The sequence below is a fragment of the Gossypium hirsutum genome, chromosome D02 (genome assembly GCF_007990345.1).
Source record: "Gossypium hirsutum isolate 1008001.06 chromosome D02, Gossypium_hirsutum_v2.1, whole genome shotgun sequence".
NCBI classification, from domain to species: domain Eukaryota; kingdom Viridiplantae; phylum Streptophyta; class Magnoliopsida; order Malvales; family Malvaceae; genus Gossypium; species Gossypium hirsutum.
The window spans coordinates 8367140-8421894 of NC_053438.1; the positions used below are offsets into that span (position 1 = coordinate 8367140).

The 54755-nt window shown below is 33.5% G+C and overlaps 6 protein-coding genes across 6 annotated transcripts; 2 read left to right on the forward strand and 4 right to left on the reverse strand.

Moving 5' to 3' along the window:
• Window positions 1-9114: 9114 nt before the first annotated feature.
• LOC107910558 (nuclear export mediator factor Nemf) lies at window positions 9115-14803 on the forward strand. The gene is made up of 14 exons (XM_016838428.2): window positions 9115-9275; window positions 9395-9507; window positions 9586-9682; window positions 9760-9884; window positions 10073-10619; window positions 10773-10958; window positions 11105-11398; window positions 11655-11807; window positions 12048-12202; window positions 12524-12629; window positions 12727-13548; window positions 13692-13779; window positions 13880-14233; window positions 14324-14803. Exons 1-14 carry the CDS (start codon window positions 9171-9173, stop codon window positions 14521-14523), a joined length of 3345 nt encoding a protein of 1114 aa, XP_016693917.2. The 5' UTR covers window positions 9115-9170; the 3' UTR covers window positions 14524-14803.
• Window positions 14804-15071: 268 nt separating this feature from the next.
• LOC107910559 (30S ribosomal protein S1, chloroplastic) lies at window positions 15072-17564 on the reverse strand. The gene is made up of 7 exons (XM_016838429.2): window positions 17192-17564; window positions 16537-16812; window positions 16328-16408; window positions 15865-16146; window positions 15671-15781; window positions 15430-15516; window positions 15072-15328 (listed from the first exon to the last, which is right to left on the reverse strand). The coding sequence occupies exons 1-7, from the start codon at window positions 17480-17482 to the stop codon at window positions 15224-15226; spliced, it is 1233 nt and encodes a 410-aa protein (XP_016693918.1). The 5' UTR covers window positions 17483-17564; the 3' UTR covers window positions 15072-15223.
• A 9894-nt stretch (window positions 17565-27458) lies between these two features.
• LOC107910557 (craniofacial development protein 1) lies at window positions 27459-29885 on the forward strand. The gene is made up of 5 exons (XM_016838427.2): window positions 27459-27674; window positions 27991-28080; window positions 28209-28333; window positions 28430-28684; window positions 29196-29885. Exons 1-5 carry the CDS (start codon window positions 27641-27643, stop codon window positions 29559-29561), a joined length of 870 nt encoding a protein of 289 aa, XP_016693916.1. The 5' UTR covers window positions 27459-27640; the 3' UTR covers window positions 29562-29885.
• Window positions 29886-31158: 1273 nt separating this feature from the next.
• On the reverse strand, window positions 31159-33967 carry LOC107910553 (dihydrolipoyl dehydrogenase 1, mitochondrial). The gene is made up of 2 exons (XM_016838423.2): window positions 33248-33967; window positions 31159-32606 (listed from the first exon to the last, which is right to left on the reverse strand). The coding sequence occupies exons 1-2, from the start codon at window positions 33524-33526 to the stop codon at window positions 31356-31358; spliced, it is 1530 nt and encodes a 509-aa protein (XP_016693912.1). The 5' UTR covers window positions 33527-33967; the 3' UTR covers window positions 31159-31355.
• A 489-nt stretch (window positions 33968-34456) lies between these two features.
• On the reverse strand, window positions 34457-36509 carry LOC107910556 (probable protein phosphatase 2C 13). Its single transcript, XM_016838426.2, has 2 exons — window positions 36229-36509; window positions 34457-35723 (listed from the first exon to the last, which is right to left on the reverse strand). The coding sequence occupies exons 1-2, from the start codon at window positions 36328-36330 to the stop codon at window positions 34728-34730; spliced, it is 1098 nt and encodes a 365-aa protein (XP_016693915.2). The 5' UTR covers window positions 36331-36509; the 3' UTR covers window positions 34457-34727.
• Window positions 36510-44125: 7616 nt separating this feature from the next.
• Window positions 44126-48564, reverse strand: LOC107910552 (hydroxyproline O-galactosyltransferase GALT3-like). The gene is given in 9 exon segments (XM_041088229.1): window positions 44126-44507; window positions 44755-44862; window positions 44938-45114; window positions 45291-45419; window positions 45593-45871; window positions 45982-46082; window positions 46085-46216; window positions 47080-47983; window positions 48404-48564. Coding segments are annotated over 8 exon segments (1950 nt in total). The 5' UTR covers window positions 47897-47983; window positions 48404-48564; the 3' UTR covers window positions 44126-44300.
• Between the last annotated feature and the right edge of the window lie 6191 nt (window positions 48565-54755).

Here is a 54755-nt window from a genome sequence, read left to right on the forward strand (position 1 = left end):
TCTGAAAATGAGTTTTAAATGTCCTTATTTTGAAAATAGGATTGAATTGTAAAATAGTAAAAAAATGAGAGTTTTTATGAAGTAATTAAACTAGAATTTCAAAATCAACCTAAAAATCCCCATTTAATAGCTTTGTTTCATGTTAATATTTGTTTCAAAATCAACTTAAAATCGACCTAATTACCTTTGAATTCTAACACCCTTGAACTTTAAATCTCCATAAAAACCAAAAAAATATCACCTAAACCTCACCATCTTCATCATCTTCTCCAAAACGTGAGTTTTTTATATTTCAGTCAAAGCTTATTTTTCTTCTATCAAAGGTAACCTTTCGAATTTCTATGAGTTTAAAATGATATCTAGTCCCTTAAAATAATTTTTTAGCAATTGAAACGCATGTTTTAAATAAAAGACAAAAATCAGGTCATTAGTGGTGAATTTCGGGTTTGTAGATAAAAACTTGATTTTAAGGTGTTTTTCAACTTGTTTTAACATGATTAGAAGTTTTCTAAAGTTACTTTGAATTTTCGTTAAGAAATTCTTGAGTTTTAATGAATTTTTGTCATAAAGACCAAAACTTGTCGAAATATTTTGATACCTTAAAATGTGTAGTTTTGTGTAGTTTAAAAGCTGATAATTAGCCGTAGATTAATATGTAGATGAACGAAATTCGTTTCATGTGAAAAGATTAAGTGTAGATTGAGATGTTAGAATCTAAAGTTTTCTATGTTAAAAGTTTCGATTAAAAGATAAGGTAGCTTAGGCTTATGTTTGTAACTGTTTTAATGAAGTTGATGACTGATTGTTGAATGTGTGTTTGTGTGGCTTGCCTTGTTGAAGCGTCAGAGTCAATAGGACCTTCAACAAGTAGAGATAAAGGCAAAGAAAAGCTTGTCTAAGTTTTCAGTTTTCGAAAAAAGCGTATATTTTGGTGAGTGTTTGGATTAGCTTCTCGCAAGCCATTCATTGTGTTATATGGGAATTTAGAGGTAGCCTAAACCCCTTTTCTAAATTCTAAGTGTAAGCGTTCTTTTACCTATGCAAAATATGTGATAAATATGTTTGTGAATTATGATAAAAAGAGTTATGATGTGAAAAAATATGAACATGTTGTGATAACTGTTGTGACGGTAAATATGGGGGTATGTTATTCATGCCATGTGACAGTGTGTATAATGTGCTAATGATATCGTCATGCAGAAAATATGTATGAATAATCGGTAATGTAATATTTGATGACAGTATGGATATTTTGGCCTTGTGACTTAATGAGACTGTCGGATATAGTTGGCATGCCATAGGATTGTGAGTACTTACCTATATGTGTTGTGATATTTTGGGTGTTGACACCCTAGGACAATTTTTGGAGAGATAAAGAAATGCAAGCTAAGCTCCATTCACCGAGACATGTGTGTTTGGTGTGTTGGAGAATGTTAGCTATATTACACTTATGGGATATGTTCGACTCTACGAGTCTATGTGTGGTGTGCTGCAGACCTGTGTATCCAATGAGTGATGATAGAGCTTACTTTTATGTTTCATAGCTCAAGTGTCAAATTATCTTAAAATTTTATATATGTGTAATGTGTTGTATGCCTAAACAAGTACGTGGATGCTATGTAAATTATTATAAATTGCATTTAAATGGGATTATATGTGACTATATGTGATTAATATGTACAGGAATATATGCCTAAATATTCGTATATAAATGTGTAAAAAAGATATATAAAATATGATTAAATATGTAAATTATGCCACCAAGTTAAAAACGTTTTGGAAAAATGCTATAAGTTGTTTGGTTGATGCATGACAACTTGTATGCTTAGTGGTTATTCTGAGTATTCACTGAGCTTGTTAAGTTCACCCACTCCTTTTAAACTATTGCAAATAAGTAGTGCCGGTGTGAGTGGTGTGGTCTCAAGGAGTGATCCAAGCCAAAAACTTAGTTGCTATTAGTAGGTGTTATTTGTTTAATTGGGTTTTGGGAATAAAAGGCAATGAGGTTTATGTTCTGTGATTTTACTATGAATTTTTAGTTGATTGTATGCCTATTATGATTGGTATTTTGTAGACTTGAAAATATGAAGTTTGGGACTGCCATTTGAGGTATTTTAGTGCGTAGATATTTGATGCATGACATTTAAGAGTAATCGAAAATGATCAATGTGTTGATATATGTTATATTTTTAAAGTCTAGAACAGAGGTATCAATAATCGGGCTTTAAAAAAATGATACCTCTGCTATTTTTGAATTTCAAAAAGTTTATTTTGCTTGTAGGTATCGATATTTTATTTCGAGTATCGATATCGGGGTGAAATTATTGATACTTCGTCAATGGTACCGATATTTTCTGAAAGTTAGGTTTTTGAAACAAGAAACAGTAAGCTAATTTGGTATCAATTTTCCAAGCGGTATCAATACCTCTTGAGCAAAATATCGATACCATGCCTTTAGTATTGATACCTATGTTGATGTTTTGAGATTTTGCTAAAACGGACCATATGCATGCTTAATTATTATTTTTAAGGTTATTTGATGTATGTTAGCATGTAATGACGATAACTAAAGCTTAAGATAGACTCTAAACCTATACAAATATTAAAATGGAAGACGTTTTGTTGAGAATGAGCTTTTACTTGTTATATTTGACATGAGACGGTGGTGTGACACCTTGATATTCGGGCTTAGTGATCAGGCCGGGTATGGGGTGTTACTTAGATTACGATTTCAATGTCGTTCTTCAAATATTCATATTGTTCAATCTAGTACCCTTGAGCATTATTACATTTGCAATGATGTCTGGAATTGTTGTGATGCTCAATGGGTGGGAGATATAAAGCTACTTCCAGGATTCCCTAGTTTTTTACCTAATCAAATATTTGGATCGGGGAGCAATTGAGTTCATGGTAGGTTGTGAAATGTTTGTATGAGGCTTTGGGTCACTGATCTTGGCCCCCTTTATAGTTGTGAATGGGTCTCTCACGGTCTATGGCATAGACATTGTTCACCCACTGATTTCTTTTTTGGCTTGACTAGTTATAATGCCCATGTCCATGTCTACCTACCTCTGAATTGGTTCTAGGCTGCTGATAGCCATGAAATCTCCTAAGGGTGATCTTCTCGGATGATTGCCTTAGCGGAATACTGTGTTGAGGAATTTGTGCAAACTTTTCCAACCTTATCTCCCTTTAAGAACTTGTGTACCATTTCATATAGATGGGAGAGCTTAGTTGAAGTTCTCCCGACAATGATGTATTTTAGGTGTTGATGTGAGGTCTGGTAATGAAGGCCTGAATGTCTCATTCATCAGTGACTCTCTTTGTGACCATGGTGGCAGCATTGAATCTTTTAACATAATCGCGTAAGGACCCATTCGCTCCTTGCCATATAGTCATCAAATATGTCGAGGATTGTCGGAACGTCTTGTTAGCTAGAAAATGACTCATGAACTGCTCGACTAAATAATCAAAGAAATGGATTGATCCCCGAGGTAGTGATAGGTACCACTTTCGGGTCATCCGAGTGAGGGCCATGGAGAAGTCTCTGGACTTCTCTTCATTAAATGCTCTCAATATATTTATGTGGTTGTTAAAACGAGCTAGGTGGTCCTCCAGATCCCCCGATCTGTTATATAGTAACTTTGAAAACTTGAAAGAATTAGAGATGTGGTTTTCTTGAACTTCGATGTCAATTGTTCATTGTAGTAATTCCAAATAGATTCATTTGATTTTCCCCCTTTTACTTCTTGCATCAGCTCTGTCTTGAAAGGCTTGAGTTATTCTTCCACAGAGATGTTGTTGCTACCTTGAAAGTGTTGGGATGCCATCAGGATGTCTACATTGTGCTTGTGAAGACCTTTCAAATTATCGTGCTCATGACCCCTTTGAACTACAAATTGGGCCTCTTCTTCCCAATGTTTTAGATTTTATTGGGTCCAGACTTCTTACGCATCTCTCAAATCTACAATAAGTTGCTCATCCTGAGTGTTCCTTTGGTCAAGGATACAGTACTGCCCTTGTTGCTTTTTAAAGTGGCATTCTTGCTCAGAGAACCGCTCTTCCAGACATCATAATTTTTCTTGAGTCTCTGAGTGATAAGGTTGATGACCTGAGGCTTATTGGTGAGAACCCTAACCTAGTGGAATGGGAGTCATAGTTGGATGAGAATGTACGGATGTGAGACAGGTTACAGGTTCTTACGAAAGCGGGCTATATGGTCAAAATGTCTAAGAGGAATAACACTAGACTGTGATTGAGGCGTTTAGCTGCCAAGGGAGTCGAGGTGGCTGGAGTAGCATTTCCTATTGGTGTAGCAGTAGTAGTAGAGTTGGAGGCTAAAGGATCCTTTAGGGCCTTCACCAGTTGTTCTAAAATGGGGAGAATGACTCTTACAAACTGTAGATAAGCTCCAGCAGGAATGAAGGAAGACTGAAAGGTTTGTGCAGAGTTCAAGCTAGTAGAAATACTTGGGCCAGGTGGGATGAAGGTGTTGAATGGAGCGGAAGAGTTGACTTAGTCAGTTGAGTTGTTGGCCTGGTTGATTTGATCAGTTAGGGTGCCACTTTGAGATTGAGAAGTCATGTCGCCTATGCTGGCCGCACTAATTGTTGATATATTGATACAACAATGAATGAATATGAAAGAGTGAGAGAATAAGAGTGGTGGTTATTGTAGATGTCAGTTTGCCTAGTTGGGGCAGAGAGTCAGGAGTTGTGAAGAATGGTGGAGAAGAGAATGTAAAGGTCGAGGGCAAAAAAAGTGTTGGCAAAGTATAGGCTTAGTATTTTTGGAGAGTTGATTCTCTCTTCCTTATTCCTAGAGGTATTTATATGCAATGGTCCCGTGTAAGGTGGTGTTAAAGTGTTGGACTTGCTATCTAGCCATCATTATGAAGCGCATAAGAGGGATGCCTTTGATGGGACGAGGATGTTTGTAACAGGACATGTTCTATCATTCATTCTGACTCTAATGGGATAAAACAGTTGAACTCGCGTGATGTTTAATAACCAACGACTTCATATTCCCCATAATAATTAAGCCATCAATTGCTTGAATAATCATCTCGTGAAGGTGAACTTGAAGATGACTTCCCAATTTGTTGATGGCAAGCTTACTATTTAAACATTTTCTTACCACATGTTTTAATGCATATAGAAGTATAACAATAGATAAAATAAAATTTTTAAAAAAAAAAAAACTATGACGAATAGATTACATGTAAAAATGACGACAATAAAGATAATGAAGTTGACATACAGTAATGGAGGTGCAACAACTACAGTATATATGTTAAGACTGTGATGTTTATGGCATGGATTCAGGTTTGATTTAATATTTCATATGCATGATGTATAAGAAAGGAACGAATAAACTCCCAAAGTATCCAAGTCCAGATTCAATGTCACTTCTCTTTTAATTCTATCAACTCCATGGAAAACGACATGCATTTTCCATTTTTTTTATGCTTATCTTATGTATCCGTTTAAAATTTGTGAAGATTTTAACAAAACATTAAACTTAAAACATAAATTTTGGTAATAAAAAAAAAGCTTGCATAAATTCTACGTTTAGATCTAATTAATAACTAGGGATACATCATTTCCCTACTTATATTATTGTTGGTAAGCAATTTCCCAATTATCATAATTTATCACAATTTTTACCCCAACTAGCTAAGTCATGCCATTTGTGATATTAATGACCAACATAATTACATTTTTTTAAAAAAAGGAAAATTGATTTGTACAAGGGTTTAGAAAAAAAAAAGTATTTCCATAATCATTAAACTTGAGATTATACATAAATTAAATTAATTTGATAAGTTCAACTAAAAATTGCATAGTTTAGAAGTGGGTTAGACTGAATCTATATATAGTACTGATATCATATATAATTGTTCAAGCTTAATTTAAAATAAGAATTTTAAATTTTGTTAAAGTCCATCAATATTTGTAAATAGTTTATCAAAACCTGTTTGAATTCATCCATATTTTTAATTTAAAAAACATAATTAATTTTATTTAATAATTAATAAATATACATACACTACTATTATATTTTTTATTAAAATTTTAAACCTAAACAATTTAATGTATTTTAATATTTATATATAATATATAATATATAAAAGAAAAATATATGTTTTATACATTTAAAAACAAGTCATTCTTGGACCATGAATATTGAAATCTTAATTCAATTCATATTTTAAATGAGTTATAAACAAATTTTAAGTAAATCATCGGGTTTATAATTTGTTATATATAAATTGTTTATTCATTCTATGTCAGCTATGAATTTTTTATAAAAATTAAAAAGCTAATATTATATTTAAATCTTTCATGGTTTGGAGTAAATTTTTGAGTTTAAACGTAATCCGATCTTTGAACAAGTTTAAGATAAATACCTTTGATTGTTTTTATTTTTTATTTTATTCAGATATAAAATCAACATATTTGGTCATATACATCTCTATATATAATCCGTTGTGCCTTCGTACACAGCTTTCATAATTAATTTAGAAGTTACACTAGGCTGCCTGCCAAACCAAAATTAATTGATTGGTTAGCAACTTAAGCCATCGACATGCTTTAATTTTGCTAGTGACATTATATATTTATAGTCTTGGTCTAATAATGAATTTCACCGAAAATTGAGAAGTTTATTTCCTTATTTTAATTTGTTAAAATTTTGTACGAAAAATTTAAATTTAATTGAACAATATTGATATATTTTATTGTTAAATTGTTGACTTAAAAATTAACAGTTGAATAATTTATATGAAAATAATTAGAAAAATCAACAATTTATATGTGATAAATTAGTTAAAAATTAATATTTTATGTTTGTTGATACAGTGATACAACTAGGAGTACGTACGGAGGGGAGAGAGAAAGAGGGGTGATTGTTGTGAAGGGTATGGAGGATGATGGTGAAGAGAACTTGAAGGTTGAGAGTCGAGAGAATGTTGATAGAGTGTAGGCTTAGTACTCATTGAAAGGTCGATCCTTTCTTCATCATTCCTGAGAATATTTATAGGCAGTGGTCTCGTGTAATATGGTGTTAACGTGTTGAATTTGTTATCTAGCTATCATTACTAAGTGCATGGAAGGGATGTCTTCGATGGGACAATGATGTTTGTGACATGACAAATCCTGTCGCTTATTCTGACTTTGGTAAAATAAACCAGATGAGCCCACATGAGGTTTGGTGACCAAATGACTTCATGTTTCCTGTGAAGATTAGGCCCTCCGTTGTTCGAGTAGTCATATTGAGAGGGTGAGTTCACAGGTGGCCTCTCGGCTTGTTGGTGGCAGGTTTACTATTTAGACGTCTTCTAGGCTTGCCACGTGTCTTAACACAGATGGGGGTGCAATAAAATTCATGTATTTATCAATAACTAGACTGGCCATGTTTGCTAAAGTGTTGAAAAATTTTCAATTAACTAAAAATTATTATCTTTAACAACTTAATGTTTGAAACATGTTTGATAACTTATAACGAAAACTAATAGATAGAATTTTTCTATAAAAAAAAAGAGTGAAAAATGATAAGTCGATAGAGACTTACTTATCACTTAATATAAAATAGATTCAATTATTTTTTTCTCTTTCATTTAATATAAATTTATGTTTAATCTATCAAACAATTTAATTATATTTAGTATATAATTACAATTTTAAGTATTAATCAAATAAATTTTATAATTTAAATTCAATTTTTAATTTTTAATACTATTTTTTCAGTTTATCATAGGGTACTTTTTAAAATTCTTTATAAATAATTAAAATTAAATTTTGATAAATTGAAAGCAAAAAGGAAAAAGTGTAATTTATCAATTTTCGTGAATTAGACGGAAGTGTAGAAAGCTTTCCACAAAACACGAAGGAAGTAATGATGTTGTGCGTGTGACATGTTTGTATAAAGTGAATAAACAAAGGGTTCTAATCTCGTAACAAAAACGAAAAAGGAAAAGTGAAAGCCTTTGAGTTGATTAGCATAACTAAGGATTAAACAGGCAAATGAATAATGGTAATTATTATCTGATAAGATTATCGTACTTCACGTTGAGTACTCTAACCGGACAAGTCAGGTCAAGAGTATTAGGAGAGACCATTATAATGTCAATGACTAAAAATAAAAATCACCTCAAAATAAATAAATGTATTACGAGATTTAATAATGTTATAATTCATTTCATCTTTTAATTATGTAATCAAGATTCAATCTTAATTTATAGTAATGAAGTACATTTTATAAATAATTGTTTATTTTTTTGAAAAATTTATGCGATAAGGGGATAATCACCATTACTAATGATAAATACTTTAATTTTGACCAAAAAAAATTCATTTAATATAGTATAAAAATGATTAATTTGATTTAAAAATGAAGATGTAAAAAAGAAAAGAAAAAATTAAAACTACTTGAGACGACTTTATGGTTTAACTTAAAAACTAAATTATTCTTTTTATTATAAAAATGAACAATTTTCACAATTATATTCGCTTGGAATATGAAAAACATTGTTCATAATAATATCATGAATCATGATAACTTTTGAAATTATAAACTACATATCATATTTTAGATTAATTTAATAACTAAATAATTTGTGAATCTAATATTATAAGAAGTAAATTTGATCTATTGATTAATCAAAACCAAAAATTAGAAGTCCGACCAGTGATGTATAATCAAAATAATTTAAAAAAATTTTAGAATTGGTATAAATATAAAGAACTAGAGAAATAATTTTTTTTCCTTTTTTAAAACAAAATATTTTGAATTTTTCATTATTATTTTTGATTTTTTGTATACATACCTTTTCTTAAAAATATTTCATACTTATTTTCAGTTATTATTAATTTTTAAATTGATTAAACCATCTGCTTCAACTAATTCAATTGATTGAATGGAAAACAGAAAATCCAACCGATTTAATTTCTGATTCTATTATTACAATAATCCGTAAAACTAAACAAAATCCCTGAGTTGAGCTCAAGCCTTGGTCCGATCCCCAGACATAATAGAGCCCAACCATGTTGGGCTCGCCAAGACCCAATTCCAAGCCCAGGCTGAGCCTCACTGCAACACCATAATCACCTCTCTTGCGCTCAAAGGTTCCCCAAAACTAAGCGACAGAGAAACAAGAAAGAGAAGGGAAAATGGTGAAGGTGCGCCTTAACACCGCCGATGTTGCCGCCGAAGTCAAGTGCTTGCGAAGATTGATCGGCATGCGTTGTTCCAACGTCTACGATCTCTCTCCCAAGGTTTTATTTTTTTCTTTTTAATTTTTCAATCCCTCCCCCCTTTCTTCAGCAAATGAAGAAACGAGGATTTTTTTTCTTTCTAAAATCTGAAGATTAATGCTTATGGTTTGCTATTGTAGACATATATATTCAAGCTAATGAATAGTAGCGGCGTTACGGAGTCGGGAGAGAGCGAGAAAGTACTGTTGTTAATGGAGAGCGGCGTCCGTTTACATACCACTGCTTATGTTCGGTATGTTTCTTCTTTTTTGTAATGTCAATTTTTTTTCTTTTAAATTTACATTAAATAAATTTTCGAAATGTTATATAGGGATAAGAGCAATACACCTTCTGGCTTTACCCTCAAATTAAGAAAGCATATTCGAACTAGAAGGCTTGAAGATGTTCGTCAACTCGGTTATGATAGGGTATATATATATATATTTTTAGTCTGCTTTGATTTCTGTTTTTTTAACTTCTCAATTTATTAAGCTTTTGTGCGCAGATAATTCTGTTCCAATTCGGGTTAGGCGCTAATGCTCATTATGTAATATTGGAATTGTACGCCCAAGGAAACATTATCCTCACTGATTCCGATTTCACTGTTTTGACACTTCTTCGTTCCCATAGGTAACAATTTTTCTCATCCTCAGTTTAAATTCATGTTTCTGGGAATCCGGTAAGAATGTCATGCTTAGTGATGTTTATTTGTTGTGGCATTTTCTTCCTTTTCAAAATTCATGGTTTTGATGTTTTCCAGTTTGTAATTTAAGTGAACTTAGTTTGATAAATGAATTGTGCACGTTCATCCATGGCAGGGATGATGATAAAGGGGTGGCGATCATGTCACGCCATCGTTACCCTACTGAGATCTGCCGGCATTTTGAGCGAACCACCATCTTGAAGCTGCAGACAGCCCTCACTTCTTCTAGTGATCCAGATGAGAATCAAGCTGCTAAGGTTATTAAAGCTGGGAATAATTCACTTGACGCACCTAAAGGAAAAGAAAAAGACAAGAAGGGTAGTCACAAGGGTGGGAAAACTTCTGAGCCAAACAAAAGTGCCAGTGATAATACTCGTTCTAAACAGGCTACATTGAAGAATGTTCTTGGAGAGGCATTGGGTTATGGTCCTGCACTCGCTGAGCATATCATTTTAGATGCTGGTCTGGTTTCAAATACAAAAGTAAATAAAGATAACAAGCTTGATGATGATAAGCTTCAAGCTTTGGCCCAAGCTGTTGAAAAATTTGAGGACTGGCTGCAAGATGTTATTTCGGGTGACAAGGTTCCTGAAGGATACATTTTAATGCAGAAAAAGAATCCAGGAAAGGATGGCTCCAACTATGATGGAACTACTGGCCAGGTTGTTTTATCATTAAGTATCACTTGTTAGCAATTTTGCTTAGAACCGAGTTGATAATTCATCCTTCAAAAACAATGACCAAAACTATTACATTGATTGAATTTCCTGATTCATTTGTGTTCTCGCTAATTGTTATCTGGTTATTCTCTGCAGATGTATGATGAATGTTGCCCTATTCTATTGAATCAGTTCAAGTCAAGAGAGCATGTGAATTTTGAAACATTTGATGCAGCTTTGGATGAGTTCTACAGCAAAATTGAGAGCCAAAGGGTTGAGCAACAGCAAAAGACCAAGGAGAGCACTGCCAATCAGAAATTAAACAAGATTCGCTTGGATCAGGTTTGTGATATAATCCCAAAATATGTTGTTGCTTTATGATCTTGATAGGATGTCTATCCTTGAGGATCATAAAAGGCATTTCGTGCTTTTTTTTTATTTTTAAATTTTTTTATTGTCATGTTAATGCAAGCCATGTTTTGCTACAGGAAAATCGTGTTCATATACTGAAGAAAGAAGTTGATAATTGTGTCCGAATGGCAGAATTGATAGAGTACAACCTAGAAGATGTGGATGCTGCCATATTGGCTGTTCGTGTAGCTCTTGCAAAGGGTATGAGTTGGGAGGATCTTGCTCGTATGGTAAAGGAAGAGAAGAAATCTGGAAATCCTGTGGCTGGCCTAATTGACCAGCTGCATCTTGAAAGGAATTGCATGACATTGTTACTGAGCAACAATCTTGATGAAATGGATGATGATGAAAAGACACTCCCAGCAGATAAGGTGCTATTTCAGTTTAAATTTAGGTTTCCTTGCCAGTGTTTAATCTCTATACTTATCTGTTTCTATAATGCTTATATATGCTTCTTTTATTAATTTTCATGCATTGTCCTAATCATATCTTATTCAGTTTGATTATTCCCTCCTTCGAAGGGGTTCTCTTCATCTACTCGTGTATGTAAAAATAGGAAATGATTTAACACCCACAAACTGCACCCTAATTATCTGAGTTGCTATTGCTGTTTTTCACTTTGAAAAGGTTGAAGTTGATTTGGCACTTTCAGCTCATGCCAATGCTCGACGGTGGTACGAGATGAAGAAAAAGCAAGAGAGCAAACAGGAGAAGACTATCACAGCACATGAGAAGGCTTTTAAGGCAGCTGAGAGAAAGACTCGTCTTCAGCTTTCACAGGTAGCTGTAACTGTTCAGATACTTATTTCTGTTGTCAACTAGAAATACAACTTAAGTTTCACTGGTAGAGAATATAATGAAATATATTTATGTAAAATTAAAGATGCACTTTTTAGCAGCCTTTTCACTTGAGGCTTTGGACTTGCTTTTATGCTGATGGACTTTGGGGTTGTATGATTGTGATCATTCTTTAAATGTCCTTTGTTCTAGCTTGCTGAATGCATCGTTAACGTATTGCAGGAAAAAACTGTTGCAACAATTTCACATATGCGCAAAGTTCATTGGTTTGAGAAATTTAATTGGTTCATCAGCAGTGAAAACTATTTGGTTATTAGTGGACGTGATGCTCAACAGAATGAAATGATCGTCAAGAGATATATGTCAAAGGGGGATCTGTAAGTACTCTTTTAATGGTTTACATTTTTGTTTTCTTTCTTTTTTAATACTTTCCGAGCTATTGCATTTTGAGTTTCCCCTGGATGTTCTTGGTCTTAAGTGCTGAGCATTATAGATATCTATGAAATTCAATAGTCTAATTTGCATTGGGAAAGAGTTTCATTAAAAGTTGCTCAAGTGGAAGGACCTGAGATTTCGTTATGCTTTTTCTTTCCTTAGAAATGAGCATTCCTTCATTTTTTTTGCAGCGTTTTTCTAGTTACTGGTTTGAAAATATGGTTTATAATGCAATTTTAATAGTCATTTGCATATTGAAACAGGTATGTTCATGCAGATTTGCATGGGGCTTCTAGTACAATAATCAAGAATCACAGACTCGAGCAGCCAGTACCACCTCTTACTTTAAACCAAGCAGGATGTTTCACAGTAAATAATATTCCCGTGTTCTCTGTTAATTCACTTTCTTTTTCAGGAAGAACAAAATACAATACTTGCAGCTCATATTTCATTTGTTGTGAAATAGGTTTGTCATAGCCAGGCATGGGATTCAAAGATTGTTACCAGTGCTTGGTGGGTTTATCCCCACCAGGTTAGTAAAACTGCTCCTACAGGGGAATATCTTACTGTGGGAAGTTTCATGATACGTGGGAAGAAGAATTTTCTTCCTCCACATCCTCTTATAATGGGATTTGGATTATTGTTTCGCTTGGATGAGAGCTCCTTGGGATCACATCTAAATGAAAGGAGGGTGAGGGGCGAGGAGGAAGGGATAAATGATGTTGAAGAAAGTGGTCCTCACATAGAAATTTCTGAGTCAGAATCAGATAAAGGTGGTGAAGCAACTGATGTGCCTGCAGTAGCTGCTGAGAACAGTACTAGTTTGAATGACGTTGGTAACCCAAATGTATCCGACATTGTAGGCGGTGATGTTGCTTCTGTGAGTCCCCAACTTGAGGATCTCCTTGATCGCACTTTGGTGCTTGGATCTGCTAGTCTCTCGGGTAAAACTCCTGTTCTCATCACATCTCAAAATAATTGGGCAGATGAAGATAACCATGAAGAGAAGAATGCTACAGTTAGGGATAAGCCTCATATTTCAAAAGCTGAAAGAAGAAAGCTCAAGAAAGGACCAGGCAGTACTGCTGCCAATGCTAACATTGAGAAGGGCAATGAGAAGGCAAAAGAGAATGGTAATGCTGTCAATGTACCCGGAGATAGTGTGCAGAATAAGAAACCAGGCGGTGGAAAAATAAGCCGTGGGCAGAGAGGCAAACTCAAGAAAATAAAGGAGAAGTATGCTGACCAGGATGAGGAAGAGAGGAGCATTCGGATGGCATTATTAGCTGTGAGTACACCAACTTGATTATTTCTTACATGCTTAAAATATTTATTAATGTTGTAGGCTTCTCTCTCTTTGTGGAGTTTTCATGCCTCAAATTGTATTGGTTGTAGTCTAGACTTAAAAACAGATGATATTTTGAATTGCAGTCATCTGGGAAAGCTAACAAAAATGAAGGTTCTGATGATGGGAAAACTAAAACAGCTGCCAGCATCAACCAGAAACCCAATGCTAGTGGTATGCTTTTTCCAGAAATTTTGATACCAAATTTTCTAGTAATTCAAAGTGGAGAATCCTGTTATCGGGCTTAAATTCACTTATTTTTAAAAAATTTCAGGTCCTCAAGATGCCCCAAAAATATGTTATAAATGTAAAAAGGTAGGCCACCTTGCCCGGGATTGTCCTGAACATCTTGATGACACTTTGCATCTTGCAACTGGAGTTGCAGATGATCGCCGTGCAGGTTTGGATGGCAGTAATGAGTTGGATAGAGTGGCCATGGAGGAAGACGATGTCAACGAGATAGGTGAAGAAGAGAAAGGAAGATTAAATGATGTGGATTACTTGACAGGGAATCCTCTTCCCAATGACATTCTCTTATATGCTGTGCCTGTCTGTGGCCCTTATAGTGCAGTGCAATCATACAAGTACCGCGTAAAGATAATTCCAGGAAATGCAAAGAAAGGAAAAGGTCTCAAAATGTTCTACTTACTGTTTCGGTTCGTGTTTTTGTTTGTTTTTTTTTTTTTACTGATACTTAACTGTTGGTATTCTTGTGTAGCTGCAAAGACTGCCATGAATCTGTTTAGCCACATGCCGGAAGCAAGTAATAGAGAGAAGGAATTGATGAAAGCATGCACTGATCCCGAGCTAGTAACTGCAATTATCGGCAATGTGAAGATAACAGCAGCCGGTCTTACTCAATTGAAACAGAAGCAAAAGAAAAGCAAGAAGAGCAGCAAAGGAGAAAATAGAAGCTAACGGTACCAGTGTAGTAGTAGTAGAAGCCAGGACTGAAATCAAAGCATTTCTTCTTGACCTTTTTTTTTCATGTACAAGAGAATGGTTTTATACTTATTTTTCTCTGTTGGATTTGCGGTTATATAGTCAAATTTGACCCTTATCTTTGGGTTTAAGAACTATACAAGTGTTTTCTTTTTGGGACAGGAACTATATAAGTTGAAATAGAGAATTTTGTATTTGTATTTGTACGTAGGATAGTTCTTATATATAATAGAGACATCACAATCTGAAATGTAAATCAACTTGTCAACTTCTAAAATCTTCTGATTATTGTGTCGATCAATTATCATATATCCAATATTATATAATATCTTTAATATATAAATTGAGACGGTATATATGCATATCGTGTTTGTATTATTTTTTTGTTATGCTTTGAGTCGTATTGTAATTATTTTTTGTCATGGTTGATGTCAAAGTCATGACTTTACCCTCGTACACTCTTCCTACAGCTAATGGAACTTAGACATAGAGCAGTTGTGTGTTACAATAGTGAGAAGAGGTTGTAATAAACTCCCAAATTATACTAATAATGAATGGTCAAAGGCTCAAAGCTATATCCTACAGCGAAATGTATGGCATTTGGCTGTAAGAAGGCACTTGGACAACTTTTACAAAGTAAATAATATGGAAATTTGGAAAAGCAAATCCAAATGGATTAAACTTCTTCAGCTTCAGGAACATCACTGAGGTCTAGACCTTCGGCTGGCAGGTCTGATGCAAGGGGACCTAATATCCCATCAGAGCTCAGAGTTAACCCACTCTGCAATATTCCAGCACCAATTGAAAAGTCAGGTTAACCGCTACACACTAATCTTAACACTGTTCTACTATCAGGAAACTAGCTGGTAACTAAAATCGTACCTCGGGCTGGAATCTGAGCATGTCAGCACGAGCCATAGCTTCTGCTTGGGCAATTCTCTGCCTGAACGTCTGAGCCATCTCTTCAGCCTGTTATAAAAATTGAAACAAAACCAAATTCACAGTTATGCTGATCTATTCCCAGCTACAATGAAATGGATGGTGAATGCAGTATATAACAACAAATTATGGTCAAAATCCGATGCAACTGCAGAAGAAGATTGAGACCATTAATGGGAACTACCTTCTCAAACACAAGAGTTGGATTGCGAATCATGTCTCCAGGGGTAGGCTCTAGTTTCTTTGTGGAAAGACTTACTCGGCCTCTTTCACGGTCATGGCTCAATATCATGACCTGTTTTTACACGGTTTTTAAAATCCATTTCTAAGAAGCAGAATTTCTTGCCAATAATTAAATATTGCTGTAACACAATTCACCTTCAGAGTGTCACCAGGTTGAAGAACCGTAGCAATATCTGAAACACGATCATGACTGATTTGACTGACATGAAGAAGGCCGTTAATTCCACCAATGTCGATGAAAGCACCATATGGTTTCAGGCTCTGAACAGTTCCGAGGACAACCGATCCAATTCCGAGCTGTGCTTGGCTATCAGCCATGGCCTTGCGGTTACTGAAGACAAGCCTGGACTGTTCCTCGTCAACCTCTACAAACTTCAAAGGGAGCTCCTTATCTAAAAGCTCTTCTGCAGTGGATTTCTGATGAGACATGAAGAATCAATTTTATGATGAAAGATTCACAAAACTATTGTCACCATAAAATCACATTTTGAATACAAACTAGCAGCTAACCTACTAGTGCAAAATTTTGATCTTAAAGGGAATTTAGTAAAGCGAAATACAACATAGATAAGGACAGCAATGGGATCACATAACTAACCGATGATATCTGTGAGAAAGGAACAAACCCTCGAAGACCCTCCACCAATGCCACTACTCCACCCTTGTTTGCACCAACAACCTACTTCTTGCAAGTACAAGTTAGTCAAAGAGCAGTGCGCGAGATTGCTAGAATTAAGTATAAAACTTTTCAGGAAGCTCTAGACCTATAAGAGTTTCAATCAGATACAATTGGCAGAACATACGTACCTTGCCCTTCACGACAACATCCTCAGCTTGAAGTTGCCTGCATCTTTCCCAGGCAAGTTCATATTGGATGGACCTTAAGCTCAAAATTAAGCTATCATCAGCCTCGTTTTCACCGATAATCATAAATTCCTCCCTTAAACCAGGAACTATACCAACTTCTTCTACATGTTTAATTTTGTGAATGCTGGCCTCTTGGACCGGTAGATATGCAGAAGATTTGGCAGTAATATCAACCAATGCCCCATTGCCATCTGTGCAGAAAACTGTTCCTTTAACCTGAAAAACATATACATTTCTTTTTATCCAAATCATAAAACCTCAAGCACAAACACAAGTAAAATTGTAGAATTTCAATTAATCTTTTTCACACCTAAGAAACACCAGCAGAACTAAAAAATGAAAATCCAGACACAAATTCCAACCAAACCTACCCTCAAACACAATTTCAACATAATTCACATAAATTACCTCAAATGAGCTCATAAATTAACATAATTCATATTGAATGATGATTTTCAAATAAATGGTCAATAAAATAAGTACCCAATCCACATAATCCGCTAGCAATTCCTAATCCAATATAAAATGGATAAATTTTAAGAATTTGAATGAAATAAAACAACCAAATGAAATGAAGGGGGGGGGGACCCCAAACCTTGGTTCCAAGCTCAGAATCAAAGTCATATTTCTCAAGAGCATTTTGAAAATCCTCAACAGTAAAAGAAACGCCTTCCATAGGAGCAGTTCGACAGCGTTCGTAAGCATCCTCGAACATCTTCTTGAGTTCAAGCCTATCTTTGGTCTGTGCATTTGAGACAGCGACGGCTGAAACTATAGGAGAAGCAAAAGCGCCCACTTTCTGGGTTTGCTTTGGTTTCACAGAAAACCGAGATGAGGAGAGTGGTGGACATCTTAGACCTGTGAACTGTTGAGCCAAAGACGCCATTTTTCTTTTTGTTCTTCGGTTTTGTTTCTTTTTTTTTTCTCGTCGATGAAATAATAATATAGAGATAAGGTGAAGACAGAGCGGGTTCATGTCACAATTTTGGAGGTCTAATTCTGGTTTAGTCCCTATACAATGTGTAAATTTTAAATTTAATCTTTCAATTTCAATTTTATATAATTTAATCCTTTATTTTTATAATTTTATTAGTAAATTGATATAGCATAGTTGTTGCCATTAATGTCATGTTCATTGTTTGTGCTGATATTATTGATTGCTGTAGTAAGTGTGAAAAATATATTTTTTGTAATGAAAATTATAAAATTTATTTTGAGAAATCGAATTGAAAATTAATGAATAGATATATATATTTTATTACATAAATATTTTTAATAATATTAAAATAATTAAAATGTTTCAAAAAAATATGAGAAAGTGACATAGAAAAATGTGAAAATAATATATATTTTCTTTTAATTAGTATTGTAAAAATTTTTGTAATAATCTTACAATTAATTATATTATACATTGATTTATGAAATGTTAATATTATATATTACTTTATATAAATTTTAATACGATTTAATTCTTCAAAAATTAATCCACAATTCAAACTTCAACATATCATTTTTTTAAGTAAAGCCAAGTAAAAGAAATCTGGGTTTTGTAACAAAGGTCATTCATTTGTAATGCAAACTAATTGAATGATTCCGAAACCATTTTTTTGATAAAAGGAAACAAAAATGAAGTCACCATCAATCCTTTTTATTTAGGTGTGATCGGATCACCTCATAATTTAATCATTTTAATAAAAGTTATAATTTTTTATCTACAAAATCTAGAGAATAGGTTCGGGAGTCGGTTACGCACGAGGAAGGATTAGCACCCTCGATACGCCCAAAATTGGTACCTAGTTGATTACTTAATGTCTTAATGTCAAAAATTAAAAGCTCGAAAAGAATTTAAAATACGATCCCTCTTTATATTGTGTTATTTTTAATTAAAATTACTTGAATAAATCAAAAGGTGTAAAATGCCTCCTTATCTCAAAGTAACAAAGTGTCACATCCCGTAAGTTAAGACATGACACATCGTATTTTTGAGAATAAGCTTGTCTTTTATTTAAACCTCATTTATTTTAATTTTAGAAGGATATTTGGTTATTTAGGTAACGCGAGAAGAATCGAAACCTAGTAAGTTAGAGCACGACTTCTCGAATTTCCAAATACGAAATATTGTCTTATTTCCAAAAGTTTTGAATAAATACACATGTAATGTTTAAAACTATACATATTTATTTTATTTGGATTATAGTGTACAGAATGAATATTTAAACACGGTTCATGACATGATTGGAACAATAATGGGATGATAACACGAATAAGTAAAATGACGACATATTGATAATAATGAGACAACAAATAAGTAATGGCAATGATCGATTAAATCTAACGTTAATTAAACAATAAAAAATAAGAATAATAAAAGGTAATATACATGATAAAAATAAATAAATGTGACATGAAAGTATCAAAATAAATAAAATGGTAAAATAACGGGAATAATAAAAACATTAAAAATAATAATTTAATAATAAAAACACGCAAGTAACAGAGTGTAAATAAGCTATATTTTTAAGTGTAAAAAGAGGGTAAAAAAATGATAGGTGAATAAATAAATGAATAAAATGAAATAATATGTGTAAAGGGTTGGGATTGAAGGTTAAGTATTAAATCGAAATTAGGATGAAATTAGAGGGATAAATTTAAAAAATATATAATTAAATAAACAGAACAATGGGTTAAAATGACACACGCGAAAAGAACTAGGGAGTAAACGTGAAATTATCCCTGATTCCTTATGCATATCGTTTCTTAGGTGGGCTAAAATGAAATGGAAGTGAAATTGTAATGTAAAATGTGGAAATATATAAAAATAAATAAGACTAGATTGAAAAGCACATAAAAGGTGGAAGGATCAGGTCAGCAAATAACCCATTAGGCGCGAAAACACGCTGACCTTGGCAGCTCTCAGGTCGGTTTTCGGGTTAATGATAAAACGATGCCGTTTTGGCACTTGAAGCTTAGGCCCAAAACGACATCGTATTGATCCTATTATAAATAATAATAATAACATGACAACAAATCATTTGAATAGCTTCTAAAAAAATCTTCCTTTTCTTTCTAGGGCTCCAGAAATTAACCAAGAAGGCCACCACCATGGCCACGGCGGGCAAAATGGGCTTTTTAGCCCTGTTTTCAACTATTTGAAAGCCAAGCATTCTCAACCCCCAAAAAATCGAAAGAAAAGGTCCCTCCTCCTTCCTTTTAGGTCCGATTTCGACGACGGAGAAGAGACCTCCGACGACGAGATCGCGGAATGACTCCGGTAAGGTTTTCTGTAACACCCCAAACCTGGTCTAAACGTAATGACCAAATCTGGCGATGTCACATTGTAACATCCATTACCCGTATTCGACGCCGGAATAGGGTACAAGGCATTACTAGAAGACATACATTTGCATACGTATTAAACCGAGTTACAAAATTTCATCCGAATTAAAACTTTCAAATTATTAACGTGCTTTTATAATCCTTTACAACATATCCTCGGAATATTATATTCATAACAAATAGGGCCTATGAGACCCAATATTTACTCATGTAATTCAAAGTTTCATTTCCATTTCATTCAATTCACAATTTCTCATGTTCACAATTCAAATCAATTTCTCAATCCAATATATATATTTCAATCATCTAAGAATATAATTCAAGTTACACGTGTTGAATATTGGCAATATCCCACATTAGGTAAAGATAGAAAGGGAGGGGGTTTTGGTTTGTTATATATAGAACCCTTCCCCCTTAGGTTTCATTATCCCAAAAATCCAAGTAGCTAATTGTAACTTGGTGTTGATCTTCTCTACTGTAATATTTCTAGAGGAAATATTAATTTGGTAGTGTCCGAGGACGTAAGCTAAATTGGCCGAACCTCGTTAAAACTCTGGTATTTTATTTCTTATTTGTTTGCTTATATTTAATAGCTTTATGTTGGTTATATTTATTTAGTTATTATTGCTATAAATATCTAAGTGAGTTCTGTCTAGTTGTTGGGTTTTAAACGGGACCATTTGTGACCCCTCCAATTTAACTGGAATTTTCTTAGTATAATTGTTGGCACAATAATTATCTAAATATTTCTGATAATATTGTTATTAATATTATCGTCGCTTCCGCAACAATTGGTATCCGAGCCAAGGTTTTGTAGTATGCTCTGTGTTTGCAGCTTAGTCTGATCTTACACATCAGAAACATTTCCGAAAGCTTGTGGGTATTCCGCATTTGGTGGCTATTAAATAGAAGCTATGGCAAAAATGACAGAAGAAAAACCATCCATATCAACAACTTCCACTTCGTACATTTTGTCGAGGGTTGGAACTGCAAATACGAGATTTGCAGTGGAAATTTTTGATGGAACAGGTCATTTCGGCATGTGGCAAAGTGAGCTTCTAGATGCCCTCTTTCAACAAGGTCTAGATATTGCCATTGAGGAAGAAAAACCAGAAGGGGTTGATGATAAAGAATGGAAGACCATCAACCGATTGGCATGTGGTACAATTCGATCATGTCTTTCCAGAGAGCAGAAGTATACATTCAGTAAAGAGACTTCTGCAAGTAAATTGTGGAAAACATTGGAGGAGAAATTCCTGAAGAAGAACAGTCAAAATAAGTTGCATATGAAGAAAAGACTGTTTCGTTTCAGTTATGTTCCTGGTACCACGATGAACGAGCACATTACCAATTTTAATCAGCTGGTGACTGATTTGTTGAATTTGGATGTGACTTTTGAAGACGAAGACTTGGCGTTAATGTTGTTGGGGTCGCTTCCTGAGGAGTTTGAGTACCTTGAAACTACTCTACTTCATGGAAAGTCGGAAGTAACTTTCAATAAAGTAACTGCTGCATTGTATAGCTATGAACTACGCCGAAAAGATAAGTTGAAAGGTTCAGGTGAAGCAGCAGTGGAAGCATTGGTATCAAGAGATCGTCAGGAAAGTCAGTCTAAGGGGAAGAGAAGAAAGTCCAAAGGTCGAGTTGTTGCCAAAGATGAATGTTCTTTTTGCAAAGAAAAAGGACATTGGAAGAAAGATTGTCCAAAATTGAAGAAAAAAGGGAAGACTCCGCAAGATGCAAATGTTGCAGAATGCAATAGTGAAGTAGAGTCAGACTTTTCTCTTAGTATGTCATCTTCAACATCACATGCAGATGAGTGGATCATGGATTCTGGTTGTTCCTATCATATGTGTCCCATTTGAGAATGGTTCTTTGAATTTCAAAAACTAGATGGAGGGGTTGTTTACATGGGTAATGATAACACATGTAAAATAGCCGGGATAGGTTCAATTAAACTGAGGAGTCATGATGGATCTACTAGAATTTTGCGGGATGTACGATATGTTCCAAAGTTGAAGAAGAATCTCATCTCTTTGGGGTCGTTAGAATCTAAAGGCCTAGTTGTGACAATACGAGATGGAGTTCTTAAAGCAACTTCAGGAGCATTGGTGATGTTGAAAGGCATAAGAAAGAACAATCTGTATTACTACCAAGGTAGTACAGTGGTGGGGACAACAGCAGCAGCAATTTCGAGTACCAAGAATGACGCTGAGGCAACACAGCTGTGGCATATGCGTTTGGGCCATGCTGGTGAAAAATCCTTGCAAACTCTAGCCAAACAAGGATTATTGAAAGGTACAAAGACTTGCAAACTTGAATTTTGCGAGCATTGTGTTTTGGGAAAACAACGAAGGGTGAAATTTGGCACTGGGATTCACAATACTAAAGGTATTCTAGATTATGTGCATTCTGATGTATGGGGACCGTCCAAGACTCCATCACTTGGAGGAAGATGTTATTTTGTCACCTTTATTGATGATTTTTCTAGAAGAGTTTGGGTGTTTCCTATGAATAACAAAGATGAGGTGCTTGAAGTTTTCCTTAAGTGGAAAACTAAAGTTGAAAATCAGACAGGAAGGAAGATTAAGGTTCTCCGATCAGAAAACGGTGGAGAATATAAAAGCGATCCATTCCTGAAGATATGCCAAGATTGTGGCATAGTAAGGCACTTCATCGTAGGTGGAACACCGTAACAGAATGGGGTGGCAGAGCGTATGAATCGAACGCTTGTGGAGAAAGTTCGATGTATGTTATCTAATGCTAGATTAGATAGAAAGTTTTGGGCTGAGGCTGTGACGTACGCTCAACATCTCATCAATCATTTGCCATCATCTGCTATAAATGGCAAGACTCTTTTGGAGAAATGGTATGGAAAACCTGCTACTGATTATGACACCTTGCGTATTTTTGGTTTTATTGCATATTATCATATGAAAGAATCAAAGTTAGATTCAAGAGCAAAGAAGGCTCTATTCATGGGCTTTAATGCTGGTGTTAAAGGATATCGTTTGTGGTGTCTAGAGGCAAAGAAGACGATAATCAGTAGGGATGTTACCTTTGATGAATCTGCCATGTTGAATAAGGTAAATCCAGAAGGAGTGAGTAGTACTTCGCAGCAGGTGAAGTGTACTCCGCAGCAGGTGGAGTTTGAGCAGAGTGTGGTAATTCCAGCAGAAGGTACCACTAGTGATTCTTCATTGGCAGATGCAGAGTCAAATGAGGAAGAGGTTTCTACCCAAGAACCTCAACAGCAATCAAAGCCAATTGCAGTCAGAAGGCAGAGACGAGACATTCAGAAACCCGCTCGTTTCACTGACATGGTAGCTTATGCACTTCCAGTTGTTGATAATATTCCATCCACTTACACCGAAGCCATTCAAAGTTTAGAGAATAATAGATGGTTAGGTGCAATGGAAGAGGAAATGCAATCTCTAGAGAAAAACAAGACGTGGAAGCTGGCACAACTACCAAAAGGGAAGAAGGCGATTGGTTGCAAATTTGAAGACACTATTGAAGTTTGTGTTATGAGAAGATGTTCGAAGATGTGGAATATCGCCAAGGTGGAGATTTGTTGAATATTGGCAATATCCCACATTAGGTAAAATAGAAAGGGAGGGGGTTTTGGTTTGTTATATATAGAACCCTTCCCCCTTATGTTTCATTATCCCAAAAATCCAAGTAGCTAATTGTAACTTGGTGTTGATCTTCTCTATTGTAATATTTCTAGAGGAAATATTAATTTGGTAGTGTCCGAGGACGTAAGCTAAATTGGCCGAACCTCGTTAAAACTCTGGTATTTTATTTCTTATTTGTTTGCTTATATTTAATAGCTTTATGTTGGTTATATTTATTTAGTTATTATTGCTATAAATATCTAAGTGAGTTCTGTCTAGTTGTTGGGTTTTAAGCGAGACCATTTGTGACCCCTCCAATTTAACTGGGAATTTTCTTAGTATAATTGTTGGCATAATAATTATCTAAATATTTCTGATAATATTGTTATTAATATTATCGTCGCTTCCGCAACAACACGAACTTACCAGGCTAAATTGCAGAAATACCAAAATTCAGGGATATTTTGGTAATTTTCTATTTTCCTCGAATTTCCACCCAATCTTGATATAAAATAATATTTCATTCAATTTATTAATTTAAATAATAAAACAATTCATTTCATGCAATTTGGTCACTTTTTGACATCTTTACCAATTTACCCTTAAAATATTACTTTTATTCAATTTAGTCCTTGAACCTAAAACATGCAAATTGACTATTTTTAATGAGAACTTATGCTAGTTGAATAATAATTTATTTTCATCCTCCTCCTCTCCATTCCACATCCTTAATGTGTATAACACATTTAAACAACATTATCCATACTATCACTATTTTCCTGTATGTAAATTCAAGTTGTCTGTTTGAGTCAGAGTCACTAATTTATTTATATCTTGAGCTACAGAGCTCAAAATTAAGATCCGTTAATTTTCCCTAAAACTAGACTCACATATCTTATTACCATAAAATTTTCATAATTTTTCGTTCAGCCAATAAGTACAGTTTATTCTTTAAAATTCCCTTGTTTCACTGTTCAAAAGTTCCGACCCCTCTTCACTAAAATTTAATTATCTCTTTGTATAGAATTCAGATGATGTCCCCATTTGTTTCTATTGAAAATGTACTCATTAATGATTTTAAATATATAAATTATAACCCATAATTATTTTTATACAATTTTTAATGATTTTTCCAAGTCATAACAGGGGAACTCAAATTCATTCTGACCTTATCTAACAAAATTCATTATATCTCATGATTTATAATTCCATTACTTACACAGTTTCTTCTATGAGAAACTAGACTTAATAAGCTTAAATTCATATTTTTTTCATCCTCTAATTCGATTTTCACAATTTATGGTGATTTTTCAAAGTTAACCTACTGCTGCTGTCCAAAACTGTTTTAGTGCAAGATGTTGATTACTAAGTTTATAACTCCCTAATTCCCTTTCTCTATAATATTTCCCATCATTTTCACTTATTTCCCTTCACTAATATATCAAGAACATAAGACTTTATATAAGAAAACTCTACTATAACATCATTTCCATGCTTTTTCAACAATAACAAACTTAAAAATATATTGAAATCTTGATGTTCTTACCTTGTACTATTGATTTCAATCTTTAACTTGATTTTCTCTCTCCTCCAGCTTCTATTTCTTGAATCTAACTTGACATTCTAGCTCCCCATTATCTCATTATTATTTTTCTCTCTTTGAAGCTATGTAAATTCTTTTGATTTCTAGGTGAAAATGGTAAATTTTTGGTGAAAAGACCAAATTGTAAAGAAAGCAAAACTTCCAATTTGTAAAGAAAGCAAAACTTTCTTTCTTCTCTTCTCTTCTAACGTTGGGTGCATGGAAAGATGATGATTTTTTTATCATCTTTCCTCCCTTTTATATTAATTATTTAATAATAAAATAATACTAAAAATCTTAATAAAATATTAATTAAATAACATTTATCTAATTAATTAATTAAAAATATCACAAACATCATCATTACCTTCTAGAATTCTCTCTCTCTCTCTATTTGACCATTTTGCCCTTTATAATCTTTTGAAATTCCATCCTTGAGTCATCGCTTAATTTGGTAAAATTGTAATTTAGTCCCTCAAAATTCTTCACCTTTTCAATTTGGTCCTAATTCATCCATTTTCCTTAGTTTCTAGATTATTCCACTCTTAAAATATTTACACTACTGGTCCTTCAAATTTTTTGTATTTACACTTTAACCCCTCAAATTTTGAGTATTTACTCTTAGGCAACAAAACTTTTCTCACTTTTGCGATTTAATCCTTTCTTGAATTAATATGTCATAATATAATTCTCAATGTTGTCATAACTCAAAATTTCCCTTTTTGTCACTTTATTTCCTTATTTTACTATCAATGATACCTACTTTCTTACTGTAGTAATTTTCAGGGTATTACAATAGTAATTTTCGAGATATTACATTTTCTTTCTTCTTTCTTTTTATTTTCGTAGATAAAATAAATAAATAAATATAATAAAAACTTAAATGTAAAAATAAACAGAAATATCAAACGAATATCACCTTAAAAATATAAGTTCAAATCTTTTATTTTTTGTATTCTATCCTCTTTTTTTGTATTCGAAAAATTGTCGATTACATGGAGTTTGTGGCTCTTATAGCCAAATGTTTTACACTGTCTTGGCTTCATTTCTGCCACTGCTTCTCTGCTATTTCTTTTTTGGTTTGTTTGCAGGTTTCAGCGAGGTCAACGAAGGCAGAGCTTGTTATTTTGGTGTAAGGCTACAGAGGGGGTCAGGCAAGCCTCGGGACGAGGCGCGGGCGATGCGCCCGAGGAGCGGCACGCAGGGGCTTAGAGTTTTTTAGTTTCTGGAAATGTTTAAGTGCCGTGGGCGTGTACTCTTTTGGGCTAGGGTTTTTTTTTATTTATTTCGGGCTTGAATATTTGGGTAGTGGATTTTTAGACTGTTTAATTTTGGACTTTATTTGATTTAGGGTCCGGGTAAAATTGGGCTACTACAATAATAAAAAGAATTTTTATATTAAACAATGCATTTGTTAATACAAAATTTCCCAATTTAATTATATTGTAATATAAAAAATTATTTTTTATGAACTTAAAAAAATCGAAAATTTAATATATTTACTTTAATTTTTTTAAAAAATTCGATACTCGTACAATTTATAAAAATTAAAAAATTAATCAAATTGGATAATATTTTTTAACCTTTTCATTAAATTACTTGAAAATTAGCAATTTAATAGTTTATAAGTAAAGAATTAGTAAAAATAATTGTTACTCTTTAAAATAGGGGTAAATAAAATTCGATTCGATTCGAAAAATTTGATAAAAAATTTAAAATTTTAATTAAATAGTTCAAGTTAATCGAGTTATTCGGATCAACTTGAATAAAAAATCAAAATTTTCGGTTTAACTAAAATATGAATTACACAATCCGAATTATTCGAAAATTCGAATAAGAAAAGGTAAAACTACGACATTTTGATAAATGTTTACCCATTAAGTTAAAAGGTAAAATCCTAATATTGTTTATGTATTAAATAATCAGTCTATGTAAATGCAACCTTGGGTGCAAATAATAGGATTCGTTAACTCGACTCGATTGAAAATTTTTTAACTTGATTCGAAAAAATTTCAAATTGAGTTCGGTTATTAAAATAAGATTCGTCAACTCGACTAACTCAAAATATTTTTACTTAATTTGACTCAACTCAATCAAATACTTACCCTTATATTTAAATTCAAATATTTATGAACAATTAGACCAACTTATCAATTTTCACCTAACGAGATAAAATAGATTATTTTCTCAAAAATTATATTTATGAGCAATAATTATTTTTTCAACTTATGAGTAACAATGTCACTTCTAATTTTTATACACGTGGTATAGAAAAATTAAATATTTGAATTACTAGCCTATATATCTATCACCATAAATAAATGTGAAGAAAACGACATCGTTTCAGTCCTTTAGGCGAAGGAGGGAGCATGTAATTGCTAACTCAAAATCTTCCAAATTTCCTTCTCCTTTGTACTTTCCTTCTCGCAAGGGTTTCCAGTCTGATTTTTCTTTTTTCGGGAAATTAGATTCTCTCTTCCATACAGAATCCTAAATCCGGGTTTCAACAATGGCTACGACTTCGAATGGCCCTGACGACTCAGGTGCTTTTTTCTTTCCCCACAAATTTAACTCTTTTGTTATTTTCTTGCTTAGAACAAGGAAAAGATCCCATTTTTATGTCGGTTTTTCGTCTGGGTTCTTTTTTCTACTTAGGATTTTAATTTATGCATGAAAAGTAGGAAAATAGAATTGGATTGGGTTCTAGAAATTTTATTTTGTTGATTCAAAGAGACTAATTGCATTAGTTTCTATGTTTTTGAATCTATTTTATGTATGGGTATTTGTCATTTTCTGTTTTCCTGGTTTTTTAAAGGAAAACCCCCCCTTTTTTTTCCTCCTCTCTCTTTGATGTTTCAGGTAATATAAATGGAAAAGAGGGAACGTTGAACGAGTCAGTGAAAGAAAATGCTATGGCTTTGAATTCAGATCTCCAACGTGAAAATACTGGTGAGTTATTATGATTTTCTCAACTTGTATATTCCCTTAGTGATCCTGTTTTTGGTTTGGTGAGAGTGTTATGTTTATCATTTGTGGAGCCAAAGGGTATGAATTGTTGTTTGTTTTCATTACGATAGAGGCAAAATCACGAGTGGAAGCGATGTGGGAGCAAATGAATAAGGGGATACCTAAGGATGCCTTGAGACAATTTTCAAGCAATAAAGCTTCAGCCACAAATAAAACTTCGCACAAAGCTTCCAATGTGAGCAGTTTCTTATGCTCTTTGTTTCTAATAGAACTGCATATTAGATGATAGTTGTGTTTTGTAGTAATTGTTTGCCTTGGATTTGTCTTGTAGAATTGGATGAAGTATCTGCAAATGAGACCAGCAGTGCCTGCTGGCGATACGGTGCAAGAAAGATGGACAGAGTCAAAGGCTCCAAGTGCCACCAAAGAAACTGAAGCGCTTAATAAAGATAAAGCAGTGAAGGAAGCTACTGTGGTGCAGAACAATGTCAGTGATGAGGCAAAGAAGCTTGCAGCTGCTGCCCTGTCAGCAGTGAAAGATGCTGCAGCTGCTGCAGCAGCTGCGTCAAATAGAGGGAAAATTGAGGTAAGCGTATCCTTCACCACTGTTAGCAAAAAAATTGTAGTTGCCAATTGACTTAGCCATGGTATTGAGCATGCAAGTATGGCTATAGACCTCTTACTTTCTGTCAATGTTAGGTTCTGACTTAGTTTCAAAATTGTCTTTAACTAAATGTTTGAACTATGTTTCAATACTTGAGCATTCTTACTTTCTGTCAATGTTAGGTTCTGACTTAGTTTCAAAATTGTCTTTCACTAAATGTTTAAACTGTGTTTCAATACTTGAGCACTCTTACTTTCCGTCAATGTTAGGTTCTGACTTAGCTTCAAAATTTTCTTTAACTAAATGTTTGAACTATGTTTCAATACTTGAGAACTCCAAAAAGATTACTTATGTCCTGTCTTCTAAGCACTGTGGTCAATTTATTTTGAGGCATCCAACTGATAAACTTGAAACTTCTAGGATATAGGAATGTAAGTATATGAGTCAACTGCATAGTCAAGCAATGTTCTTAATTTCATCTCCCCTTTTGCAGATTACTGAGGTACGAGACTTTGCTGGTCAAGAAATTGAAATAAAAAAGCGAATCCATGCTGATTCAAAAGAGGCAGCTGAAAAGTCCAAAGCTTATGCACCTTCTGCAGTAGATGCTGTTCTTGAACAAATCAAGAAGAAGCCAAAGCTCAGTGTGCTTGACAAGACGAAAAAAGATTGGGGAGAATTCAAGGAAGAAAATAAGGGGATGGAGGACGAGTTGGATGCTTACAAGAAGAGTTCGAACCAGTATCTGGATAAGGTTTCTTTCTTGCAGCGGACTGATTATCGGGAATTTGAGAGGGAGAGAGATGCAAGGCTTGCTCTACAGGCTAGGAGGAGACCAGAAATGCGGGAGGACCCTTGATTGTGTACATTCATTACTTGCTTTTTATTGCATCATTGTGCCCGAGCTGTAGTAGGAAAGACCCGGAGTTGTTGACAATTGTGCAGCGGCCTTTTGTTCCCATAATTAGGGATGGAAGCCTTTAGCAAATACATTTCTGACTCATCTGTGTTTCAAATAAATATTTTTGAGGTCTTCCTTCTCTCCCTCTATCAGTCATATTTGTTACTGCACAGCTGTTTGCTTGTAATGTATACATCTAATGTTTCTTTTGAGAAAGAACATCACCGATGGTGCAGCCATTTAATATGCAAGGTTACAAACCCAAGTTAGCTTAGTACTAAATGATGATGTTTGCTAATCTAAAATTCCAGTGCCACTGAACCTAAAAAATTGCTTAATGTTTTTAGGGAGATCGTTCTCCAGTTTTGGGAATTCTTATGTTTGCATTGGCTCATGGTGTGTCAAGATTTTGTCCAACAAAAAGGCACTTTTAAGATGGTGCAAACGTATACCTAGAGCTAATTTAGCATTCTTGTTAGCAAAAGTTTGGGTTGAATAAGCGTGTTTAATAAGTATGGTCCTGATGGTGTTTGGTATTGTGGTGAAAAAGTTTAGAGATGTGAGGATAATAAAGTCATTTTATCCAAAAGCAGCTTAAGTATCATTGTGAAAAGGTAAATAATAATGTTATATTTGGTAGAAGTATTATTTTTTACAAATATTTTAATATATGAGTTAGCAATAAATTAATTTCAGTTCTCAATTTTTAGCTATTCACATTGCTTGTTTGGAAAAAGAGGAAGAATTTTGTTTTTACTTTTTTTAAAAATGTCTTACTTTTTTCATAAAAGTTTACTCATCCTTCCAATTTCATATTTAAATTTATATGAATTATTCTTTATTTTATACCTAACCATTGTAATACATGTATATAAATAATTTTTTTGTTCGTGTTATTACACTAATCTCACCATCACTGTTATTTTTATATTCACCGCAAATAAATGCACGACACCTGAAAAGTAATTTTTACCTCAAAATCTGTCACCAATAAGGCTAGATATAAGTCTTCTCCCATTCCAATAAAGGTCGATTGTTCTCAATGCCACTGATGATACACCAACGTTGATTTTTTTTTCTTTTCTGATTATAACCCTAAAGTTGGTTTAGATACCATATATTACAATTCACGCCAACTTGCAAGTAAATTTTTACTTTGATCTATTAAGTTTCACAAATTTGTCCATAAAAGATACATTTTACGACTCTCAAGTTGAAGAGAGTGTTGCGCATGTCATGATTCGCACGAAAGTCTCAACCCGTGACACGTAGATGTGAATTCATCGCTCTCGGTAAATACCTACAAGTTGAAAGTATTTAACACTTCTATACACAACAATGTAAAATTCATTGCTCCTCTTTAGAATTCATTACTCTCTCGGATCATCACAGTTTTGCTTTAATAAACAATTGTATTCACTTCCATAACGAACCTGTTGGCCAAACAAAAAATTAACTCAGATTAGGAGAAAACTGCAATATATGTAAAACAGGAAATCATCAGAACATGAAATTTGCTTCAAGTTATTAATTGCATATCAATGATTCAAACAGAGGAATGAACATGCTGAGTTATTATATGCCATTGGGAAAATGTAAACGATGAATGGCAAATGTCTATTCAAGCACGCCATCTGTTTCGAGTAAGGACAAACAAGAAAATGAACAGTTTGTGCTGACTGCTGCCGAGTCAATCTCGAAAATTTTCAAACATAAATCAAAATGAAGAATAACATGTAAAAATCCAGATTTCTAGATGTGAATTGGCTTGTCATAGGTGGCCATTGCAGCTTCCTTCAATGCCTCACTCATCGTAGGATGTGCATGGCACACTCGAGCGATGTCCTCACTTGATGCATCATAATTAATGGCAAGAACTGCTTCATGAATGAGCTCTCCCGCATTTGGTGCCATAATATGGACTCCAAGAATTTTGTCTGTCTCCTTGTCAGCCAATATCTTAACTATTCCTTCAGCATCATCAATAGCCTTGGCTCGGCTATTTGCCAAGAAAGGGAACTTCCCAACACGGTAATCAACACCAAGTGCCTTAACCTGCTCCTCGGTCTTCCCGACAGATGCAACCTCAGGATGAGTGTAGACAACTCCAGGGACCTTGTCATAATCAACATGACCATGCTTACCAGCTATAAACTCGACACAAGCAACACCATCTTCTTCTGCTTTGTGGGCTAGCATAGGCCCTGGAATTACATCTCCAATGGCATAAACACCGGCCACATTTGTAGCGAATCTGTCATTGACTAAAATCCGTCCTATCTTATCAGTTTCCACTCCTATCTTGTCCAAGCCAAGTCCGGCAGTGAATGGAGATCTACCAGCAGAGACGAGAACAACATCGGCTTCAAGTGTGGTCTGATCACCACCAGCAGCGGGTTCAACAGTCAACTTCACATCATTTCCACTAGTATCAACACCTACCACCTTAGTTTTGAGCATGAATTTCATCTTCTGCTTCTCGAGTGAACGTTGGAATTGCTTGCGGATTTCTGCATCCATTGATGGAACAATATCTGGGGCAAACTCAACAACAGTAACTTCAGACCCCAATCGGCCCCAAACTGAACCCATCTCAAGCCCTATGTACCCTGCCCCAATGACTATGAGTTTCTTAGGGACTTCTTGCAAAGCTAAAGCTCCAGTCGATGACACAATCCTCTTCTCATCAATGGTGATACCAGGTAAAGATTTGACATCGGAACCAGTAGCAATTATGATATTCTTGCCTTTTACGACAGTACTCACACCTTCAATAGTGTCTACAGAAACTTCAGAGGGAGAAATGAATTTGCCATAGCCCTTGACATAGTTTACCTTGTTCTTCTTGAACAGACCTTCAATACCACGGGTAAGATTAGAAACAGCTTTGTCCTTTTGGGCCATCATGGCAGGCAAATCAATCTCAACAGAGGAGAATTTCACACCATGGCCAGCAAATGAATGCGTAGCTTCATGGTACATGTGGGATGAATGAAGAAGCGCCTACATGTAAAACGCAAAAAAAGAAAAGAAAAGGAAATTGCAATATTAAAAAACAAAAAAGCTCTTAAGGCAACTAATAAAGTTCATCCAAATTCATATTAAGACTAAGATAAAGGCTTGTAGTAATCAAGTGGGTATTTTCAACACTGACAACATTAAAGCTAACTATGAGGATGAGTTTTTTTTTTTCTCTCTTCAAATTCATAAAAAAAATATACCAATCAGAGATAGAAATAGATTATATATGTTTAGCCGCATTAAGTCGGACTAAATCCGAAGTCGAGCTGAATCAAACCCGGGAGGCAAAACTCTCTCAGCGCTATTTTCTCACATGCACAAGACTCAAACCCGAACAATCAAGCCCCTTAACACTTGACCCAACAGCTACGGATAGAATATCATATCATATCATATCATAGTTTCTTAAGGTATTCACAACAAGAGTGAGACACATTTGAATACCAAGATCAGCTTTATATACATCTCACCATATAATCCATGGCCTATCACAACCTTAAAAAGACAAAAACAAAAGAACCCATACAAATAAATCCAAATCTTACTACAGATTTATAATCAAAATCGATTAAGAAATTATAAATTTTGGGAAAAAAATCCAAAATTGGAACCGCAGAGCATACCTTAGATGGGATGCAACCAACGTTAAGGCAAGTACCACCGAGGGTACCACGCTTCTCGATACAGGTTGTCTTGAGACCTAGCTGTGCAGCCTTGATAGCTGCCACGTAGCCGCCGGGTCCGCCGCCGATGACGACGACGTCGTTCTCTTCAGATCCTGAAGCGAAACCCCTCGAGAAATTGCTGAGTGAAAAAGAGTATTTCAACGCATCTGCGGGCGAATTCGACAGGTTTCTAGACAAAAGGTATGCCTTTCTTCTCACCAAGCTTGCCAAAGCCATTTTTCTTTTACTTTTTTTCTTTCTTTCACTCTGGCTTTTCTAAGAAAACTATACTATTATTTTATGAACAAACAAAGATGCGAGAAAATTTGGGTCTGTACTGATCAAAACCCTTGCTTCATTTCAGATTATATTGTATTTTGCCACATTGGCCCATCTGGGGGCTCCTCAGATTTCGGTAATTGGCGATTCTCTGCGGTGGCTGTGCATGAGTTAGATGTGTTCTTCCCAATAAAGAAAGAGACTCGTGTATGATGAAGCATCTGGAATGTTGGATTAGTTGACCGTAAGAGACTGACCTAGCACGCCAGTTTTGAAGTTTGGTAGGTGGGGTCCTCTTACACAATCTCAACCGTTGATTTAATTAGGTTAAATTTACTATTTTTGTCTAGCACTTGTTTAAATTTTAAAATTTTATTCATAACCCAGTGAAATTAAATATGCTTAAATTGTAGATAATCATTTTTAGTTCTTAAATTTGATCAGGGGTGGAATGAACAATAAGAACTTGGATGATGGGCTCGTTTGTTGTTTATTGAGACTTCAGATGCAGCATGGGGTTATTTTTGTATCCAACTGTCATTGGTTGCTGCATGAATAGTGTTTGGATTGGAAGATAATAAAAGTCCCCAGAAAAGAAAATGGTGGCCTCACAAGCTGGGTGCACTGCATGCATGGTAGGCAATTCAAGTTCCTCTCCTGCTAAGGATATCAGATTGTTCTGCAACACCCGCCAATCATTTTGGCTAATAATAATACCTTCCAAACAAATTTTAACCCCTCATGATGCAGAGGCAGACAAAAAGGCCAAACGATAACATTATTCAATTCTAACCCTATAAGCAATCTCCTGGGACACACATTCAGGCACCATATAAAAATATAATCTTTCAAATATCCACCAATCAGACCACATTCACAAGGAGGATGTTATCAATGTTATGAGACCAATATTGAAGTGATCAAAAACCCATTACAACCAATTAAAAATAATCCTGCAATGTAGTGTTACACCACCAGAACATCATAAAAATAAAAAACACATTCCGGTATTTTGCACTCTCTCACACCTACAAAACTGTCGGCTGCTTTTTTTCCTAAACTCTCTGAAACAGCCTAAAAACAGATTGCAACAGTTTCTAGGAGTAACCCAAAAAGAACAGTAAATAAACGAGAAATAAATTTGTCTGCACATTTAGATTCAATTGCCTTCTAACAAGCTCTTCAACTTATTCCTAGCCTCCTCAGATAGATTGCAGCTCCTAAACCTTCGCCGATGGGGAGGGCATGACTCAACACGAGCAGGGGAAGAAAAGCAGATGACGATTGCAGTGAGGTTATCTGATGAATTCAGGCGCGATGCTTCATTGACTAATTCTTTGGCACATTCTTCCGGATTATCATGTCGTCTTAGAGCACGGCGAACCAGGCTGACAGCAAACTGACTTGACATGACATCCCAAATGCCATCACAACCAATGATCAAAAATTCATCGTCCTCTGATAATACAATCTGTCTAACATCTGGCTCTGCAATCAGAGGAGATGCTGATCCAAGAGGGAATTTCATGTCCCAATCTCCAAGAGCTCTTGTGACTGAAAGATAACCATTAAGATACCCATCATCAATGAAGCCACCCAATTCCTCAACTCGCTTGCGCTCCGGCAAGTAAGATGGTCTATGGTCTTGAGACATTTCAACAGCAGTACCTTTTCGGCAAAGAACAGCTCGGCAATCACCAGCATTTGCAACTAGCAAATGCCTTCCAAGTACAAGAGCAGTCAGCACTGTTGTTCCACAAGAACTGTTAACACTGCTTTCAGCAGCCAAGGCAAGGTCAGCCAACAAAAACGCCTTCCTATGAGAATCCTCCAACTCTTTCAAGAAAACAGCATCAATATCAGATACTTGCGGAAAATCAAAATCTTCGAAAAATAACCTTGTAGCATTGCTCTTGATATAAGCAGCGGCATCCACACCACCATGACCATCAAAAACGGCATAAAAAGCACTTGGAATCGAAGGATTAAAGATAGAACCCAGATGGGAAGATAGATCATCAATCCTTATGTGTTCATCCTCCATAGATCTCCGTGGACCGATGTTCGCACAGCTACCAGAACGAATTCTTGGCACAAATTTGACAACAGATGACTCAATAACAGCATCTCCAATGGTCTCAGCACAAGCTGCAACCTACACAAATGAGAGAAAAAGCTAAGCCTAAGCCGGTTCATAGACACGTAAAAAACTGGAAATAAGATCTTTACATTGTGATTCCAGATTCTAATCAGATTCAAAGGAAACAAGCATAATTCATCCATAAACAAGAAAACCCGTGAAAAATCTATGGTTGAACTTTGGATCTACAATAGTTAGCAAAGCATAAACAAGTTTTTCTTTTGTTCCCTAATTGAAATCCAGTAATTCTATATTGCCCACAAAAAAGTAGAACCGAAGTCGTATAATTGTGGGCGAAATTCACAACAAAATTATTAAAAATACCAAAACTAGATGGGGGGAAATCTCCTTTTTCGATCAATCCATCAAATAAGATCCCAACCCATCAAATAAGATCCAAACCCTAACAGCGGCTAATCAAAAGAAATTGCCATAGCAAAATTCAACAAAGTAATTTCATAAGGAAAATAAAAGATAATCCAAGGAAATAAAGAAGAAAAAGTGGGGGAAAAAAACTCACCGAATCGAAGCGAGAAACTTGGGTGGAAATCGACATTACATCAACAACTTGGTGGCGAAATATGATATCGGCTTCGGCTCCCATATTTGAACTGACAATCATCTCTTAAAACGACAAATCGTACAAATTCGTTCCTTGATGAACAAACTCTGTAAAAAATTTATATTTTTCTTTTCAAGAATAACAAAGAACACCTTTTAGGGTTTAGCCAAAATGGAAAGTTGTGTGCTTTGAAATTATTGTTTTATTTATAGATATATAGTAAGGCATATGAAAGACGGGATTAGTCGGTACCGGCACGTGTAGGTGAAGTTTGAGATTGAGATCCACTGGGATTCAGAATAGTCAAATTATATTTTGGTCCCTATATTATGCTCAAATCTGAGATTCAGTCCTTATACTTTAATTTACCATATTTTTAATTTTACCAAAACAAACATTTCAAGTTTTACGACTATCTTTTTGTCAATGGGGAAAAGGGAAAGGAGAAAGAGTTTCAACGCACAATTTTCAAATTTAATAATGTCGTTAATTAATTTAAATAGATTATACACTTAATTTTTTTATTAAAATGTTAGATATAAACTTTTCTTTTAAAGCATCACTTCCAAATCATCATGATGGCATGTATTTTTGGTGTTGGAAACAATGATTTTAAGAAAAATTATTTTTCATCATTTAACTAAAATATTTAATTGTGTTAATTAGTTGAACCAAATTATGTGAAATTGAAGTTTAGGACTAAATATTAAATTTAGAGCACAGTAGAGGGACCAAAATCATAATTTGATCGAATTATAAACCTGCCGTGATGAATTTAAATGACGGAGATTCTATTTCAAAACTAACTTCTTTTTCTGTACTTGGTTTGGTAGTAGTATAAATATTCAGTTTAATTGGCGTTTATAAGCATTAATTACTATTTAAAAATATCTTTTTTTATATATTCAATATATTAATTTTATTAAATTAAAAAAATATTAATTTTATTTTTCTTTGTATATAACTATATATCACTATTTTTTTTTCAAAGGCGGTGATGTAATTCTTATATTAATTGAGAAAATTATCATGTGAATTAATAAAATTAATAAAAGAAAAAAATTCATGTGTTTAATGAGAAAAATATCAACATCAAGATAGTTGGATTAATATCTACAAATTCTTACCTAATGTTAATTTAATATAATATTTTTATTTAATTATAATATAATATAATTTTTCATTAAAAAAAGAGAATGATTAATTGAATTCCCATTGAGCTCAATTATTGCAACTATTAATTATCCATTCTCTCTGACTTTATATTATTATTATTAAAGTGAAGATTAATTAAGAAATACCTAAGTTAATGTATAGATATATTACATGATTGATGCAAATATTTGTTTTAAAAAAATATTTAATATATTGTCAATATATAATAAAAAAAATTAAAAATTAAGACATATAAGTTGAACCCTAATTTATATTAAATACTTATCCAATAATTAATAACTTCGTATCTAGTAACTTGTTTAGATATTTGTCTTAGATATTTCTTTTTGTTAATATTTTTTTCAAATAATTAAATCCAACCACACAATCACAAAAATATCATTTAGATATTTCTCTTTTTTTTGTTAATTTTTATTTCTTTAAATAATTAATTATTTCCAACCACACAATCATAAAAAAAAAAGAAGTTTTTTTATTTAAAGCCTATAACGTGTCCTATTGAGAAATATAACTTTTGAAAGTGGAAGTTTGGAACACACATCACCATTACATCATAGCCTTTGTCTTTTTTTTTTCTTTTTGCCCTTTTACAATCACTACCATTCAAGTGGGGACACTTCACCACCAGTCACTTACCTTATTCCACAAACCAAAAATTCTACCAATCAATTTAAGAGAAGACATTGTTAAATGGTACAACCATGGTGGAGATGGCATCTTTGTTTTTTAATTTAGTGGATCGGAGCTAAAAGGCACACAACCAACCATTTCTTATGACAATGGGGTTGAAAGCTATAAAGTCAAAATGCGGGAAGTCAAACTGATCGAGATGATATTATTTGACAACACCCTGATATGTTTTTCAATATAGGCCACCATAAGTAGGATTTTGACGTTAGGAAGATGAAAGTAAACGTTTAACAGTTCGGTAGGTTTTGATACTTGAAAATTACTATTATTTTCGTGGACGCTAAATGTATATATATCCACCCTAACCTACATCTACTAGCGGAGCCAGAATATTAATCTTGGGGGAGGAGTCAAGTTAAAATTAAAAATGATATGTAACAGTCAATTTAAACATATAAACAATCGATTCAAAAGAAACAGTATTCCAACAATTAAGACGAAATAACTATCGTTTAACTCGCTTAACCATTTTTCATTCCGTTTTCACATGAATGTTCACTGTTTCACAAGTTATCATTTGACATAATTTTAAATAAAGTGACCAAGGTTTTATTCATCCCCTTCACTTTGGCCGAAACTTACTATAACATTATCTAACTATTTTTATTTCATTTTTACTCTTCTAACAAGTTAGAAACCGTCTCCTAATCATTTTCTATAAAAAAACATACACATTTCACTTAATTTTATAAGCTTCCAAGTTCCATCAATATCCTTTAATGGCAACTTTTAATATACTTGATAAAAACAAAAAACTATTGGTACATATATGTAAAACAAGTTTCAAATATTCAAAATCTATAAAAAGTTTGAAGAAAAACATACCTTATACTTCAAATTTGGAGGAAAAATGATAACAAAATTTTTCTTCTTTTCTTGTTAAGCACCAATATGAAAAGAAAGATGATAAAAGTCTCTTCATCTTTTCTTTTCTTTATATATATATATATTATGTTACTTATAAAATATTATTATGTTAAGTAAACTATTAAATAAACATTAATTTATGATTATTTAACAAAAATATCATTTAAAAGTCATCATGGGTAATTTAGCTTCTTCAAGAAGATTTTCACTTTATTTTTATCAAGAATAATTTTTTTAATATTATTTTTAATCCTATAAAAATATTGAAGGGACCTACTTATATTTTTAGGAGGGCTATAATATATATACAAAGGGGAAAATTGCAAAAATCTTAAACCTTGGAGGGCCTACTTATATTTTTGGGAGGACCATAATGTAAATTTATAAAGGACTAAATTGAAAAAAATTAAACTTTGGTGTAACACCCCTTACCCGTGTCCAACGCCGGGACAGGATACGAGGCATTACTGGTCTTAAACACAAGCAACCATACAAAATCGGGTCATAAAATTTCATTCAATTTAAAACTATTTATACACATGCATATCGTCCCTTATAAGGGCCTACGTGGCCCTAAACATACGTTGGAAGTGGTTTGGAACTAAACTAGAAACTTTGGAACACTAAAAAAATTTTCATGTTTTGGAGGGTCACACGCCCATGTGGCTCGGGACACGTCCTTGTCCTCAGCCCGTATAACTCTTTGCTTATGACGTCATCAACAAATAAGGGTCCCACAACTCACATCACAAGACTTTGACATATAATTAATATATATATAGGCTTACAACTAATTAGCCAATATAAGCCAAGTTACGTGGCTACACATAAATCAAACATTTAACCATTACAAGCCAAAACGTTTGGCCAAAACATGATAACTCATACACAAAATTACTGAGTCCCTAGACATGCCATAAACTTAAAATGCTTGAATACGTTGATGCAAATCAATAGCTTGATAGTGTGATAGAATCTCCGATGATCTCCAACCCGAGCTAGTATCAGTGACACTATAAGAAAAAGAAAGAAAGGGGGTAAGCTATATAGCTTAATAAGTTGGTATGTAAATAATAAGCAATTTGTTAACATGCTTTTACCAATCCTCACAATATGTTCTCAAGATAATACAATCATAATTGCACATAGTTCCACTATTTACTCATGTTCACATCAAGTTATCTACTCGAGTCATAGTTACTAAATTATTTATATCTTGCGTTACGGAACTCCAAATTAAGATCCGCTTGATTTTGCCAAAACTAGACTCACATATATTCTTACCATAAAACTTTCAAAATTTTTTGTTTAACCAATAAGTACAGTTAATTCTTCAAAATCGTCCCTATTCTGCTGTTTAATAGTTCCGACCTTTCTTCTCTAAAAATTAATTATCTCTTTGTATAGGATTCGGATAATGTTCCCGTTTGTTTCTCTTGAAAATAGACTCATCAAGAGTTTTAATCATATAAATTATAACCTATAATTATTTTTATGAAATTTTTAACTATTTTTCAAATTCAAAACAGAGGATTCCAAAATCATTCTGACATTATCTCACAAAAATTCAAATATCTCATAATATGAAATTCTTTTGCTTACACCGTTTCTTATATGTGAAACTAGACTCAATAAGCTTTAATTTCATGTCTTATTCAACCTCTAATGCAATTTACACAATTTTTTGTGATTTTTCAAAGTTATACAACCGCGACTGTCCAAAACTGTTTTATTGCAAATTTTACTGTTTCATGATTTCTTTGTATTAACATTTATTTTGACACACATAACACCAAAACATATCCAAAACTACGCATTCCAATAGCTAATCATTATCATATATTCACATGCCATTCATTGGCCAATTTCACCTATACATCAACAATAAGGACTTAAACATATCATGTCTCAATTTAATTTGGCCTAAAAGCCTCACACATTCATCAATCAAATTTACCACATATTTATACCTCATAAGTATAGACCTATAATCAGAAGGTCATCACAAGATCATTCTCATAAGTATGACTTACTCATTTACATTCTTGCCAAAATGTCCAATATACATTGAGTTCATTACTCATGAATTTTTCGTACATACCTGTATCCTTTCAACATGATCATACCTTATCTTTTCTTTGACATAATCTTTGGATTACCCGTTGAATCACTTGGAACACTAAGGATACTTGGGAAAACTCATACATAATATATCGTACCAATTCCATGTCCCAGACATGGTCTTACATGGGAATCTCGTATCGATGCCAATAGCCCAGCTATGGTCTTACACGAAATCTCAAATCGATGGCAATAGCCTAGCTATGGCCTTACACGAAATCTCAAATCGATGCCAATAGCCCAACTATGGTCTTAAACGAAATCTCAAATCGATGCCAGTAGCCCAGCTATGGTCTTACTCGAAATCTCACCTCGAAAGTCCTAATATCATGACATCAATATCCAATACATTTACTAAGGTTCATTCAGAGCTTTCGACTTCGTAATTAAATCAATTTATGCACAAAACCAACCATCTAATGCTCAAATCAATTCGGCAATATATATCCATAAACAATTCAAATTCGACAATATATATTCATAAACAATTCAAATTCGGCAATGTATATATATACAAATCAAATTCGGCAATGTATAAAACATATACATTTAAATTCAAAAACATTTATTTACTTATGAACTTATCTCGTACTCGGAATTGACGAATCAGATCGATTACTCGATAATTTTGCCTTTCCCCCGATCTGATTCTGGATTCCTCTTTTCTAGATCTAAAACCACAGATGATTACTCCGCAACCTTCTCTTTTCTCCGATTTACAATCAATCTACTCGTTTCATGATCAAAACATAATAAATCAATTTATTAACTAATTCAAATACCATATCAAGTTTAAATTCAAACCATTCTACCATTTAATTACATTTTTACTTATTTGCACTCAACATTTACCCTCGATACAATTTAATCCCCAATTATAAATCATATTATTTAATTAAAATCAAGAAAGTCTCATTTCAACCAATTATTCCACAAGGTTCATTCTTCTCCACTTTTACTATCTCGTTGTTTAAACGGGTCAATCCCCAACAATTATTGACCTTCGGGTAGCTTTAGCAATTCAGTTAAGATTTACACATTTATACTAAGAATGTTCCAAACAGCAAGCATGCATCAAAATTAATTAATTTCAACTATTAAAACATCTTTATTCATCACAAATTGGTTAACATCAACACAAACACAGCCATTTATCCAATTCAATTTCGGCATTTAATTAACCCCATATGAATGGTAATAGCACATCAACACAACAGGAATTTAAATCAACCTACTGTACGTTCGTACATGGTCTTGACTAGTTTTTGGATACATTAAATCTATCTCATTTTAGACTAAAATAAACGTTTTTAATGCCGCATCGCAGATCACTTTCGGACACCATCACTCAGCTTGGATTGAAGCATCGGGTACAAAAACTTTAGCCTTCATGTACAATTAATTTCGGCATTCAATCCCCTTAAATTTCAGCTTGTAAAACAGTTAAATAGCAGTTTTGGACAACATAGTCTTCATCCATTTAGACAACATTCTTTAACATCTAAATAGCTCATTTATATATCATTTATATATCATTTGTTCATTAACAACTTCAACCATTATTAACATAAATTTACAGTCACTCAAACAGCATTAATTGACGTCTGAACAACAATTTTTCTGCTGCATTAATACACCAAACAGCAGTCCTTAAAACATCATAAATACACTACTATGCAATATTCGAACAGCATCAATACCACAATCGGACATCATAAACAAGGCAGCAATTAACAATACCAACAAGGTAAAATTCAGACAGCAATTTAACAGTTTCAACAACTATCAAACACAAGAAAATAAAAATTCAAGGAAAACTCACGAAGGTTCCCAACACCGATTCTACCTATTCAATTTGCTCCTTCCCTTTTTCCACTACAGCCTTCTCCCACCCTTTTAGTTAAATACAATCAACCCCAAAGTTACAGAAATGGAGTATAACAACACAAACATTCACTAAATTCTTTTACCACAAGTGAGAAACTCTTCATCTACTAGACATGCAACATTTACAACTAGAAAAGAAACTCTTCTCTTCTCTCACACATTCGGTCAAGCTCAAATCAACAATACAACCAGAATTTGTCAACGAAAAGCTATGGGCAAGGGAGAGTTTAGAAAAGTTACCCTTCTACTTGAAATATTTAAACATAATTATTAAAAAAATTCAACATAAATTGGATGAGTTTTATGTGCAACACATTTTTACAACCTTGTAACCCTTATATGTATAAGGGTAAAATGGTACATATAATTTTTTTATAATATATTATGATAAATTTATCCATATAAAAATTATAATATAAAGGTAAAATGATAAATTCACATTATGGAACAAATCAAGTAATTACAATAACTATTTTTTACCCATTTTTCACATTCGCATTTATTTTTAAGATCTACTTCATTTAAAGTGAATCGTTCAAGTTTTGCTATCACTACTTCGCGCTCCTATGATTTGTTAAAATCATTTTTTTATCTCTATAAATCCTAAAACTGTAAGGTAAAAAAATGGTAAATTTATATTTATAATTCAATCTTGGCCCTTTAGCATAAAATTCTTTTGCTTTTCCCATTTTGCTTTTCCCCTTTATATTTATAATTCAATCTTGGACATACCACATTTTCCAGCATCATTACCTGATGGCTGCATGTCATGCCATACCAACCCTTAAAAGGGAAGAGGTATTCAATTCCACCATCAACATCATATGCTTGCATGCCATGATTATAAACTTTCCTTTTAAAGGGAAGGGACTATCCCTATCCATATCCATATAATTTGGCAGTTTGCAATTTGCAGAAGGAATAGAAAAAGGTTAGTTGAAGAGTAGTTTCACAATGACGTGGTAGTTCAAGAGTTCACATATATATGTATATATATATATATGATTTATGAATGATCATTCAGTTTTGAGTTCCCATAAGCACAAAAAAAACAGTTCCATGGACAATCTTTCTATGTATCGTCACACCCAACATAGACGATAATGCTAAAGAATTAAAGAATGAACAAATGATATATGACACCAAATAATGAGTGTTGTAATGTAAGATTCCCGATGCTTAAAATCTCGTAATTACATGAACTACGTATACACTATTCCCTAAAAAGGTTAGCTTTGGTTTCAATGTTACATGTAAAGCTGTATGAAGCTTCAAGTATGGTTAAATTATTACTCACAACAGTAGGCCTGGTGCTCTTTCTGCAACTTTTCCCAAAGGCATAACACCATCCTTGGGCCTTGATAGTGCGCAAGAATATAATTTGATTCACAGCCGGCATTGTAGAATCTGTCTTCGGTGATATAATGCACTTCGCGGCCATTTCTTTTGAATTCTTCAATCCATATACCCATTGCAACATCTTCTAGTTTGAAAAGCTGTCAAAAGAACATGTTAAGAACGTACAGACGCTTCTATAGATATATAGTCCTTGGACTTCTGGTGCAAATATTCAATGTAACTCACTATAATTGCATTAACAAAGATTTAAAGGTTATCTAAGTTGTTTACTGAATTTCCGAGATGGAATCATAGGAAATATATTGGTTAGCAAACCATCTTCAGTTCCCTCGATAGATCTCCGAAATTTATACATATGGTAGTCATAAAAGTTGTAAGTTTTACCTTGAGTTCTCTTTCTTTGTGTCCTTGGACAATGAACTTCGCAACATCTCGAGAGAGAATATAACCTGGACCATGGGCCCATGGTGGATACGAAGAATGTGGCCATTCCTATGAAAGAAGTACTCATTAGAAGTGTACACAAAGGTGATTAACATGCAAGTAAAGTTTGAGTGAGATAAATACCTCATCACTGATGTACCATTTGCTGTCTTTTTCCCTATGAGGAGATGAGTCGAATTCTATAAGGCCATACAATAGGCCATTGGATGGCTTTTCCTTGAGACTGGAGAGAACTTCATCAATCCTGACAAAGGCATCGTCATCTGTTTTCATAATATATTTTGCAGGGAGGATCTTAGTCTGCATATTCGATTCAAGGAAAAAGGAAAATATAGATATCCATTAGTCAACGTAGAATTCATTTCCATGAATATAAGACATTGAGAGCAGAGATTTCCATTCTCGCTTCAGGATATGATGTCATACCGACACAAACAAAGACAGAAATATGGCTTTAAATGTATGCATCAACTTACCCCCATAATGCAAATTGCAATAGTTTTCAAACTGATCAGACTATAGTAATCAACAAAGGGCATGAATTGGATGTCTCCATATGCTTGAGCTTCTTTCCACAGCTCAAAGTTGACTTGTAAGTTCTTATTCTGCAGTCACAAAAACATTAAATCAGACAGAAAACAGATTTGTATGCAGTCAAAACTGTTATATGAAGCTGATCCATATGGATTTAGGCCCCTTGAACATTCTTAATTCAAGAATTGTGAGGAGAATGTGATTATTATCTTGCTAGAACAAAAACCAAAAATTTGTTACTTACAAGGCCAATAAAGAACCGGACTGCTACATCCCCGAAGCGTACAGCCTCAAATTGCATCCAAGATCTTCTCAATGCCATACGACGCTCGAAATTATTTCCAGTGGAGAAGACCCCAACTAACATTACAAGTCTTTTCCTAGTAATCACAGGAGCTTTAAGTATCTTGGAATTGACAATTAAATCATGATCTTCAGGAACAGGCAAGCCTTTGGCAAACGCAGATAAGAGATCCAAACCACCTACAACTTTGACTCCACTAACTGACCATGGTTCAAGTTTCTGCACATGTAATCGTACACAAGGTCAGAGGGATTGCTTGTATCCATATAGGACAATTTGAAGAGTACACCTGCTTTTCATTTTCATTTTACATAAAACTCATATCTTACCTCCCTGTATGCAAATGATGTTTCATGCCTTCCATTTACAGTCATATGGAACCCCTCTAAACCGACCCATAAGGTAGCTGTGAATGGGTTCCCTTCAACAATGGGAAATTAGCACTTGCATGGCTGCTTTCCTGGGAAGCATTTGTCGAGGCATCGCCACTAGAAACACTAACATTCTGATTTTCTTCCATGATGCTTCTGACAAGTTGTTCATTGCAAAGACCAAGTCCATCAACTGCAACATGTGCTTAGATATGTTAGGTAACTAAATACAAGAATCCTTCTGTAAACAAGAGCAAAAGATATTACAATGAAACAAGATGGTATGGGGTGAAGTAGTACTGGAGTATTATCAAACAACACCCCATGAAATACACTCGGTTGCTGATCATGGAAATGTACCCTTTTCACCCTCCAGTCTTTCTTGTCCATCAAATTTTCAGAATACAACTTACAATGACATAGTCTCATATTTGTTTAAGAACAAGATCATTTAAGCCCAGAAATAGTTGACGCATAGCAACTACTGCATGAATATCATAAATGTGATATATAATCAATATAGATCATCATTCATGCACATGCTTAAAAAGATTAAGAGCTTGAGCCCAAAATTTGACTATAAGCCTTGTTGATTGAGTAGCATAAGTGGCCATGTACAATGGCATTCACATCAGCCGCCACCTAAGTGTAGTAAAATCAATCAAATCATAGAAACATAAAACATCTTTCATACTTTCCATTAATCATATTGCAGATTTTGCAGTTCAAGATGAGTGGTAGCTGATTCAAAACTGATCTATCATAATATGAGCTTCATTTCGTGAAGTTGGAGTCTAAGTATTATTGCATGCTTTTGCAGAAATTATTGATTGTTCCCATTTTAAATATCACCATACTAAAAGACCATCAAAAGTCTTCCTATGGTTTTACATCTTTCTGTATCTTACAAGGACTGTATCTTACAGTAGATATGCTGCAGTACCTAATAATCATACAGAATATACTGAGAAGAGGCAAAAAAAAAAAAAAAAAAACAAGGCAAGACCGGGTAGTCTATAACATGAGTCAAGGACTTTTCAAGGAAAATATTTATACCTTTTAAATTGTTAGAAGATACATGAGAAGGACATTTTTCCTCTTTTCCCCAGCCAAGTTCATTAGTCCATGTATTTTGAGCTATAAACGGCTCTTCTGTCATGTTATCTCCGGCAACACTGACATTGTAATGCAATACAATAGGAGGTTTCGGTTCCTCTGAAAAGTTTGATCCCACAAGATCAATTTCAAAACTCCGATAGCTCCCATTAGGGGTACCAATCAATGTGATGGATGAATCCTCAACTAGACCACAAGGTAGTTCAAGTATATTTCCACCACTAAACAATGCATTGTCCGGGCTGCTAACCGAGAAAGGGCAGTTTTTCTCTTTCAGTCGGATGTTATTACTAAGTTTAGTAGTTTTCTCTTCCTCAATCAAAGCAAGTAATTCTTTCCAGGCTATAGCAGCCTCTTTAATCCCCTGACCAGTTTCAGGTAAAGCATCAGACCTCGACAATAGCAAGTGCAAATGAGGCCACAAAAGCAAGACATTTGACTCCTGTTCAGAAACATTTCTTGGAGCATACAATTCGTCAAGCCCTTCAACATTGATAAGTTTGGGTTTCTGTATTAAGGATGGTTTTTTAGCTTCCACCTTGGGAAGTTTAAAGGAATCATTTCCCTTCCTATGAGAATCTATGGGTGGATGGTTATTGAAGAAATCATAGGCTGACTGTTTTTTTTTTGGTTGGGGCCTTTGGGTTTCTCTAAGGCTATAACTGAAAACCATGACCATAGCAAGAACTAAAATCAGCACTCCACCATACCATTTCTTCATTTTGAATAACCCAAAAGTTGATCTTAATGGTTTCATCACTAAAAAAAGTGCAAACCCTAATAACCCATTATTGGATTATTGTCCTTTACCTTGTTTTCCTTTGCTCCAACAGGGTTTTCCTCACTGTGGAAAGAAAAAAAAATCTTTTAGCTGCAATTATATGCAAATAAACTGATCCGTCCAGTTCATTACAAAAAAAAAAATCTAAATCAGAAAGCAGAAATTATAAACATTGCAAGTAGATTTTAAGCATAAGTAGTCAGCATGAATAATGTTGTTGGCCTTTTTTTTTTATAAATAAAAATGTAGAAAAGTTGCAAAGAGGTTGTTGCAATACACCCCTTCACAGTTTAATATTGCATGTCAATCTGGAAAATCATCTCCTCATTTAGAAAACATAGAAGAAACCAGGTAGAAGCAGTCCTACAATATTTAAATCTAGTGCTTCTGCATTTATTTGTTTTAATTCAAACAAAAATATGACTTTATGTTTCTTAATGAACAGTATGGAATGAAGTGGGTTATATATATATTTAAGCTTACCTCAACCCTGAGATCTAAGAAAATGAAGAGGCTTGTTAAAAACAAAGAACCCAACACTAATAGATCTAAGCTTTAGAAGCTTCAACAGCTAGAAACTTGAAAGGTATGGAAGGGAAGCTGTCGTTTTCTTACAAAGATGTCTTTGTGTTCTGTTTCCCTGTCTGAACTAACCCCCCCCCCCTAAACTTTTACTGCTGAAACGCCGCGTTTTGACGCCCTTATTAGAGTACTGAAACTCTTTCGAATTTTCAAATAGGCAGCTTGATTAAAAGATAGATAAAAAAAATAAATGTTGGTAGATTAAAGGGTTTATTCGTTGAAAATTGTGATATATATTATTTTTATAAAGTGTTATTTGTTAATGAATTGTCTTATTTTTAATATAATTTAAAAATATTAAAAATAACAAAATATTATAATATTTAATTTTATATTAATATTAAAACAATAAAATAAAAGCATTATTATTTAAAAATAATATATTAATATGATTACTTTTAAAAATAATAAAATATATAATTTTATTAAAATAAAAAATATTTAAGTATATATAAATTAGTTTCTTTAGCCAGGCATCGCATGGGATTGTTATATTTAATAATTAAATTGTATTAAATTATTTCATGTAATATTTTTTATTTTTTTCAGTTTTGAAAATTATGATTAAGAAATTAAAATATAATAATTTACAAATTAATTTTTTAGAAAAATGATAATTGGTACTAAAATGAATATAACATTATTTAGAAATTGTATATTTACTGAAATACAATTTATTTTTAATTTAATACTAAAGAATTTAAAAAAATTTATGACACATCGAAAAAGATGAGTTAAAAATGAAGAAATTAGACACTATTCTTTAAAATAATTTTACTGGAAATTTATACGGATTTTTTTTAGAATTTTTAAAAATTGAAAATTTATATATATCTAGTTATCTTAAATTTAAATTAAATAATACATATTTTATGATAATTTTTAAATTTAATAAAATAATTAAAAATAAATTTTAAAATTAGTTATAAAGAGAAATTTAAAAAAATTAATGATAACAAATTTAAATATTAAGATAAACAATATTTATCTTAATAATAATTAAATAATATTTATATTTATGATAATTTATATATTTTATTTTTTTACTATTAGGTAAAATTTTCAAAATTTATTTAACTCTTTCAAATATTACTTAAGATGTTAAATTTTATGTAAATTGTTAAAATAATAATAATTATTATTCATGTGTCAGTTAAGCTATTTATAACAGCTTTGACCTTAGATCTTATAATATATATAAATAAAAATATTAAAATGTATAATTTTAATATTAATATAATATAATACTTAGATATTTTTATAATTTTATATTAGATATATATAAAATAATAAAATATTGTTGTTTAAAAAATAATAAAATAATATATAAAAAATAATAAGTAAGTTATCCATGTCAACTTTGAGTTTTGACTTGTATCAAATGGTGATTAAAACTCTTGTCAGACACTTGTTTAACACATATTTGAATCGTGTTACCCCCATCACCCTTAATATTGTATAAAAAATTAATATTAAACTATATAATCTATAATATATATATATGTATAAGAAAAATTTTGAAATAACTTTTGAACTAACGAGAATACCATTTATTTTCTATCATATTACTAAATTCACATTTAAAAAAAATTATAATATTTAATTTAGAATTATTAGTTAAAAATTAAAATAAAATAGAAGTTGTGATAATTATACATTTAAAAATAATTATAATTTAATAGAAATCGTGATAATTATACATTAAAAATAATTATAGTTTAATAGAAATTGTGATAATTACACAGTTAAAAAAATTCAAATTTAAATTAAAATTATTAGTTAAAAATTTATGCTAACTTTAAAATAAAATTATTACTTGAATAGGACTCTAGGTATAAAATATAGGAAAAAAGTTGTAATAAATATAATTATTAGTTTAAAATTAAAAAAAATATTGCGACAATTTTATTGATGTCAAATAAAGTTATTACCTTAATAGAATTATAAGTATCTTAATTATCACTTAATTAAACGACTCCATCTAGTTCAAAGTGGCTTGAGCAATATCCGATGGCAGTTGTAGAGTAAGATCATGGGATGATGTTTTAAATACAAACTCATCCCTCCCTTTACTAGAAGATCATATCGATCTGAGGCGATGTGGTTATATCCACAATGCAAAGAGGTAATTAGAAATTCTTGGAATAATGTTATTCGGAGAAATGCAATCTATCATTTAATGCTAAAAACTAAACTTACCAAAACATAATTGAAAGAATGGGACAGAAAAAGTTTCGACAACATCTTAACGAGGAAAAAAGAATTACTCAATGAACTTGAGATAGCATTACAAAGACTTGATAGTGAGGGATCAATTTTGAAAGAAAGGATGTTGCGTTTGGAACTCGAAAGTATTCTAGAGAAGGAACACACCCTCTGGATGCAAAAATCAAGGTTTAATTGGGTGGCAAAAGGTGAAAGAAATACGAGTTTTATCACGCAATTATAAGTAAAAGAAGAAAAAAATAGAATAGTGTGCATAAAAGATGAAGGAGGAGAGTTTGTGTACACAAAGAGAAATAAAGGATGCTTTCATTAACTACTTTGAAGTTCTTTTCAAGAGAGAGGGGAAGAAATCAAAGAATTCCTTCAGGGACTTGACATTCCAACAATCCCAGAGCACTTAAAGAATGAAATGGCAGAACCTGATGTTAAGGAAGTTGTGTTCAGTATTGGACTGCTAAATGCTCCTGGCTCAGATGGTAAATTGACTATCTTCTTCCAAGAAAATTGGAAAACTGTAGGGCCTCATAACGGAAGTAGTTTGTGAAGTTAATCACTATTAAATATGATTATATTTTATCTCATGGTAACCATTACATCTTCTGTCATGAAAAGGCAACTATCAAACAGTGATCAAGTCATCTATCACATAGATGGACGACCCTTTTATCAACCATATAATGCCTATGAGAGAATATCATTTACTCATGTCTCAGGCTATGAATTCCACTGTTGTGAATGACGCCACATATTGCAGAAGTCGTAAACCTAACGCACCAGCTTTCGGTTCCTTATCTATTTGAATTCAGGCTTTTACTTACATCAAAGTGCATGAGTCGCGCATACATAGTTCGTCATCGATTTAGGATTTAGGTATGTCACACTATGAACTTCAAAAGTGAATAAATCCATAAACGGATTCAGGATCTATTCTACTTGGGTCTTGTTCGATGTATTGTTAGTCCAGTCAGTCACATCTATTTTTCTATCTTCTGGTGTAACACCCCTAACCTGTATCCGTCACCGGAATAGGGTTACGAAGCATTACCAGAGTTTACAGATCATGTAACAGACATTTCATATCAACTAGCATTCATATTAGAAACAAATCAAATTCAATCACATTATCCTTTATAAGAGCCCTCGAGGCCCAAAATACACATTAGAAATAAGTCGGGACTAAACCAAATAATTAGAGAATTTTTCGAAAAACATTAAAAATTTTTAAAGGTGCAAGGGACACACGCCCGTGTGGCCAGGCTGTGTGTCTCACACGGTCAAGAGACACACCCGTGTCTCAGGCCGTGTAGACATTCGAAATAGGGACACACGACTGTGTCCCAGCCTGTATCCAAACTTGTGTGCCCTCTAACTTGGGTCACACGTCCAAGCCACATGCTCGTGTGCTAGGCCATGTAAGTATTCTATTTTGTGCAATTAAAAGATACAGGGGACACACGACCATGTCACCTGGTCGTGTGTCACACACGGCTGAGACACACGCTCGTGTCTCTGTCCGTGTGGACGAAAATAGGCCATTTTACAAACCATATTTCTCACCGAATTTAATGTCAACCTATAATCAACTTTGTGCATATAAACAAGTCATAACAAGGCATTCAAATCAATTCAAACTCAATACTTAAACATGTAATACTATCACATACAAGCAATATGCCCTTAGCACCTTAAATGAAAAATACAAATATGTTTAACCATATAATCCATCTAACCAAGTAATCAACCAATTTTTATGTCTAATTGCATTAATACACAACATGTAAATCATTTACTAAAACTTACCATTTTGTACCAATTGTACCACTTATTCAATAGCATCAAATACATATACACTTACTATAGCATAGTACCAAATCACACCAAGTTATAAAACGTACCTCATATGCATTTTCAACTACTATTTTACCTTTCATCACTCAACCACAAATCATTCCACACATCAACATTTTAAGGCAAATTATGCACATATCAAAATACCAAAACATAAGCCAAATGAGTGGCTAAACTCAACAAAACACGTATAGGCGAACATTTAGCCAAAAATAACCTATACGTGCCATTATAACCAGAATTAAAACATTCAAAAGTACCGATAGATAATGTGATATAACTCTGACAAGCTTCCAACCTAATCGAGCTTCTGATAATCTGAAAAGTAAAGAAAAACAAATACGTAAGCAATGAATGCTTAGTATGCTCGTATAAACTTTAATCATATCAATTCATTTCAAATATGAAATTTATACATATCAAGAATAACCTAATATTGATACCACAATACTCATGAAGTTATATTCAACAACTCATAGGGTAGATAAATCCATAGCATCACTTATACATATTATTCCTATCATAGTAGGAATTTTAAACAACTTTAACTCTTCCAAATTTCTTTATTTTCATTTACATTTCTTTACTTTCCACACTCATTCCATATGCATAACACACTAGTCATAAGCATATTATTAAACCATAGCCACAAGCTAGTGCATTTAAATATAGCCTTTTTCGAATTAATGCATTTAAATATAGCCTTTTTTGAATTAATCACATGATAAGTTATTTCATAAGAAATTGCATAACTTAAACCTTACCACTCTTTCATGAGCACTAGCATATTTTCTCTTAAGTACTTACCATTTCAGTACATCATATAAATAAGCATATTACCATTCAACCAATAGCTTGGCACTTGCCTAAGCATCAATAACAACACTTGTTAGCGTACTTCCACATATTTCATATAAATTCAACATTGATAAATTTATTTTCTCGACATGTCACACTTGAGTTTATTACTCGTCTCAACTTACATAATTTCCTTGTATAGTCATATAAAAAATATTCATATATGTACATATTGTAATACATATCATTCTCTTACCATTTTTTCATAAACATATATCATTCATTTCATTATATCAATATATCATGTACCACCATTTCCATGTATTTCATATATATATTCTGGTAATAGTTCGTATCGAACTCATATTATCTCGTAACATAACATTTCCCGTTGAGCCATTTAGAATACCGTTGGCAATATCTCAATTTTGACCAGCAAGGAACCTTGCCATGGTAGCTTCTCGATCCTCCTCAACGTCAACTCGAATCATGGCTAACTCCATCTATTTGTAGTAGTCTTCTACGCTCCGATTTCCTTGAGTGAGATTTTGCAACTTTGGATACAATTCACAGTGATAATAGGCAAGAATAAATCTCTTCCTCATGATTGCTTTCATTTCGGCCCATGTAGACACGGGTCGTTCTCCATTCCTCCTTCGGCTCATGGTATGCTGGTCCCACCAAATGATAGCATAATCGGAGAATTTTATGGCGACAAGTTTAACTTTCTTGCTCTCCAAGTAGTTGTGACACTTGAAGACAAGTTCAATTTTCTTCTCCCACTCTAAATATGCTTCGGGATCGTTTTTCCCTTAGAATGGGGGAATCGCCATCTTAATATTTTTGAGGTCATTATCCACTCAGTTTCATTTTTTCGGTTCTCGGTTCCTTTGACCTTGTCGCCTCTCGCTAGGATTTGAGGCTTGATCACTTTCCATATCACTAGGCTCGTAGAAATCATATCAGTTTAGCCTAGGATGGCCCCGCTCCCTCCTTGGGTTTTGTAAAGTCCTTTAACGTTGGACTCGTTCTTCCAACTATTCTAAATGCTCTTGTACAGGCTCTATACGTCGTTGGAGCATTCGATCCATCTGGCAGATGAGGGCTTGATATGTTAAGTCAGGTATACCACCACCAACAATATTTCTTACTGGGCGTACACCACCGACTTCCACAACATTTCTCTCAGGACTACGAGACATGGTGTTTCCTTATAGCAAACCTCACTAATTCACTCAAAAGAAAAGAATACACTCCGCTCATGTTTCACTCAGTTTTCGGCTTTTGTCACTCTAATGTCCTCATAATCTCTTGCCTTTTTCCACTCTTGTCCTCACACGGGTAGTACACACAAAGTGTACAAAACTGTAATCCATCAATT

Coding starts and splice junctions, on each gene's coding strand:
- LOC107910558 (XM_016838428.2), top strand. CDS start 9,171: ATGGTGAAGGTGCGCCTTAACACCGCCGATGTTGCCGCCGAAGTCAAG. Junction 9,885..10,072: donor ACACTTCTTCGTTCCCATAG/GTAACAATTTTT, acceptor CATCCATGGCAG/GGATGATGATAAAGGGGTGG. Junction 10,620..10,772: donor ATGATGGAACTACTGGCCAG/GTTGTTTTATCA, acceptor TATTCTCTGCAG/ATGTATGATGAATGTTGCCC.
- LOC107910559 (XM_016838429.2), bottom strand. CDS start 17,482: ATGGCGTCTTTGGCTCAACAGTTCACAGGTCTAAGATGTCCACCACTC. Junction 16,813..17,191: donor ATTCTGAGCTTGGAACCAAG/GTTTGGGGTCCC, acceptor TATGTTTTTCAG/GTTAAAGGAACAGTTTTCTG. Junction 16,147..16,327: donor CTTTCTCACAGATATCATCG/GTTAGTTATGTG, acceptor ATGTCTCATCAG/AAATCCACTGCAGAAGAGCT.
- LOC107910557 (XM_016838427.2), top strand. CDS start 27,641: ATGGCTACGACTTCGAATGGCCCTGACGACTCAG. Junction 27,675..27,990: donor GAATGGCCCTGACGACTCAG/GTGCTTTTTTCT, acceptor TTGATGTTTCAG/GTAATATAAATGGAAAAGAG. Junction 28,685..29,195: donor CAAATAGAGGGAAAATTGAG/GTAAGCGTATCC, acceptor CCCCTTTTGCAG/ATTACTGAGGTACGAGACTT.
- LOC107910553 (XM_016838423.2), bottom strand. CDS start 33,526: ATGGCTTTGGCAAGCTTGGTGAGAAGAAAGGCATACCTTTTGTCTAGA. Junction 32,607..33,247: donor TTGGTTGCATCCCATCTAAG/GTATGCTCTGCG, acceptor TTTTACATGTAG/GCGCTTCTTCATTCATCCCA.
- LOC107910556 (XM_016838426.2), bottom strand. CDS start 36,330: ATGATTGTCAGTTCAAATATGGGAGCCGAAGCCGATATCATATTTCGC. Junction 35,724..36,228: donor AAGTTTCTCGCTTCGATTCG/GTGAGTTTTTTT, acceptor TCATTTGTGTAG/GTTGCAGCTTGTGCTGAGAC.